This window comes from Papaver somniferum, unplaced genomic scaffold, assembly GCF_003573695.1.
Source record: "Papaver somniferum cultivar HN1 unplaced genomic scaffold, ASM357369v1 unplaced-scaffold_35, whole genome shotgun sequence".
Taxonomy (NCBI): domain Eukaryota; kingdom Viridiplantae; phylum Streptophyta; class Magnoliopsida; order Ranunculales; family Papaveraceae; genus Papaver; species Papaver somniferum.
The window spans coordinates 5,167,019-5,239,107 of record NW_020645971.1 but is presented as its reverse complement, the minus strand read 5'-3'; the positions used below and the strand labels follow the sequence as shown (position 1 = coordinate 5,239,107).

Sequence of the window (72,089 nt, the reverse complement as noted above, 5' to 3'; positions counted from 1 at the left end):
CTTTTGCATATTCCTCATACAATTCGTATAATCGTCTTTAATTACTACATCAATTTCTTTTGCAGGAGGGTCGTGCTGTGAGACCTCGAATTGAAGTGAATTTCTCAGAGGCGGAGGCAATTTCCCACGGTGGAGAAGGCAGGAGCAAGAATTGCAAGTTGTTGCCCAACACCATAAAGTCCCCAGTCGCCTTTTTGGTGAGTTGTTGATATTTTTCCGTTGTGACTTCTTCCATCCGCATTATCAGAATCTCAAAACCAATATTTGTTATTTGGTTACAGGACTTTGCTCCGTCTAGTACTGACGGTCTTCGATTCTCTGCTGCTGGGCAGACGACTTCTGATTTGAGCGTTGAAGAAGAAGTCGTCGTGAGTAATATCCTTTACCATCGGACATAAAAGTTTCATGTGAAGATGCTAATTACTTGATAATATGTCCAGGAGGATGTCATCATGGAGCCGGAAAGTGCTGATGTTCGACCTTCCTCTGAGAATATAGATAAAGGCGCTTCCAAAGATTCGGAGCCAAATAGAAGTAATGAACCCCTTGTCGTTAATACGAACGATCATAATTCCTCGAGTACTTCGGAGACCTCCAAAGTAAGTATATACCCTGTACCCTCTTCATAGAAGTATGAAAGTGCTGATTTTTGAATGAATGAATGAGATCCTATGTGTATATATGAAAAAACTTGGTCGAACTTCGTCGTCAGAAAATTCAGAACCCAGGTTTTTACCAAAAACGCCGTAAAATCTTCATCTGGAGTCGGATTTTCAATATATGCATATGTATCCTCAAGCCCAGGAAATTTCCAAGCTTTAGCAAAAAAAAATTTAAGTTTTGAGCATGTTTAGGACCTGAAAAAGACGAAACAGTAAACTTCCAGGAGACTTTCAGAACTTTTTTCAGATTGCATGTTGCCCGATGTTTTGACCACAACTCCTAGCTCGTTCGCCAAATTTCCATGAAATTTTGATATGTTGTAGAGGACTTCCATACAAATATAATGGTATATGAACCAACTCTAGAATTCATACCAATTGCTCCCAGTTCGTCATTGAACACAGGGAAGTGTAAAATTTCTTCAACTGAGTTTCTTTGAAAACGTGTTTCATGACTTTGATGCTACTTGTACACGTCTTAGATGCATGATAAGGAACTTAGATGATGTTAGTTCATTTAATTTCTTAATTTTATAATCATATTGGATTTCCATCCTTGAATCATTCTAATCCCATGTAATCTTCGCATTAGGTGCCGAATAACGAAGTTGGGAATTATGAATCCAGTAATGATGGTTTGGGAAATCCAGGAGTTGTCGGCGACAAGAATTCCATATATGTGCCTCAAGATGATGAAGCGCTGGTCGTTGATGCCGTGGAGGTAGAAGAAACTCTAATTATGCCTCATACGGTGGAACCCGAACCCGAAATAGTGGAAGCTACTTCTTCTGAAATTGTCTCTATGATCACCGATGCTGCTCCAGTAGTTGAGAACCAGATGATAGTGCATGAGTATCCGACTGCAAGGATCCTTTGATCCTCAATTTGGTGAGTTACTCCAGTATCACCAGCTTGTTGGAGGATTTAGCGTTCCTATCGGATATGCTGCTACGTACAAGGAACTGTGGGAAATGTATGGACACATTGTTGTCACTCGGGATCCAGAACGCAGTTATTTTCTGACGAAACAATTGGAGGCTATCTTGCTTGTCATAGATGATATCCGGATTACTGCCAGAAATGTTGTTACTCAAGATGTACTTTTTGATTGGGAATACAACTTGAAGAATGCTGAAGATCTTGGCTTCAATCTGAAGTGGCTCCGTCAAAGACTTGAAGTTATCAGGAAAGCAGTAAAGGGAGATGTTCCCTTCCCTACAAGTGATTTCGTGTTGAAGAAGATGAATGAAGTTGATGATCTAACCAGGAAGCTGGAGGTGGAAAAGGCGGCTCTGAAAGTCTTGGAGGAGGCAGAGGAGCAGAAATCTTTCTTCGATGTCTTTGATTTCCTTTCCATAATCCCATGAATTTCTGAACTTCTGGGAGATGTGAGGTTTTCATTTGGGTTTTGATGTTAGCTTGTTTTGGATTGCTAGATGGTTAAGGATTTTCTTTTGGATTTGATTGAGATTTTCCTTTAAGTAAAGTGAACTGAATTTTTGATAAATTGCTGAATTCAAATACTAATTGCAAGTATTGCAAACATTTTGGAGGAATTGAAATACAATGAAAGAAAATCCTAAATGCCAAATCCAGACATCATGAGTGCTCAAACGCTCAGTACCTCAAATACCCAATAATTTCAGACAAACGCCTTAAAGCAATTCTCGTGAATTATTGGCAGGGTTCTGCCATCCGTGTTGACCAATTCGTAGTATCCTCCAGTTATGGACTTAGCAACCATAAATGGTCCTTCCCGATTGGAGCTCCTTGCAGAGTGGAGATCTCGTTTAGCCGCCTTGAGAACCAAATTCCCTTCCTCGAATTTGTTCGGCTTAGTAGTTCGCGCCATGAATATCTTTTGCTGACTCCATGGTTGTGGCACGTATGGGGACTCATGTAGAGGAGAGTACCCAACATACTGTCTGTCGTGCTTTGCCAGGTCTTCAGCAATAAACCTCTTGATAGAATGACCGACTTGGAGAAGCTCTGAACCCAACCATTGGGTATAATATTGGCAGGGTGAAGTTGCCCATTCATAACTTTTGGTAATTGCTAAATCGTTTGTCGGGAGAAGTCCTTGAATCAAAGCATCATATTTGAACATTGGTAATATTGGAGCACGAAAAGGAATGAGACTTGCCTGAGCTCGAAACCTTTTGACAAAGGTATGTGGATTTTCCCCAGGTTCTTGCGTAAGTCCCATCAAGGTTTTTACTTCCTCCAGATGCTCGAAAGGTGGGGTGTCCTCTGTTTCCTCTTCCAACTTGGAGTCTTTGTCGACGACAGAGCGTGTTGAAAGTTACCCTTCCAGCATGAATCCAAGTTTTTCCAAGGATCATATCATATCCAGGATCTTCTCGAATTATGTAAAACTTGGTCTCAGTGCAGACCAAATTCTCTATGACTTTGAGAATGGTGAAGCCGTATGCATCTCTGGAGATTCCTTCGTGGTCCCTGATTGCTATGGGAGCATGAGTAGCCTCTTGTCGAGTAATGATAGCAGCTCTGAGAGTTTTCAAAGGGATGATGTTGAAGGCGATGCCGACATCAATGAATTCTCTTTTGAACTCATTTCCTTTAATATGCACGGTGGTGAGCCGTCCCCAGTCATACATTTATTTGTCGGTGGCTGAAGGTTCAGGAGGTACTTCTGGAATCAATAGGCGTTTCCCAGTCACTATGTGGTTCAAAGCTGTGAACATGTCTCCCCTTTGTGCTTTTGACAGATAGAGCAATTCACAGACATGCTCTATCAATGACTGAACCGCTTCCTTGACTGGTGCTTCAGAAATGGAGAAAGTTCTGACATGAAGAGGATCTCTGTGTACTCTTTTGGCTCCAAGGTTAAGTTCTCCTGACTCAAATTTTTCTCTAAATATGCGTTTCAAAACTTTGCAGCTACTTGTGGGGTGATTGACGAACCTGTGGAATCGACAGTAACGAGGATTTTCCATGTATTCCTCAGTTGGGTCTCTCCTGACATATGGAAATTTGATTGCACCATCTTGGATCCAGGCGTCTAATAGTTCGAGCACTTCTCCAATGGGGAGAGGAAAATCAGGTGCATCATCAGGAGCTTCTATGCGGTGGCCAGGAGCCTGTGTCTCTGGCTTGTCCTTCTTTTGCGTCTTTGGATGAGCTGCAATATGCTTGTTCGGGGAGTGTGCCTTGCGCTTGCTCCCTTCAGCAGCGTTTGCAGAGGGCTGCAGGTTATACTGCTTGTTGATCAGGCGTCTGCTTCCTCGAGTGTCACGTGATTCCTCAGTCTTTGTGGACTTTGCTCTTTCTAACAGGGCAGGTGCAGTGGTTGCTGATCTCTTCGCGGCTTCGTGAAGCTCTGAGAAAGTATGGAATCAAAGATTCTCCAATAGAGATCTGTAAACTGAGAGCATGCCGTTGATACACAAATCTACCAGCTGCTGCTCTGTTACATTTGGGTCATGACAGTCCAGAGCCTGGACTCTGAATCTTTTCACGTAATCATTGGCATTTTCGCTGACCCTCTGGAACATTCTTCCAAGATCGAGAGAGTAACTTGATCTGACACGAAAAAGTACTTCCTGTAGAAGGCGTTGATCATTTCTCCCCAATTGTTGATAGTCCCTGGTGCGATGTTGTTGTACCAGGTGTATGCTCTGCCTTTCAAGGATTTTGAAAACTCCTGGAGGCGAACAACAGGGTTATGTTCATGATCTCCCAAGGCTTTGAGGAAATGAGAGAAATGTTCTCGAGCATTGCAAGTTCCGTCATACAGAGTAAAAGTTGGAGAAATGTAACCTTTTGGAAGGGGAATCCTCTGCGTAGCGGCAGGATAAGGAGGTTGGTGACGATGGACATGTGATGTCTTGTATTTTCCACGGTTCTCCAGAAGGCGCTCCACGTCTTCCCGAGTAATGAAATTTGATGGTTCCTTTGCTGACGAATCTGCAACTTTTCCAGTTTCATCATCATCCACTGTATGGATTGAGATTACTTCAGGATCATAAGCATCTGAGGATTTCTCCTTATCTTTTCCCTTTTCTTGAGTCTTCTCTGTCATCTTATCAGTAATAGTTTTGAGATAATTACACAACTCCTTCTGTATAGCAGCCATGTCAGTCTGATTCTTTGCGAGAGTCTCCTACACTTTGATAAGATCAGCAATGGTAGGTGGTAGATTTCTTATGACTTCTTCAGGGTGTCGACCGAATAGGGGATGACCTTCATCATGAGGAGGAGTAATGTCACCACCATCAGTGTTGGAGGCCGGAATCGTTTCCGGGATATTCTGATTGTCATTGTTGTTATTGCTAGTATTAGCGTCGTTTGTGTTGGAACCTGTAACTAACCCAGACCTAAGACCAACCATCTTGTGCAATCGTGAGATTGCAACCGAGAGATTAACCTCCCACTGTGGTCGCCAATCTGTGAGTGGGGAAAAACGATTTGATGGTTTTTACGGAATTGAAGAGTCGACCATGTGAAGACTCTTTGAACCGAGAGAAATGTTGAACCTCACACAGATGCACTGCAGGAAGGGAGTGCTTTAAGTTCAAGAGATCAATCTGTAAGACCCCGGCCTAAACCAAGAACAATGGTCGTTCCAGAGTCAATTCGGTCACAAGAGAGGATGGGTTGATTTGTAAGAGGGAAGCTGAGAAATGCGTGAGATCAATGGTGATCTGTGATTGTAGATGTGTTGTTAATTCAGCGTGAAAATGCTCTGAATGATTGAATTTTGCTCAATTGAGAGTAATTTCTGTGAGTTCGTGTAGACGAAAGATTGTTTGTATGAACTTTGATGATAAATTGCTCGTTTTGGCGAATGTTGTTCGATTGTTCCAAAAAACCTCCCTTATTCAATCAGGATTCAGAGACATTTTATAATGCCGGAGTTGAAAACACCATGATCCCATGAAGTGTGACAGTTGCTGGAATCAGAGAGTGGGAAATGGGGAAATCGTGTTAAAACCAATTACTCATCGTGCGGAGACTTGGTTAACCTTCCACCCACTACTTTGCTGACTCTTCCAACTGATTGAACGACTTGCTCACATTCTCGTCGTGGGTGAACACACGTGTCGTAGATCGCCATACCAAAACCCTAGTTAATATCCCCCCATGTGACACGATTGAATCTCGTGATTGTGGAGTCAGTTGATGACTTTATGGGACGATGAGTCCATGTAGCGCTGAGTTGAACATGATTAGCAAATGTTTCGAAACTCATGAATTTAATGTGTCTGCTGAGACGAGGTATCATTATAACCTAAGACGAGCAAAACTGTGTTGCTAAATTGTTGAATATTGGTAGTTAAACCAATATTCTTTGATTTGAGCAAATATTGCTAGTCTGAGCGAATATTGCTAATTGAATAAATATTGTCGGTTCGAGCGAATATTGCTAGTTCGAGCAAATATTGTTCTTTTGATGAATTGTTGGTAGCTGGACCAAATAAAATATTAATTTAAGTTACTGACTGCTGGGTCGAGCAAAATAAATATGAATATCAATCATGGAATCAACATAAAATTATCAGAGTGTTCGAATCTGCACAGAATCACGTTTCTGCAGAGCTCTGGATTCAAAACCCTAATTTTTACCGAAATGATGATTTATTGCAAATCAACACGGGACCGGCTACATGGGATGACGGGTTCACCATATAACGCCCAGATGCTCGAATGAGCAAAAAATACCAAAGTCTCTTGAGGACCAGCTGGTGAAAGAATGATTAAATGCTGGTTTAATCATTTACTGAAATAATGCTCGTGCGAGCAACAAATCATAAAACCTGATGTAGAAAATATGAGGGGACGACCAAGAGGTCATGAGACCGGCTCTTGATGGTCGTGGGACCAGTAGATGGTCGTTTGAGCGAACTTCCAATTGTTTGGAAAGAGTTCGAACCTAATATGAGCAACTGAGCAAATTAGGTTAAAATCATTAAAACATGCGGGACCAGCTGTTTGCAAGCTTCAGGGTCACCCTTGGTCGGTCAAGGGGATGTTCCCGTGTCACCATAGTGTCCGTGCTTCAGTCCTGAGAATTTTGATATTTTCTGATGCACGTTTGAGCAACATTTGGAGAAAATATGCAAAATCCATGGTTTTGCTGAAACCGACAAAAATACATGAGATGATAAAAATAATAAATAAACAAGGAATCACAAGGTATGGGACCGTCCACGGCTAGGGCATGGCCGGCCGGCTGACATGCGGTCCCACATGCTTTTCCCAGTTTTATGTGATTTTATGTATTTTTCTCTGATTTAAGGGAAATTCCATGAAACTGGAGAGTTTGGCGAAATTAGGGAACTTCCATGAGATGAGAGACATAAATTAAAATATAAAATAGGGAATGGGAGTGTGGACCGACAATGGCCGTGGCATGGCCGGTCGGCCAATGGGCGCGGGCCCCAAGGCACTCTTCCCAATTTTATGTAATTTTAGTGGTTTTAGATAATTTTTCATAAAAGGGATTTGTTGAAAACCAAGATATTTTGTTGAAATCAGAGAGTTTTCATGAAATCAGGAAACCAAACACCAAATAATAATAAAATAATGGGCGTGTGGGACCGGCTAGGGCATGGCCGGCCAGCTAGTGCCCGGTCCCACAAGTTTTCCTAATTTTTTTTAATATTTCCATAATTTTAGAGAAAATACATGAAATTAGGTAATTTTAGGGAAAATTCATAAAATCAAGGAATTTTCATAATTTGAGAAGGAATAATAAAATAATGGGACGTGAGGTGTGGGACCGGCAACGGCCAAGGCATGACCGGCCGGCCGGCGGTCCCGCGACACCTTTCCCTAATTTTATTATTTTTTTATAAAATCATGTGATTTAGATAAAAATACATGAAATTAGGTAATTTTCATGATTTTAGGGAAAATTCGTAAAATCAAGGAATTTTCATAATTTGAGAGAAACAATAAAATAATGGAGAGTGAGGTGTGGGACCGGCCACGGCCAAGACATGGACGGCTGGTGCTCGGTCCCGCGACACCTTTCCCTAATTTTATTATTTTTTGATAAAATCATGTGATTTAGATAATTTCTTTGAAATAAAGGAAATTTGCTCGAACGAGAGGATTTTCATGAGATCGTGAAAATAGTAAAAATATAATAAAATATAAAATTGGGCGCGAGACTAGTCACGGCATGATTGACCGGCTGATGAGCCTAGTCCCCAGGCGCTTTTGTTTAATATTTTATTATTATTATTTTCCCTTCCTATTTTGCATAGGTTCCTCGTTCGTTCGTATTTTTTAAAATGCTCGTTCGTGCATTCAGAATGCTGGTCTGTGTATTATCTTCTAATTATACTTGCACCATTTTGTCAGGGCTTATTCGATTCCCAGATGCCTGTTTCGTTGAATATTTATTACTAACCTGTGGAATTCTGCTGAGAAGAACCACAGATTGAAGTAACGAAATATAACGAGGAATTGTAGAATATTGTTGAATATTCAGGCGATTAATTGACGACTCGTAGAATATTGCTGGATATTCAGACGATTGATCGTTGAATATTGCTGGATATTCAGACGATTTAAGATAATTAATTGCTGGATTTATACTAGAAGGGCTTATTGTCTAGGAGCATTAATTATCTGAATGTTGAGCAATATGAACTTGTTGGAGCGTCATATTCCTCTTGCATAGTCGGGGAAAATCTGGTTACATCCCGAAGACGTTGTCGATCTATACTAGCAGACATGATGTCTAGGAGCCGCCTAATATTTCGATTCTATACAGTATGAGATGTGTCGTAGACTCAGCTGAGAGACTGCACATCTTCATCTTCATCTTCTCTGAGAGACTTTCTCCATCAGATGTGGCATGAGGTTTCATGCACAGAGACATGAGTCTCGATACTCATCCGATTGCCGGATCCGGAGTAATTACTGAAATTGCTCAGTATTCATGAGATGTATCGTGGCTTCAGCTGAGAGACTACACATCTACACGTACTCTGAGATTTATGACATGAGCTTTCATGCTTTAATGGGAGACATGAGTCTCAATACTCATCCGGTTTCCGAATTTGGAATATAGTTTTACAATTCTACCCTTTGTCGAAAATCCACCATCTACACATGTCCATGCCCAACATTCAATTTGATATGCCCAAGTTTAAATTTGACATGCCTAGGATCAAGTTTGAGATGCCCAAGACCGTAAGGTTGTGCTTTCATGCCCATGCCCAAGATTCAATTTGACATGCCCAAGTTTAAATTTGACATACCTAGGATCAATTTTAGATGCCCAAGACCGTAGGGTTTTGCTTTCATGCCCATGTTCAAGATTAAACTTGATATGCCCAAGTTTAAATTTGACATACCTAGGATCAATTTTGAGATGACCAAGACCGTAGGGTTGTGCTTTCATGCCCATGCCAAACATTCAATTTGATATGCCCAAGTTTAAATTTGATATGTCTAGGATCAATTTTGAGATGCCCAAGACCGTAAGGTTTTGCTTTCATACCCATGCCCAAGATTCAATTTGACATGCCCAAGTTTAAATTTGACATACCTAGGATCAATTTTAAGATGCCCAAGACCGTAGGGTTGTGCTTTCAAGCCCATGTCCAAGATTAAACTTTATATGCCCAAGTTTAAATTTGACATGCCTAGGATCAATTTTGAGATGCCCAAGACCGTAGGGTTTTGCTTTCATGCCCATGCCCAATATTCAATTTCATATGCCCAATTTTAAATTTGACATGCCTAGGATCAATTTTGAGATGCCCAAGACCGTAGTGTTGTGCTTTCATGCCCATGCCCTAGATTTTATTTGACATGCCCAAGTTTAAATTTGACATGCTTAAGATCAATTTTGAGATGCCCAAGGCCATAGGTTGTGCTTTCATTCCCATGCCCAAGATTAGATATGCCCAAGTTTAAATTTGACATGCCTAGGATCAATTTTTAGATGCCCCAAGACCGTAGGGTTGTGCTTTCATTCACATGCCCAACGTTCAATTTGATCTCCCCAAGTTTAAATTTTACATGCCTAGGATCAATTTTGAGATTCCCAAGACCGTGGGGTTGTGCTTTCATGCCCATGCCCAACATTCAATATGCCCAAGTTTAAATATGACATGCCTAGGACTAATTTTGAAATGCCCAAGACCATAGGGTTGTGCTTTCATGCCCATGCCCAACATTCAACTCGATATGCCCAAGTTTAAATTTGACATGCCTAGGATCGATTTTGAGATGCCCAAGACCGTAGGGTTTTGCTTTCATGTGAATGCCCAATATTCAGTTTGATATACCCAAGTTTAAATTTGATATGCCTCGGATCAATTTTGAGATGCGCAAGACCGTAGGGTTGTGCTTTCATGCCCATGCCCAACATTCAACTTGATATGCCAGAGTTTAAATTTTACATACCTAGGATCAATTTTGAGATGCCCAAAACCGTAGGGTTGTGCTTTCATGTCCATGCCCAACATTCTATTTGATATGCCCAAGTTTAAATTTGACATGCCTAGGATGAATTTTGAGATGCCCAAGACCGAAAGGTTGTGATTTCATGCCCATGCCTAAGATTAAATTTGACATGCCCAAGTTTAAATTTGACATACCTAGGATCAATTTTTAGATGCCCAAGACTGTAGGATTGTGCTTTCATTCCCATGTACAAGATTAAACTTGATATGCCCAAGTTTAAATTTGACATGCCTAGGATCAATTTTGAGATGCCCAAGACCGTAGGGTTGTGCTTTCATGCCCATGCCAAACATTCAATTTGATATGACCAAGTTTAAATTTGACATGTCTAAGATCAATTTTGAGATGCCCAAGACCGTAGGGTTGTGCTTTCATGCCCATGCCCAAGATTAAACTTGATATGCCCAAGTTTAAATTTGACATGCCTAGGATCAATTTTGAGATGCCCAAGACCGTAGTGTTGTGCTTCATGCCCATGCCCAATATTCAATTTGATATGCCCAGGTTCAAATTTGACATGCCTAGGATCAGTTTTGAGATGCCCAAGACCGTAGCGTTGTGCTTTCATTCTCATGCCCAAGATTTTATTTGACCTGCCCAAGTTTAAATTTGACATGCCTAGGATCAATTTTGAGATGCCCAAGACCATAGGGTCGTGCTTTATTGCTCATTCCAAAGATTAAACTTGATATGCCCATGTTTAAATTTGACATGCCTACGTTCAATTTTAAGATGCCCAAGACCATAGGGTTGTGCTTTCATGCCCATGCCCAAGATTATAGGGTTGTGCTTTCTTGCCCATGCCCGAGATTAAACTTGATATGCCCAAGTTTAAATTTGACATGCCTAGGATTAATTTTGACATGCCCAAGAACGTAGGGTTGTGCTTTCATGCTCATGCCCAACATTCAATTTGGTATGCCCAAGTTTGAATTTGACATGCATAGGATCAATTTTGAGATGCCCAAGACCGTAGGGTTGTGCTTTCATGCTGATGCCCAACATTTAATTTGATATGCGCAAGTTTAAATTTGACATGCCTAGGATCAATTTTAAGATTCCTAATACCGTAGGCTTGTACTTTTATGGCCATGCCCATGATTAAATTTGATATGCCCAAGTTTAAATTTGACATGCTTAGGATCAATTTTGAGATTCCTAAGACCGTAATCTTATTCTTTCATGCCCATGCCCAAGATTCAGTTTGACATGCCCAAATTTAGATTTGACATGCCTAGGATCAGTTTTGAGATGCCCAAGACCGTAGGGTTGTGATTTCATGCCCATGCCCAAGTTCAAATTTGACATGCCTAAGATCAATTTTGAGATGCACAAGACAGTAAGGTTGTGCTTTCATGCTCATGCCCAATATACAATTTGATATGCCCAAGTTCAAATTTGACAGGCCTAGGATCAATTTTAGGATGCCTAAGAGCGTCCACAGTGGGAGAGTAAACCCAAATATTTGGTCTTTTGAACAGACGTAGTGGAACGTACTATCGATCAAATTTTGATCAACGACTAAAACCCAGAGTATATTTGGTCTGGGACCAAGACTAAACCCAGATATAGTCGAGCGTTGATATACTTCACGCCCCACCACCAGGCGGACATATAGTGCACGTCCCACATCAGGCGTTGGTATAGTCTACGCCCCACACCAGGCGTTGGTATAGTTTACGCTCCACATGGGGCGTACGTAAAGTCTACGCCCCATTTTTTTTTTTTTAATTATTTTGTATGGGGTGGGCATTATACCCCCTCCCCATTCTTTGTTTTCAAAATCAATTTAGTGGGGCGGGCTTTATACCTCCGCCCCACTTCTTTCATTTTTTTTTAGTGCACGTCCCAATCAGGCGTTGGTATAGTCTACGCCCCACACCAGGCGAACGTATAATGTACGTCTGACCAAATTTAGTCTTTCCACCGTAGCGTCACACACCATACTAAACCCAAAATTTGATCTTTTTTTCCCTCTTTGGTCTTTGGTTATACTCGCACCACTGCAGTTGCTCTAAGACCGTAGTGTAATTCTCCCCCTTTTTGTCAATAAAATTGGCAAAGGTACGAAAACGGGATCCTAATGAAATTTCCACGGAGATGCCTCAAGACCAAAGAAAAGTAAATATCAACTTGTTTAGCAATCATAAAGCCGAAGCTAAATGCATTCATCAAGGAGTTTATAAAGATACAAGATAACCCCTAAAATATTCCACAACCGCACTCCCCACAAAGATATGGAAATTAAGCGCAAGTTCAAAATAACTCTCCCCCATTAGATGTCATTCCCTAAAGAACAACAAGAGCGACCTTACTTTTACAAGAAAAGAAGGATTTCTTTGGACACCAAAAACCATAAGGAAATGATTTTGTATCCAAAAATTCTCAATCAAACTAATCACAAGAGAACCCATGATTAATTTAATCGGAATATACAACCAAATTAATCACAAACGAATTTATATATTGTTTAGTTGGAAATGCTCACATAAGAAGACTTATGGAGTCGCACAGTATATACATAAAATATGGATCAGGGAAGATCAATATTGCGGAATAGACAAGGATTCAATCTATTTTCCATCACTATTTGCATAACGACATATAATAGACATAATCTTTGTAGACAAAAATTCATCCTATCTTCCATCAATTATTTGCATAACGACATAATAGGTTCAATGTTTGTTTTGTCAAAAGTTCATCGATCTTTTATTAATATATGCATATCGACATATGAGGGAAATAAGTTTTGACATCGCATGGTACAATCATAGTTTACGGACGCAAACATACATATCCCATAACAATTTGCAATATATAAAATCATAAAGATTAAAATTGCAAAAACAATCTTTGCCCTTTGAAGGTAGAATCAATCTTTTTCGCACGGATTTATACATGAGTGGTTACCAAAGGCGTATAAAAAGATTTTCTTAACAAAGAAGAACATACAAAGTCATTAAATACCATGCATAATATTTCACATAAGATGATTGTGAACATTCAAGAATCCCATAGAAATGCGTGCTACTGCCTATTCTTGAACTTCCTTCTTTGTGATTCACCAACATCATTCTTGTAAAAGCTACAAATGAGCTTATAAGAGAATTACTCCAAGAATCCAAGTGCCCAAGTCCAACAGAAGTAGAACAAGTGCGACGAAACGAAGCAAATTACTCAAAAACAAGATACGGGACAAATACTAACCTCAACTCTTTCAAATTTCGTATTTATCATCACCATTTTGAAGAGAATTCAAAGTGGGAGATAATACAAAAATAATTAGGTCATTCCGAGTTCGGACGAAGAAGTTACAGCCAAAGCAAATTTACCGAATATCGACGTCAAGTATGCATACGGGTTTGCAAACGAATTTTCGTATCCTTGAGCAGTATGCAAACGGGTATGCGTACTTAAATCCTGGATTTTGATTTTAAATTATGTTATACATACCTGGTATGTGCATCATGTAGTCCAAACATCACGAACTATTATTTCCAAACCTAAACATTTAAGAGCCTTAAATACAAATCAAGTTAGGTAGAAATGAACGATAAGAAAGGTACATGGATCATTATAAGTACTCTAAGCAAATAAGAACACAAATATTTCTCAAGTTTATAGACATACCTTTTTAGAAGAATCCAATCGAATTCTACAGCCTTACCGAACATAATCTGTGTTCCCCAATTCTCGTGCTTCCCTCACCGTATACATAACAGGGTATTCCTTGGTGAGGATGCACTTACAAAAAAATCAAGTTGTGTTGGGGTGAACAATGTCTTGCTCACCACAAGTGACCTTTGGATTATCATGAAAGAGATCGCTTTTAGAACCTTTCACATCCAATTCCATTTTTCCAAAAAACTTGTTAAGTTCCAACATCATGGATACTGCCTTCTCCATAGTCATGGAATTTTTTGGAAGATCATTATTTTTCACACTCAAAGTATCATTGGCTTTCTTTGGTACCCACTTCTGAGTGCGTTTAGGAACAACCAGAACCTTCTTCCCATTACTCTCTTCAAGATTTCTCGGAAGAGAATTGGATTGACTATTCTTTTGCAAGTTAGTCTTTCTCCAATTGGGAGCATCGGATCTTGTCTTAGTCTTTACGAAGTTATCCTTTTGATAACCATTACGATTGTGAAAAGGATTCGTATGACGTTTATAGGCAAATTTAGGTTTATCACAACACTGATTCCTTTTCCTAAAGGTTGGACAGTTACAACCTGTAACGCTAAGGGGATTAGTCATAACATATGATCTTGGTTTCACAACTTCTCGTGATACCCAAACAATAACATCATGAAGTTTTTCATTCCTTATACGGAAACGACATCTCCTTTCCAGGTGATCTTTATTTTCGCAATAGTGGCAAACATAAGGAATGTTCTTACCTCGATCCGTGTGTGCTTACTTTGGAGGTTGATATACTTTGATCTTTTGAACCTTGACTGCCGGTGAAGGTATTTCACTTTTTCCATAAGTGGAAACCTTTTGTTGAGAAGCATCACTAGCCTTGTAAATTTTTACCTCTTTGCTAGTACTTGGAGCATCTATTCCCTTATAGCCCAATCCTCGTGTATCACGATGATTTTTACTTGCTCCTAGCATAGTGGTTAGTTTGCTTGAACTAGTATTGAACTTTTTCGTGTCATCTTCAAACATCTTGATTTTATCAAGAGCAGCAGTTAAATCAGCCTCAAGGAATTTTTTTCGAGCGAGATAAGCGCTTTTTCTGTCATCAAAACTTGATTGCTGAGAGTTAATCCTTGCTTCAGTTTCTGCAAGTTTTTCTTCCAACAAGAAGTACTTTTGATAAATATTATCACATTCAAGTGACTTCATACGTAGGTTTTCCTCAGAATCCTTGAGGATCGATTCGTTAGAACGATTCGAAACATAAACACATGTGTAACATCTTCTCAATTTCTTGTTTGTACGACAAAGATTAGTCAGAAAAGGTGTGACATGAGATGTCATCTTTTTCATTTCCAACGAATTCAAAAGCATAACATACTCTGAGATTTCCTCATCAACATCTTGTAGATGGTGGATTTTCGACAAGGGCTAAAATCGTGAACTCATAATTGTACGAAGCTCTGATCCAGCAATCAGACGTGAGTATTGAGACATAGGTCTCTCATCGAATTCTCAACGGAGAGTACTTTCTCTCGGAGTACATGTAGATATGTAGTCTCACGACTGGACAACGGCATATCTCATGAACACTGAACACTTTCAGTGATTATTTCTATATAGTATCACGAGATGGACGGCTCCTAGACAGCTTGCTCTGCTAGTATAGAGCGATAACGTCTTCAGGAACAAACAACGAGTTTACCCTGACTATATAAAGGATATGACTTACCGACAAGCTCATATCGGGATAATTAATGCTCCTAGACAGCTTGCTCTGCTAGTATAGATCCACAAAGTTAATTATTTCTAATTAAGATTAATTTTGTCGTGACATTCACTACTGAATTCCCAGAATAATCTATTATTGTTCCTATTCCATGGTCGAATCCACGACTGGTCCCATGGAATGGCAATAACAATTGCTCATATTCCATGGTCGAATCCACGACTGGTTCCATGGAATCGCAATAAACAATTGTCCTGATTCTATGATCGAATCCATGGCTTGATCTCATATAATGGCAATAACTATATTATCTCATTACTCCGATGTCATGATCGAATCCACAACTGGTCTCATAAATGGTAATAGATAAAACTTAATAACTCCAATTCTATGGTCGAATCTACGATCCCATGGAATGGTAATGCTCACTTTATTATTTTGAATTTGTAGTCGAATCCTCAGTTGATCCTATGAATTAATAATAAACATCTTATTACTCAGTTTTGTGAATTATTCTCCACTGAATTCCACAATTAGTAATAAATAATCAACAACCGGGCGTCTGAGCTACCTCTAAGTAAGCCCCGATCCAAATGGTGAAAGTGTATTCAACGACGATACACTAACAGTCACCGCACGAATGAGTATTTCAAAATACAACGAAACGATGAACCTATGCAAAATAGGGAAGAAATAATAAATAATTAAAAATATTTACTAGGATGCTGGGAGCACGAACACACGACAGACCGACCTTGTCGTGGTCAATCCCACGCCAGTTTTATATTTTAATGCATTTTTATTATTTTCCATGATTTGATGAAAATTCTCTCATTTTATCAAATCTCCTTCGTCTCGAGGAAACTCCTCGGTTTCATGGTATTTTCATAAATTCGTAAAAAATAATATAAAATTAAGGAAAGAAGTGTGGGGCGTGACCGTTGGCCAACCGGCCATGCCTTGGTCCTAGCCGGCCCCACACCTCACGGTTCCTCTTTATTCTATTATTATTATTATTTCCCTGATTTCATGAAAATTCCTTCAAATCATGGTATTTTCAAAATACATAAAAAATGATAATATAAAATTAGGGAAACACGTGGGACCGGGCCCCAGCCGGCCGGCCATGCCTCAGCCGGTCCCACACCCCCATTTATTTTATTATTATTATTTTTAGGATTTCCTTCATCCCATGAAACTCCTTGATTTCATGGTATTTCTCTCAAATTAGGAAAATCCCTTCAAATCATGGAAAAATACGTCAAAATACATAAAAATTAGGGAAACTCGTGGTACCGGACCCTAGCCGGCCGGCCGCGCCTCCACGGTCCCACACGCCCTTGTTTATATTATTTTACTATTTTTGCTTCCCTGAACTCATGAAAACTCCTTCAATTCATGGAAACTCCCTAAATTCATCAAATTTCTCAAAATTCATGAATTTTTCATAAAATCATCAAAATATTATAAAATTATGGGAAAATCACCACGGGACCGTGGCCACGACCGGCCGACCATGCCTTGGCCTCGGCGGTCCCACGCCTCATTATCCCTTATTTTATAATTATTTTCCATCATCTCATGGTGTTTTCCTCAGTTTCGTTGAAACCCTAATTTTGGCATATTTTCTCGAATGGATGCTCAATTGCACGCCAGAAAATATCAAAAATCTCAGGACTGAGACGCGGACGCCTTGGGGACACGAGCACGCTATCTTGACCGACCAAGATTGTCTCTTTGGTTTATAAAAGCCGGTCCCATCAAGTTTCACAATTTTGACCTAATTTGCACAATTGCACGTATTAGGTCCAAGACTCTTCCAAACACTTTGGATTTTCATGAAGTGGTCATCAGGCGGTCACGTGACTACCAGGTCCGGTTTCATGACCCATGGTCGATCCCTCACTCCGTCATAATTAATTAGGTTTTCTCACCTAAGGCTCAGGCGAGTGTTTTCGAATAAATGATTAAACCAGCATTTGGTCATTCTTTCACCAAAAAATCGTCAACTCTTCAGGAGTTTTTTGTATTTGCTCACGTGGGCATATGGACACTACATGGTTGATCCACGGTCCCATGTAGTCGCTCCCTCCTTCGTCCCATGGTTAAAATTCTGACGAACCATGAATTGATCATCAATTGATCAAATTAGGGTTTCTGAATCCAAGGATCATCATTCCAGATTCCAACCTTAATAATTTTATGACGACCTCATGGTCATTAATTTTATTAATTATGCTCGGTTCAACGACCAGTATTCTAATTAATATTTTTGGTACGCTGCCAATAATCCATCAGATGAGCAACACATGCTCAGATGATCAAATATTCAACAATTCATCACATGAGCAACACTTGCTCAGATGATGAATATTTGCTCAAACCAAGGAATATTGGTTAAACAATCAATATTCAATGATCCATCGAATGAGCAATACTTGCTCACTTCATCGTAAGAACTATACCTCTGTCTCATGACATGTTCAACTCAGCAACTACATGGACTCATCGTCCCATCAAACCATGAAGTCACCGATTGGCTAAGATACCACGAGACGTCAATCGTGTCACTTTGGGGGGATATCACTTAGGGTTTTGATCTGGCGGTCTACGGCACGTGTGTTCAAACACAAGATGGAATGTGAGCAAGTCGTGCAATCAGTTGAAGGAATTCACGAGGTAGTGGGTGGAAAATCGACAAAATCTCCACACGTTGAGCAACTGGTTTCAAACACGATCTCCACTTCCCCACTCCTTGATTCCATCATCTGTCACACTTCATGGGGTCATGGTGTCTAAAATTCCAGCAATATAAATAAGTCTCTGAATCATGATTGAATCATCGACATCAACAGTATCATCAATCTCACGTCTCATCGACAACACGAGATCATCAACTCATCAATTGAGCAACTACTCTCAATTGAGCAAATTTAATCATTCAGAGCTTACCATATTTAGAATTCACAAACCCACAATCTTTGATTACCATTGATTCCAAACATTTCCCAGCTTCCCTCCTACAGATCAACCCATCCTCTCTTGTGACCGAATTTACTCTGGAACGGTCATTGTCTTGATTTAGGCCGGAGTACTACAGATTGATCTCTCGAATCTAAAGCACCCCCTTTGAAGCGGTGCATCTGTGTGAGGTTTAACATTTCGCTCGGTTCGAGGAGTCTTCTCCGTACGGTCGTCTCCTCAATTCCTTAAAAACCAGCAAATCGTTTTTCCCCATCTACAGATTGGCGACCACAGTGGGAGATCATTCTCTCGGTTGCAATCTCACAATTTCACAAGATGGTTGATCTCAGGTCAGGTTCAGTTACGAATCCTAACACAAACCGTGCTAGCACTAGAAACAACAACAATCAGAATTTCCCGGAGAAAATTCGGACCTCCAACACTGATGGTGGTGACATTACTCCTCCTCACGTCGAAGGTCATCCACTGTTCGGACGACACCCATAAGAAGTCAGAGGAGATCTACCACCTACCATTGCTGATCTTATCAAAGCGCAGGAGACTCTTGTAAAGAATCAGACTGACATGGCTGCTGCACAGAAGGAGCTGTGTAATTATCTCAAAACTCTTACTGAAAAGATGTCAGAAAAACTCAAGAGAAGGGAAAGGAGAAGGAGAAATCCTAAGACGATGATCCTGAAGTAATTCCAATCTATATAGTAGAAGACGACGAAGTCCGCAAAACTGCTACATACAACTCATCAGCGAAGGGATCATCGAACTTCATTACTCGCGAGAATCTGGAGCACCTCTTGGAGAACCATGGAAAAGACAAGACATCGCATGACCATCGTCATCAACCTCCTTATCCTGCCGCTACGGAGAGGATTCCACTCCCCAAAGGTTACGTTTCTCCAACTTTCACCTTTTATGATGGAACTGGCAATGCTCGGGAACATGTCTCTCGTTTTCTCGAAGCCCTGGGAGAACATGAACATAATCATGTCGTTCGTCTCAAGGAATTCTCAAAATCTCTGAAAGGCAGGGCATACACCTGGTATAACAACATCACACCAAGGACCATCAACAATTGGGGAGAAATGGTTAACGCATTCTACAGAAAATACTTCTTCGTGTCAGAACAAGTCACCCTCTCCGACCTTGGAAGAATATTTCAGAGGGTCAGTGATAATCCCAATGATTATGTGAAAAGGTTCAGAGTCCAAGCCCTGGATTGTCACGACCCAAACGTCACGGAGCAACAATTGGTGGACTTGTGCATCAATGGCATGCTCCCGGTCTACAGGGCCTTGCTGGAGAATCTTCGATTCCAGACTTTCTCAGAGCTTCACGAAGCTGCGAAGAGGTCGGCAGTCACTGCACCCGCTCTTTTGGAAAGAACAAAGTCTACAAAGACTGAGGATTCAAAAGACACTCGAGGAAGCAGGCGTTTGATCAACAAGCAGTACAACCTGCAACCTTCAACAAATGTTGTCACATAAGGGAGTAAGCGAAAAACAGAACCACAGCACAAGCATACTTCCTCCACCCCTTCAAAGACACACAAGAAGGAGAATTCGAAAGTCCCTCCTCAGCATACGGAAGATCCAGAAGCACCCGATTTTCCCTGTTCAATGGAAGAAGTTAGTGAATTACTCGATGTCTGGATCCAAGATGGTGCAATCAAATTGCCTTATGTCAAGAAGAAACCAACTGAAGAAGCCATGGAAAATCCTTGGTATTGCCGCTTCCATAGATACGTCATCCATCCCACAAGTGATTGCAAAATTTTGAAGCGCATATTCAAAGAAAAGGTCGAATCAGGAGAGCTCAACCTGGGGACTGGGGGAGTACACAAAAAACCCCTCCCAGTCCGAACTTTTACCATCTCTGAACCTCCTGTCAAAGAAGCGGTCCAATCTCTGATCGAACATGTCTGCGAGTTTTTGTATCTTTCGAAAGCTCAAAGGAAAGACATGTTTGCTGCACTAAACCACATCGTATCCGAAAAACGCCTGCTGATCCAAGAGACCACCACCGAACCTTCAGCCACCGACAAAGAAATGTATGACTGGGGACTACTCACCACAGTGCACATTAAAGTAAATGAGTTCAAGAGGGCGTTCGTCGATGTCGGTACCGCTGTCAACATCATCCCTTTGAAAACTCTTAGATCTGCTGGTATTACTTGACAGGAAGCCACCCACGCTCCCATAGCAATCAGGGACCACGAAGGAATATCCAGAGACGCATACAGCTTCATCACTATCAAAGTTACGGAAAGATTGATCTGCACTGAGGCCAAGTTTTTCATAATCCAGGAAGACCCTGGATACGACATGGTCCTTGGAAGAACTTGGATTCATGCTGGAAGGATAACGATGCCTTCAACACATCCTGTCATCGATAAGGATTCCGAGTCGGAGGAAGAAGCGGAGGACACACCACCGTTTGAGCATCTGGAAGAAGTAAAAACTCTGATGGGGCTTACGCTGGAACTTGGATATAATCCGTACACCTTTGTCAGAAGGTTTCGATCTCATGCAAGTCTTATTCCTCCTCATGCTCCAATATTACCAATATTCAGATATGCTACTATGGTCCAGAGACTTCTCCCCATGAACAACTTAGCAGTCATCAAAAGCTACGAGTGGGTAACTTCACCGCAGCAATATTACACCCAATGGTTGGGTTCAGAACTTCTTCAATTGGTCACTCCATCGAGAGGTTTATTGTTGGAGACCTGGCTAAGCATGATCAACATTATGTTGGATACTCTCTTCCACCCGAGTGTCCATATGTGCCACAATCGTGGAATTCCGTCAAACAGGGAATTCCGAATCAACAGAACATATTCAAGGCACGATCGACCAAGCCTAACAAGTTTCATGAAGGAGACCTGGTTCTCAAAGCAGTTCAGCGCGGTCTTCATTCTACAAGGAACTCCAATTGGGAAGGACCATTCATGGTCGCTAAGTCCGTGGATGGAGGATACTACAAATTGATCAACACAGATGACAGAACCCTGCCAGTAATTCACGAAAATTGGCTCAAGGCGTTTATCTGAAATTATTGGACATTTCAGGTATTGAGTGTTCGAAGAATTCATGGCGTTTGGATTTAACATTTAGGATTTTCTTTCATTTGTATTTCAATTCCTCCAAAACGTTTGCAATACTTGCAATTAGTATTTGAATTCAGCAATTTATCAAAATTCAGTTCATATTTCGTAAAAGAAAATCTCTATCAAATCTACAAGAAAATCCTTAACCATCAGTCAATCCAAAACCATCTAAATATCAAAACCCAAGTATAAACCTCACATCTCTCATAAGTTCAGAAGTTCAAGAGATAATCAAAGGAAATCAGCAAGAAAAGGCTTTCGCTCATCAACATCCTTCAAGATTTGCAAAGCCGCCCTCTCCTTGTTCAACTCTTCGGCCAGCTTGGAAATCTTGTCCTCCTTCTCCTTCACAACATCATTGGTAAAGGGTATGTTCTTCTCACATGAATCCATGATAACGTTTATTTGCTTGCGAAGCTATTTCACGTTGAGGCCAAGTCTCTATGAATTCTCCAAGTTAAACTCCCAATCAAAGAGTATATCTGGAGTCATAGTATTCCTGGGTCTGGCACGCATATCACTCACGAGACGCAAGATAACACCTACTTGCATGGTTAAAGCATAAGCACGCCCAGGATTCCTGTCAACGATCATGTGGCCAAACTTCTTCCATATGATCTCGTACAAGCGTGCATATCCAATGGGAACGTTGAATCCACCGACCAGTTCATGATATGGGAGTGAAGTGTCAAACGGAGGATTGAAAGCAACTCCTGCAGTTGGATATTCATACACTATTATACGGTTCTCAGTCACTTGAGCGGCTTCCACAACCAAAGCAATAATTCCTTTGGTATTTTCCGCTGCTGTCTCGGTTTCTTCTATCACTGAGGCAACAACCATCTGGGTTTCCATAACATCAGTAGCGACCTTCTCATGTCCTTGAAGTGCAGGTATGGTTGTCTCTTCATCAATAACTCCAGAATGGTTAGAGTTATCATCGTTGGCTCCAGTATCCTCAACTTCGGTATTTAGCACCTAATACGAAGATTACATGAGGTTAGAGTCACGAATCCAAAGGAGATTATGAAACACAATATACCAGCACGGAAACATCATCAAGGTTCATCATAATACATTCAAGGCACGAGCAAATAACATAAAAGTCATGAAAACATGTTTTACGATGAGTCCGTCTGAAGAAACTGAACTCTGCTCTGTACTAAGAGACGAACTGGGAGCAATCTACAAGTAATTTTAGGATGGGTCATATACCATTCTCTTCGTATGGATGTATTCTACGACATGTCAAAATTTCATGACAATCCGATGAACGAGCAAGTAGATGTGGCCAAAATATCAAGTGATGCGCAATCTGAAAAAGTCCTGGAGGTCTCCTGGAAGTTTACTATTTCGCCTTTTTCAGGCCCTGAACGTGCTCAAAACTTAAAAATCTTCTTTTAAAATCTTGGAAATTTTCTGGGCTTGAATTTGCACATGCAGATCATCAAAATCCGATTCCGGACGAAGATTCTACGGCATTTCTACTAAAAAGCTAGGTTCCGAATTTTCTGATGACGAAATTTGACTGAGTTTTCATATACGCACATGGATTCACATTCATTCATTCAAAAAATCAGCACTTTTATTCTTCTATGAAGAAGGTACAGAGTATATGCTTACTTGAGGGGTATCCAAAGCATTCAAGGAGTTGGGATTGTCCGTGTCAACGATGGGAGGATCATTACTTCCATTAGCTCCAAATCCTTAGCACCGCATGTGTCTCTATACTCAAGAGACGGTCGAGTGGCAGCACTTTCCATCTCCATAACTACATCCTCCTGGACATATTCTCAAACAATTAACATTTCATCAATAAAGCATCATAATCGAACATGTGAAGAGATACTTACAGCTTCTCCTTCATCGCTCAAGTCAGGAATTGCTTGCTCAAAGGCGGAGAACCGAAGACCATCAATACTTGATGGAGAAAAATTCTGCAACGGAATAACAATATCGGTTTCAAGATCCTAATAATATGGGCGAGAAAGAGGAGGAAAATATTGGAAACTTACCAAAGCACCAACTGGGGAATTTACTGTATTAGGTAACAACTTATAACCTTTATGCCTGCCTTCTCCGCCATGAATAACCTCCTCAGTCTCTGAGAAATCTACACCGATTCGAGGTCGTATATTACGACCGTCCTGTAGTGAAATCCAGTAATATAATCAGAATACAATTCTTATAATTTCATGAAGATTATATGAAGAAACATACCTGAGAGCATCCTGGAGACGACTTTCGTTTATCACCAGAAAGATACTTCAATCTTGGTCGACTGGAAATCATCTCATCCGAAGGAAGATCCTTGAATGGAGGTCTGGGAAATCTTACAAAGCCACGCAAATGCCCAAGTTGTTGATCCCAGAATTCTACATAACCTGGGGTTACATAGGTGAATCTATCAGAACCAGGAAACCAGTAGCTACTGCCTTCCACGTGAGTATGATCCAAATGAGTCCTGAGTTTCTCAACTGATGGCTTCCTTCTCCGTACGGTTGGAACACACTGATCCATACCCATTTGTCGAGCTACTCTATCAATATTATACTCCTCCACTGAAAGCTCTCCAAATGTGGCTGATAGCAAATGACCAGGGGTGCAACTCAACATGAAAGATCTTTTGCCATCACTCAGATGTGCACCAGACGTCAAACTCGTACTTTCTCCAGTATTAAAAGTCATCGGCTGAGAAACATAATCAGGGACTGACACCCACGGGCGAAAATTGAACTCATATTCTTCATCTAACACATCAATAAAGCGTATTTTAGAACGAGGCTGCTTTGTGGACCAACGCATGATCCTAGCATTATCTTTCTCAGGGAAAGTATGGCGCACATCAGTATTCGGTCCTTGCAGAACATTACGTGGAGTAGGTGCATAATTCTTAAAGTTCTCCCACATCAAAGCTTGAAGAAACATCGTGTTGGCATAACACTCAATCTTCATAGAGCCGTTCGACACACTGGAGTCTATAATCAAGGAGTCCAGGTTTTAATACAAGGAGCCTAAGAATAAGCTACCTATCGGAAGTTGCTCACCTTGAGCCATCTTAATAGCAAAGGGAATCACAAAAGTCTTCAACAAGTTTCCACTGTCTTCAAAAACGTCTCTGGACAAACATAAACATAAGAAAGCAGCAATGGGTAACATGTCGTCGATGGGTTTATCAGAAACCTCGTCTTTGGGCCACCAGTGTGTCAAACAGGAAGCATAACATCCTTTACTACCAGCCTTATTTGCTTTCTTCATTGCAGCTGACAAGACATGAGAAACGGCGGTCTCCTCATCTGAAAGATCCCTAGGAAGATTGCCCGTGATTGGGAGATGCATCAGAGCCGCCATGTCTTCCAAGTTAATGGTAAACTCTCCCCATCTACATATGAAAGTATGAGTGGGAATGCACCAGCGAGCAAACAGAGCCACAATACCACTTGCGTCATGATAAATGAACAACTCTCCAGAAGCTTGAATATCTCTCGTCACCTGCGCCTGGTAGCTCAAGGAATGAGACCTAAAAACTACAACCTATGTTTTACCTACAAGTATACAGGGTCTTGAAGAAGATAGAATGTAAATAGAGGTTTGTCCACAGGGACTTGGAGGATTTGCTAAAGTTTTCTAAATTTCTAAGGTTATCTGAGTTCAAAGGAAGGTACTAAGGCTTTTGATTCCACTACTTGACCCTAGGCTAAGGAAATTATGATGCAATGTATGTCTTGTTCTTTCCTGAAAGATTACAATGAGGATTCTACTAACTATCCTAGCCAAATTACCCCTAGCATCAGTTGTCTTTAATCAGCACAACTAATCACAGGCATTTAGCTTCTCTAGCTAGTTTAGCTTAAGGCAGTCTCTCTAGTGGATTGAATTCTTGGCCAAAGACCTAGCTCCACTCCTAGTATCAGCTGTCTTCTAACAGCACAGGTGATCACAAGCAGGTAGCCCAAATGGCTAAGCATTCATCCTAAGGCAATTCAGCTCAATAAAAGAACATACAAATACATTAACATTCCTAGCATATGATCAAGAGCTTCCTCTAAACCCTAGCAAGTGAATTAGAACATGGACATGCTTGTAATCATGATACTAACAGGTATAAACATGCTCCACATTACACAGCATACAATTCACATTCAACTTTTATGCATAAGAGAGATTCAACATGAATTGAAAATGAATTTCGAAATTAATATTGAACTGCAAATATTGCTCACTGGCTAGCCCAGAGATGCCCAATTTTTCAACCCCTAACACCCTTTTATAGTTACAACAAAAAAAATCCAAAATCCCCAAATCAGTAAAATTAGGGTTTACAAAAAAATCTAAAATTGACCTTTACCTAATCTCTGAAATCAATCAATGGTCTCGACCCATTCTTCTATCGCTTCTCCTCTTCCGTAATTGGTGGTTTGATTTCACTAACTCTGTTTCTCTCAAACCTAGTTTCTAGGTTCACTGTTTTTGAAAAAAAAAAGGGTTGAGAGAGAAGGAGCTAGAGAGTATCATGGTGGTGTCCTTTAGTGATGGAGGGGGAGGCTGATTGATGGGGTACAGTGATGGAGGTGGTTGAGCGGACATGGTGGTGGTGATGGTTGCTGTAGAGGATGGAGAAGATGGAGTCGATGGGTTTGGGATGAAGGGCGTGTTTGTTTTGCGGGTATAGGTATTTGGTTGTTTGGGTGTTGAGCGGGCTCATCAAATCTCGATGTTTCGCGAAGCTGAGCCGTATGATGCGGAAATGATAGATCGATCTAACGGCGAGATGGAAGGGAGCGAGGAGCGACCGTTGGATGCAAAAATACAACGAAACTAACGGCTCAAGATGGAGTTAGGTGCTGTAGTGTTGGTAAGGTGCATCGAAATCTGATGCATGATGACGCAGCGACCGTTGGATGATGGAATGGATCCAATCTTACGGTTAAGAAGGAAAACGGGTTTGGGTATTGAATTTTGGGTTTAGGATATGGATTTGGGTTTAGGAATTGGATTTGGGCTTAGGAATTGGATTTGGGCTTAGGTAATCTTGAGCCCACTTCTTCTTTAAGAACAATTTCTTCCTTTTTAAGCCCATTTTTATCCTTGAGTCTTCCATAACACATTCTTCACTTCTTTTCCGCTAGAGATTCCACCGGCTTTCTCCCGTGTCTTTGCTCTTTTGGCTCCGCAACTCATCTAGTCTTTATTTGGTACCTAAAAATACAAAATTAAACAACATTAAGTAATTATCCTTGAGGAGAGTAAAATACAAAATTCATTACAAAAGGGGGAATTATGGTATGCAAAATGGGATAAGTGCCAATAAAACGATGATAAATAATGCAATATTTGGCGCCTATCAAATACCCCTAAACCTGAATTTTACTTGTCCTCAAGTAAAACAGAAACTAAGGAAATCCTACCTATACCACTGTCGCTGGTCTCTCGAATGCATTTAGCGTATGCACTAAGCCTTTTAAACCACTAAGTGTCCCTAGTGGACGAGTGAAGTCTCGTGAAGGTTTGCTTAGAACGTACCTACAAAGTTCTAGGTCAAAATATAAGCTCAGATTCCATCAAATGTGACATGTGCAAGTCAGTTTAAGCTCACAGCAAAATGGAGATGTCAATCTAGCTATCAAAGGCACAATCCTAGCACTGATAACAAAAAAGACATGTGATAAGAGTGTAAAGTGTATCTACACATGTGTAAAGAAAGATCTGAAGTTATGACTACTAATCACCAAGAGATAGTTTCTCAGGCTAAGAACCAAGGTCGAAATCTAGCTAGCTGTCCGGACTTTACGAGAATTGTGAATGAGTTGGAGGTATTTCACAATTACTCGCGTTGTACATCAATGGCATACACCCTCCTTGCTTATTACAATGAAACAAAAAATGACTCTTTACATGACTCTTATTTACATTGACTACTCTCTTTTATTTTTGGAACAAGAGATGATGGAATTGAAATACTTGATTTTTTTTTTTTTTGATTTTTTTTTTTGTATACATTTTTTTTTTTAAGGAAACACTTTTGATACAATACAAAAGAAACAAAAATTACATGACACTTTGCAAGAGGTAGCCCTTTTTGATGCACCCAGTTAAATTCGATGGTTGTTTTCTTAATGTAACCTCCACCTTCTATCCCAACCAACCAAAGAACAAGCTAGTCAAGTTTCGTTCAGTATTCTAAAGTGATTGGCAACTTCGATAAACACCTTGAAGATCGAGGCTATACATGTATTGGTAGATCGTGCGCGTGCAATTTCTTATCACTATGTGAATTGTGCTAGAATCAGGGTGCCTAAATATCTAGACTAAGACTCCTAATAATTACATATTTGCACAAGAGTCAACATTTCAAGGTAAATGAGCTCCATTTTTATGTTTTTTTTTTTTTCATTTTTTAATTTTTTATTTTGATTTTTCATTTTTTCAAAAAGAGGGAGGAGTTTTGTTTTCAATTATAGCATGTTATAAGGGTATATACTGATTATCACCCCTAAACCTAAATTAAACAGTGTCCTCAATGTTTAAAAAGTGCAAAAGAAAGAACTGTACAGAAAAGGAAAAACATAAAATAAAATGGAACGTTCAACCTGGTTTATGTACAAGGGTGGACCAATCAGGCCGCATAGACGGGATCCTCCAGATCGGTTGCCTCAATGTCAGGCGGAAGTGGTTCAAGGAACGGTTTCAATCGCTGCCCATTCACTTTGAACATGTTCTTGTTGGAGACATCTTCAAGTTCCACAGCTCCATGAGGGAATACCGTGCGTACTAGGAATGGGCCGGTCCATCGGGACCGCAATTTTCCTGGAAAAAGATGCAGCCGAGAGTCGTATAACAAAACTTTCTGACCCGGTGTGAATGACTTGCGCAGAATACGCTTATCATGAAACAACTTCATCTTTTGCTTATACAGCTTGGCACTGTCATAAGCCTCGTTCCTCAATTCTTCTAACTCATTGAGTTGAAGTTTCCGTTGTGCACCCGCCTTGTCGAGAGAAAAGTTAAGTTTCTTGATAGCCCAGTAAGCTCGATGTTCTAATTCCACAGGAAGATGACATGGCTTTCCATACACTAGACGATAAGGGGACATGCCAATTGGTGTCTTATAAGCTGTTCTATAGGCCCACAAAGCATCATTCAATCTCAATGACCAATCTTTCCTTGACGGGTTGACCGTCTTCTCCAGAATGTGCTTAATTTCCCTATTAGAAACTTCTACTTGTCCGCTTGTCTGAGGGTGGTACGGAGTTGCAACCTTGTGGGTTATGCCATACTTGCGTACTAAAGACTCAAAGTACTTGTTACAGAAATGTGAACCACCGTCACTGATTATAGCTCTAGGGGTACCAAAACGTGAAAATATGTTCTCCTTCAGAAATGAGAGTACCACCTTGTGGTCATTTGTCTTGGTTGCAACAGCTTCAACCCACTTCGAAACGTAATCAACAACAACTAGGATGTATAATTTGCCTTCAGAAATAGGAAATGGACCCATAAAGTCAATCCCCCACACATCAAATAGCTCAACGATCAAAATCGGATTCAACGGCATCATGTTTCTCCTCGAGATACTTCCTAGTTTCTGACAGCGCTCACAAGCAATACAATACTCATGGCAGTCTCTAAACAGCGATGGCCAGTAAAACCCACACTGCAGGATCTTTGCAGCGGTCTTCTTGGCACTGAAATGCCCTCCACATGCTTGGTCATGACAGAAAGATATCACATCTTTCTGTTCCATGTCGGGTACACATCTCCTAATGATTTGGTCTCGGCAGTACTTAAACAAATATGGGTCATCCCAAAGGAAATGTTTAACTTCAGCCAAGAACTTGGAGCGGTCTTGTCTCGACCAATGTGAGGGCATTCTACCTGTAGCAAGGTAGTTAACAATGTCGGCAAACCAAGGAAGGTTTGACACAGACATCAATTGTTCATCAGGGAATGATTCTCTAATCAGCTCAGATTCATCAATAGACTCACTAGTTAATCGGGACAAGTGATCAGCAACCACATTCTCACAACCTTTCTTATCACGGATTTCGATGTCGAATTCCTGTAATAAGAGTATCCATCGAATAAGGCGAGCTTTAGCATCCTTCTTAGAAAGAAGATACTTCAAAGCCGCATGGTCAGTGTATGATGATCTTAGATCCTATCAAATAAGATCTAAACTTGTCTAATGCAAATACCACGGCAAGTAACTCCTTCTCGGTAGTCGAATAGTTGAGTTGAGCATCATTAAGAGTTTTACTAGCATAGTATATCACATATGGTAGTCTATCAACACGCTGTCCTAAAACAGCGCCAACGGCATAATCAGAGGCATCACACATGAGTTCGAACGGTAGTTCCCAGTTGGGTGGTTGGACAATAGGAGCTGAGGTGAGGAGAGTCTTGAGTTCTTCCCATGCCTTCACACAAGCAGCATCGAAGTTAAAGACAACATCTTTGACAAGTAGATTACACAAAGGTCTTGAGATTTGGCTAAAGTTTTTGATGAATCGCCGGTAGAACCCAGCGTGACCTAAAAATGATCGAATACCCTTCACAGAGTGGGGTTGTGGTAAATGTTGAATGAGGTCGACTTTATCTTTATCTACTTCAATTCCTTTTTCCGAAACGATGTGTCCTAGAACTATGCCGGAGTTTACCATGAAGTGGCATTTTTCCCAGTTTAAAATCAGATTCTTTTGCTTACATCTAGACAACACAAGGACCAGATGGTCCAAAAATTCATCAAAAGAGGAACCAAACACAGAGAAATCATCCATAAAGATCTCGAGAAAACTATCTATCATGTCTGAAAAAATGCTCATCATGCAACGCTGGAAAGTAGCAGGCGCATTACATAGCCCGAAGGGCATACGTCTAAAAGAAATGTCCCAAATGGACACGTGAATGTAGTTTTTTCCCGATCTTCCGGTGCAATGTGAATTTGGTTATAACCGGAAAAGCCATCTAGAAAACAGTAGTGACTGTGTCCAGACACACGTTCTAGCATTTGGTCTATGAAGGGAAGGGGGAAGTGATCTTTTCTTGTTACTGTGTTCAACTTCCTGTAGTCGATACATACTCGCCATCCTGTGGTTGTACGTGAAGGGACTAACTCATTCTTTTCGTTCCGAACTACAGTAATGCCTGACTTCTTAGGCACAACTTGAATGGGACTAACCCATTTACTATCTGAAATCGGATATATGATACCCGCATCAAGTAGCTTCAAGATCTCACTCTTAACAACGTCTCTCATGTTAGGATTAAGTCTCCTTTGCATTTCCCTAGATGGTTTGGCATTCTCTTCAAGATTAATGTGATGCATGCAAATGGTGGGACTTATCCCTTTGAGATCTGAGATGGTCCATCCTAAGGCTTCTTTCTGCTCCTTAAGTACTTCTAAAAGCTTGTTTTCCTGTTCTATGTTTAATCGTGAAGAAATGATAACAGGTAAAGTATCAGAAGGACCTATAAATGCATACTTCAAAGTATCAGGTAATGGTTTCAATTCCTGTTTGGCCTTAGGAGACTCATCCGAAGATATAACAGACTTCTCAGAAAGTGGGAGTTGTTCCATTGTAGTCTGCCATTTAGTGATGTCCATTTGAGGTACAGATTCGAGCAAAGATTGGACTTCACCAATGTATTCATCATCATACAACTCCAAGTTAACATCTTCCAAACATGCTTGCAAGGGATCTTTTGACATAATACCAGTCAATGAATCTTGTATCAAACTCTCAATCATATTGACCTCATGTACATCCTCATCATCAAGATTCACATGTTGTTGACTAACATTAAACACATTCAGCTCTACAGTCATGTTTCCAAAAGACAGCTTCAACACTCCATTACGACAATTGATGATCGCATTAGACGTCGCCAAGAAAGGACGTCCTAAAATGACAGGAATGTGACTATCCGGGTTTTGTACAGGTTGAGTGTCTAAGACAATAAAGTCTACAGGAAAGTAGAACTTATCAACCTTAATTAAAACATCCTCAATTACACCTCGAGGGACTTTGACGGATCGGTCCGCCAATTGGAGAGTTATGGGTGTTGGCTTCAATTCTCCAAGACCTAACTGCGCATAAACAGAATATGGCAGGAGGTTCACACTTGCACCTAGATCTAATAAAGCTTTATTGACCATGTGGTTTCCTATAGTGCAAGAAATTGTTGGACAACCTGGGTCCCTAAACTTAGGTGGAGTTTTGTTCAGAATGATGGAACTCACCTGTTCAGCTAAGAAAGCACGTTTGTGCACATTAATCTTGCGCTTTTGAGTGCACAAGTCTTTGAGGAATTTGGCATATGCAGGGATTTGCTTAATTGCCTCAAGAAAAGGAAGGTTGATGTTGACTCTTTTGAACAGTTCTAACATCTCATTGTAGTGGGTGCTTATCTGTTGGCGAACTAACCTTTGAGGATATGGAGCAACATGAGCATTAGGAGTTAGAGGGATATTCACAACAGTGGGATTGTCGGCTTCACTAATGTGCTCAGGCTCCTTTTCTAAGTTGGAGGTGTTCTTTGGTGGTGTAGGCAATGATATGCTTGGCTCAGATTCATTTGATTGTGGTATGCCTACATTGTTCTCAACAACCTTACCACTTCGGAGAGTGGTGATGGAATGGGCTTGATCGGGTGAGGTTTCATTGCAAGATGATGAGCCTGCTTGAAATATCCTCTTTGGATTTTGTTGGGGCTGGCTAGGAAGTTTACCCTTTTCTCTTGTATTCAGTGCATCGCAAATTTGACCCATCTGTAGTTCTAGAGCGGAGACTCGTTGATCAGTTGCTTTCTCATTCTTCATCAGATGTTGGGTCAACTGATTGATACTCTCTTCAATGCTAGACAATTTCTTGTCAGCAGTGTATTGAGGGTACGACTGCTGTTGAGGATTTTTAGGGTATTGATAGCCTTGATTGTTTTGATAGCTTTGAGTGGGTTGAGATGGTCCTCCTTGAATGGGTCCTTTAGACCATGAAAAATTGGGGTGGTTCCTCCATCCTGGGTTGTAGGTCTGTGAATAAGGGTTATGCTCTTGTTTTTGAAACATAGCATGTGCCTGTTCTAGCCTAGATTCTTGGAATGCATGCATTTCCGGACAATCACTGACCTGATGGTCAGAACCGTTACATATATCACAGATAGCCATTTCGACATGTTCACAGAAAGCAGTGGTAGAAGGTTTTACGTTTTTCTGAAGTTCTAATGCTTCTATTCTTCTTGCTAGTGCTGCCATTTTTGCATTTCCCTCAAAATTAGACTCAATTCTATGGACCTTATCTACAGGTGTAGTCTTTCTAGGTTCACGAATGGACTCCCATTGTTGAGTTTTTTCAGCAACTTCAATTAGGAAAGCCCAAGATTCATCAGCACTTTTATCTGTGAAGAGTCCATTGCACATAGACTCTACAATTGTTCGGGTGGAGACATCTAAACCTTCATACAAAATTTGCATAAGTCTCCATTTTTCAAAACCATGATGGGGACACTTAAGCAACAATTCATTGAATCTCTCAAGATATCTAGCTAAGGTTTCACCTTCTAATTGTACAAAGCTGTTCAGATTTTGACGAATTGTCGCAGTCTTGTGATTAGGGAAAAACTTTTTGAAAAACTCTTTTGTGAGGTTGTCCCATGTCCTAATTGACTGTGGATGTAAAGCATACAGCCATGACTTGGCCTTTTCCTTCAAAGAGAAAGGAAATAGTCTCAATTTTAGGGTTTCGTCAGACATCTGAGTGAAACGTATAGTTCCACAAATCTCCTCGAATTCTCTCACGTGATGGTAATGGTTTTCATTTTCAATTCCTCTAAACACGGGAAGCATTTGTATTGTGCTCGATTTTAGCTCATAATGACCAGCAGCTTCTGGTAAAACAATGCACGAGGGTTGACTTGTCCTTGTGGGATACATGTAATCCTTGAGACTACGGGGTTCTTCCATTATCTCAGGTTGGTCCGGTGTGTTTTCCTCAGAAGATGTGGGTATGTCAATTGGGTCTATTGGATTGACTCTAATTAGTCGGTTTGATTGGTCTCTAAAGGTCACAACCATATCCTAATAAGATCATTGATCGATGAAATAACATCTAACAAGCCCACAGTTAATGAAAAAAAACATGACCTAGAATTTGGTTTTGTTGGGTTTTGGTTTCACAATGGGTTTTGGTTTATAAAATGCAGAGCCCAAATTTTTGGTTTGAAAGGGTTAGAAACTTTGGTTTAAAATGGGTTTAGAAAATTTTTGGATTAATTGGGACAAAGCCCAACCAACTAAAAGGCTTTTGGTTCTTGGGTTCTTTGAAGAATTTTGGTGAGAAAAATCTTAACTCACGGCCCAACAGAATTTTGTTGCCTCTAAGCCCAACAGAATTGTTTTTGTAAGGTTAGGAGCCCAATGGATGGGATATAAACCTATAGTCCAAATTAAAGTGCAAGCCCACAAAAGAAAAGAAAAAAATAACAACAAATAATTACAAGCCCATAAAAGAAAGAGAAAAAGAAAAAGAAAAATAAAAATTATTACAATCCCAAATAGAAAATAAAGAAAAAGAAAAACTAAAATTATTACAAGCCCAAATATAAATACTTAAATACAAGCCCAAAGAAATTTAATGAGGCCCAGTTGGGTTAGCTCATGGGTTAGGCTTACTTGATTTTTGGAGGGAGGCCCAAATTTGGGCTTTTTATCCCTTTTTGTTGCACTAGCCCAGTTGGGCTTGGATCTTCCTTAGCAACTTTAGCAGAATTGCACCAGCAGCAGCAAGCAGGAGGGAGCACCAACAGCAGAAACAGCAGCTTCACAGCAACAACAGCAACAGCAGCTCCAATAACAGTCAGTGCAAGGTAGTGCAAGGCAATGCTCTTAGTGAAGCGAGAACAAGAGCAATGCAAGAGCAGGAGCAAACAAGGAAGTTGCAGGTCAGGAACAAGCAAGATTAACAAGAAAGAAACAGAAAGAAAACAAGAAAGAAAGAAAACAGAAAACAAGAAAGAAAACAGAAAACAGGAACAAGTTGCAGGTCAGGACAAGCAAGATTAACAAGAAAGAAAACAGAAAGAAAACAAGAAAGAAAGAAAACAGAAAACAAGCAAACCGCTACCGAGTCCCCGGCAGCGGCGCCAAAAACTTGGTAGCTCAAGGAATGAGACCTAAAAACTACAACCTATGTTTTACCTACAAGTATACAGGGTCTTGAAGAAGATAGAATGTAAATAGAGGTTTGTCCACAGGGACTTGGAGGATTTGCTAAAGTTTTCTAAATTTCTAAGGTTATCTGAGTTCAAAGGAAGGTACTAAGGCTTTTGATTCCACTACTTGACCCTAGGCTAAGGAAATTATGATGCAATGTATGTCTTGTTCTTTCCTGAAAGATTACAATGAGGATTCTACTAACTATCCTAGCCAAATTACCCCTAGCATCAGTTGTCTTTAATCAGCACAACTAATCACAGGCATTTAGCTTCTCTAGCTAGTTTAGCTTAAGGCAGTCTCTCTAGTGGATTGAATTCTTGGCCAAAGACCTAGCTCCACTCCTAGTATCAGCTGTCTTCTAACAGCACAGGTGATCACAAGCAGGTAGCCCAAATGTCTAAGCATTCATCCTAAGGCAATTCAGCTCAATAAAAGAACATACAAATACATTAACATTCCTAGCATATGATCAAGAGCTTCCTCTAAACCCTAGCAAGTGAATTAGAACATGGACATGCTTGTAATCATACTAACAGGTATAAACATGCTCCACATTACACAGCATACAATTCACATTCAACTTTTATGCATAAGAGATTCAACATGAATTGAAAATGAATTTCGAAATTAATATTGAACTGCAAATATTGCTCACTGGCTAGCCCAGAGATGCCCAATTTTTCAACCCCTAACACCCTTTTATAGTTACAACAAAAAAATCCAAAATCCCCAAATCAGTAAAATTAGGGTTTACAAAAAAATCTAAAATTGACCTTTACCTAATCTCTGAAATCAATCAATGGTCTCGACCCATTCTTCTATCGCTTCTCCTCTTCCGTAATTGGTGGTTTGATTTCACTAACTCTGTTTCTCTCAAACCTAGTTTCTAGGTTCACTGTTTTTGAAAAGAAAAAAGGGTTGAGAGAGAAGGAGCTAGAGAGTATCATGGTGGTGTCCTTTAGTGATGGAGGGGGAGGCTGATTGATGGGGTACAGTGATGGAGGTGGTTGAGCGGACATGGTGGTGGTGATGGTTGCTGTAGAGGAATGGAGAAGATGGAGTCGATGGGTTTGGGATGAAGGGCGTGTTTGTTTTGCGGGTATAGGTATTTGGTTGTTTGGGTGTTGAGCGGGCTCATCAAATCTCGATGTTTCGCGAAGCTGAGCCGTGTGATGCGTAAATGATAGATCGATCTAACGGCGAGATGGAAGGGAGCGAGGAGCGACCGTTGGATGCAAAAATACAACGAAACTAACGGCTCAAGATGGAGTTTGTTGCTGTAGTGTTGGTAAGGTGCATCAAAATCTGATGCATGATGACGCAGCGATCGTTGGATGATGGAATGGATCCAATCTTACGGTTAAGAAGGAAAACGGGTTTGGGTATTGAATTTTGGGTTTAGGATATGGATTTGGGTTTAGGAATTGGATTTGGGCTTAGGAATTGGATTTGGGCTTAGGAAATCTTGAGCCCACTTCTTCTTTAAGAACAATTTTTTCCTTTTTAAGCCCATTTTTATCCTTGAGTCTTCCATAACACATTCTTCACTTCTTTTCCGCTAGAGATTCCACCGGCTTTCTCCCGTGTCTTTGCTCTTTTGGCTCCGCAACTCATCTAGTCTTTATTTGGTACCTAAAAATACAAAATTAAACAACATTAAGTAATTATCCTTGAGGAGAGTAAAATACAAAATTCATTACAAAAGGGGGAATTATGGTATGCAAAATGGGATAAGTGCCAATAAAACGATGATAAATAATGCAATATTTGGCGCCTATGAGCGCCTGGTCGAGCATAGTCCTCACATGAGGAAAACCCAACATATGCTTCGCCCAGCCGGAAAATTTCTCCAAAGGTCGTCGAGAAAGCTTAAACTCTATGATTGATGAGGTGAAGATCCCTCGTTCAAGACAAAATCGAATCACTGTCTTAGGAGTCACCAATTTCTTCTGAGTAACAGTTCTGGGATTTATCAAAAGACGATACACTGGGGATTTCAAGTGTTGCTCAGCTCCCGGAATATCTTTTTCAAAGAATGCATCATCTATGTTCGGGACATTCTTAATCCCAGGGATTTCGTCTTCGTCTCCCCCAACGGAAGTTTCATCCATGCATGTCTCATCTGTGGAGATACCATCATCAACGCACATCTCTTCCCTCGAGGCGTCGTCAGCTTGGGAATTGGTCATCTTTGCTGAGTAGCTGAAAATTCTACTTCAGTATGCCGTCCAGATATAAATCAAGGAAATACAAGCAAAAAAGGTTACTCTGAACTCTTACCTCTTTACAATTCTACTAATGGTAGTAGTTATGCCGTCAGAGTTAACACCTCAAAAATCGTTAGTCTCTTCGATAACTGCAAAAACGAACGAAACTTTATTTAATCTCCGAAACTGATTTTTCATGAAATCATGGACACAATTTTCACAATGTGAGCATTCACACAACTGACCTATGAAGTTTATAGCAATAAAATATTTCATCATAAATATATTGTCTATCTTCGAAGGTTCCTGAAAACACACGTTTTGATTTTTTTCAAAAAACAGCAATTAATGCAACTTGCATACATAAATTCTCAAGGATTTTTATCTAATGAAAACAAATTCATGCAAATAAAATATACCATCATATTTTGCACAATATATGTCACGGCTGCATATAAAAAAAAAAGCTATTTTCCTTCGTATCGTCATTATTTGTATTTAAAACGAAGGTTTATTTCAAAATATTGTGAAATCTCACATCTCATACATATGATAAAGTTTTGTATTTACATGAAAGCTCATAAGAAAAATTTATCACTGGACACAAGTTCATCATATGAATTTTCCTTCGAGTCGTCGTAATTTGTCTTTAAAACGAAGGATTATTTCGATTTCGTGAAAATTTACTCCTTTTATGATAAAACTGTGGCACACATGAAAGATCATACACTAAGTTTTATCACTGGACCTAGGTTCATATACTAAAAAAAAGTCTCTCCTAAATCAGGGATTATAGTTAGTTTTAAAAACTAACGATCGAACGAACATACGTTTTCAAAAACGAGGGTTTTTCATAAAACTCACACTAATATACACACATGTATATAACTTCATCATGATGAAAGCATGAACAACCCATGATACTCATGGACATCAACAAAAAAAAACACACACCTGGGCGAGTCGGCCGGAATTTGGCCGGCGGCGGTCGGACGGCGGCGAAGCTCCGGCAATTTTTTTCCTCCACTCGCTGCTGACATCAAGGTGATGGAGAGGTGATGAAGGTGCTGGCCGTGTGTGTGTGAAGGAGAAATAAAAAAAAATAAAAAAAAGATTAATTCCTTTTATACCAAATTTTATTTCCAAAACCTAATTTCACAAGGATTTCCTTATTGGGCACGGCCCGCAAATCCTAAACGACCAAGGTTCCGTCGTCCAAACCAGCGGTTCAACACCAATTTATGCTCACCAAACGACACTCCAATCATGACATTGAATCCTTCATCAAGTCGTGGTCTGCTCATGCTCTCTAAATCCGGTACGTCTCAACTTACGACTAAGTTCAATTACTGGTATTGTTATTTATGGCCGGAAAATCACCATTTAATGCTGACAGAGGAACACCGCTTTCCTCAGTAAGCAGGGGACTTAATGTAGATGGTGGATTTTCGACAAGGGCTAAAATCGTGAACTCATAATTATACGAAGCTCTGATCCAGCAATCAGACGTGAGTATTGAGACACGGGTCTCTCATCGAATTCTCAACGGAGAGTACTTTCTCTCGGAGTACATGTAGATATGTAGTCTCACGACTGGACAATGACATATCTCATGAACACTGAACACTTTCAGTGATTATTTCTATATAGTATCACGAGATGGACGGCTCCTAGACAGCTTGCTCTGCTAGTATAGAGCGATAACGTCTTCAGGAACAAATAATGAGTTTATCCTGACTATATAAAGGATATGATTTACCGACAAGCTCATATCGGGATAATTAAAGCTCCTAGACAGCTTGCTCTGCTAGTATAGAGCCACAAAGTTAACTATTCCTAATTAAGATTAATTTTGCCGTGACATTCACTACTGAATTCCCAGAATAATCTATTATTGCTCCTATTCCATGGTCGAATCCACGACTGGTCCCATGGAATGGCAATAACAATTGCTCCTATTCCATGGTCGAATCCATAACTGGTCCCATGGAATAGCAATAAACAATTGTTCTGATTCTATGATCGAATCCATGGCTTGATCTCATAGAATGGCAATAACTATATTATCTCATTACTCCGATTTCGTGATCGAATCCACAACTGGTCTCATAAATGGTAATAGATAAAACTTAATTACTCTGATTCTATGGTCGAATCTACGATCCCATGGAATGGTAATGCTCACTTTATTATTCTAAATTCGTAGTCGAATCCTCAGCTGATCCTATGAATTAATAATAAACATCTTATTACTCAGTTTTATGAATTATTCTCCACTGAATTCCACAATTAGTAATAAATATTCAACAACCGGGCATCTGAGCTACCTCTAAGTAAGCCCCAATCTAAATAGTGAAAGTGTACTCAACGACGATACACTAACAGTCACCGCACGAACGAGTATTTCAAAATACAGCGAAACGATGAACCTATGCAAAATAGGGAAGAAAATAATAAATAATTAAAAATATTGACCAGGGTGCTGGGAGCACGGACACACGACAGACCGACGTGTCGTGGTCAATCCCACGCCAGTTTTATATTTTAATGCATTTTTATTATTTTCCATGATTTGATGAAAATTCTCTCATTTTATCAAATCTCCTTCGTCTCGAGGAAACTCCTCGGTTTCATGGTATTTTCATAAATTCGTAAAAAATAATATAAAATTAAGGAAAGAAGTGTGGGGCGAGACCGTTGGCCAACGGGCCATGCCTTGGTCCCAGCCGGCCCCACACCTCACGGTTCCTCATTATTTTATTATTATTATTATTTCCCTGATTTCATGAATATTCCTTCAAATCATGGTATTTTCAAAATACATAAAAAATGATAATATAAAATTAGGAAAGACGTGGGACCGGGCCCCAGCCGGCCGGCCATGCCTCAGCCGGTCCCACACGCCCATGTATTTTATTATTATTATTTTTAGGATTTCCTTCATCCCATGAAACTCCTTGATTTCATGGTATTTCTCTCAAATTAGGAAAATCCCTTCAAATCATGGAAAAATACATTAAAAATACATAAAAATTAGGGAAACTCGTGGGACCGGGCCCTAGCCGGCCGACCGCGCTTCCACGGTCCCACACGCCCTTTTTGTTATTATTTTAATATTTTTGTTTCCCTGAACTCATGAAAACTCCTTCAATTCATGGAAACTCCCTAAATTCATCAAATTTCTCAAAATTCATGAATTTTTCATAAAATCATCAAAATATTATAAAATTAAGGAAAAGGCACCACGGGACCGTGGCCACGACCGGGCGCATTGGCCTCGGTGGTCCCACGCCTCCTTATCCCTTATTTTATAATTATTTTCCATCATCTCATGGTGTTTTCCTCCGTTTCGTTGAAACCCTAATTTTGGTATAGTTTCTCGAATGGATGCTCAGTTGCACGCCAGAAAATATCAAAATTCTCAGGAATGAGACGCGGACGCCTTGGGGACACGAGCACGCTATCTTGACCGACCAAGATTGGCTCTTTGGATTACAGAAGCCGGTCCCATCAAGTTTCACAATTTTGACTTAATTTGTACAATTGCACGTATTAGGTCCAAGACTCTTCCAAACACTTTGGATTTTCATGAAGTGATCATCAGGAGGTCACGTGACTACCCAGAGCCGGTTTCATGACCCCATGGTCGGTCTCTCACTCCGTCAATATTAATTAGGTTTTCTCACCTAAGGCTCAGACGAGCGTTTTCGAATAAATGATTAAACCAGCATTTGATCAATCTTTCACCAACAAATCGTCAACTATTCAGGAGTTCTTTGTATTTGCTCACGTTGGCATATGGACACTACATGGTTGATCCATGGTCCCATGTAGTTTCTCCCTCCTTCGTCCCATGGTTAAAATTCTGACGAACCATGAATTGATCATCAATTGATCAAATTAGGGTTTCTGAATCCAAGGATCATCATTCCAGATTCCAACCTTAATAATTTTATGACGACCTCATGGTCATTAATTTTTTTAATTGTGCTCTGTTCAACGACCAGTATTCTAATTAATATTTTTGGTACGCTGCCAATAATCCATCAAATGAGCAACAATGCTCAGATGATCAAATATTCAACAATTCATCACATGAGCAACACTTGCTCAGATGATGAATATTTGCTCAAACCAAGGAATATTGTTTCAACAATCAATATTCAACGATCCATCGAATGAGCAATACTTGCTCACTTCATCGTAAGAACTATACCTCCGTCTCATGACATGTTCAACTCATGAGTTTCAGAACATCATGTTCAACTCAGCAACTACATGGACTCATCGTCCCATCAAACCACGAAGTCATCAATTGACTAACATACCACGAGACGTCAATCGTGTCACTTTGGAGGGATATCACTTAGGGTTTTGGTCTGGCGGTCTACGACACGTGTATTCAAACACACGATGGAACGTGAGCAAGTCGTGCAATCAGTTGAAGGAATTCACGAGGTAGTGGGTGGAAAATCGACCAAGTCTCCACACGTTGAGCAACTGGTTTCAAACACGATCTCCACTTCCCCACTCCTTGATTCCATCAAATGTCACACTTCATGGGGTCATGGTGTCTAAAATTCCAGCAATATAAATAAGTCTCTGAATCATGATTGAATCATCGGCATCAACAGTATCATCAATCTCACGTCTCATCGAAAACACGAGATCATCAACTCATCAATTGAGCAACTACTCTCAATTGACCAATTTCAATCATTCAGAGCTTATCATATTCAGAATTCACACACCCACAATCTTTGATTACCATTGATTCCACACATTTCCCAGGTTCCCTCCTACAGATCATCCCATCCTCTCTTGTGCCGAATTTACTCTGGAACGGTCATTGTCTTGATTTAGGCCGGAGTACTACAGATTGATCTCTCGAATCTAAAGAACCCCCTTTGCAGCGGTGCATCTGTGTGAGGTTTAACATTTCGCTCGGTTCGAGGAGTCTCCTCCATACGATCGTCTCCTCAATTCCTTAAAAACCAGCAAATCATTTTTCCCCATCTACACATCTCTATCAATATCTGAATCACCTTCATCAGAAAGTTCATCCAACTGTTCTTATATGCGTGTTTCTTAGACTTCAACATATTCTACATTAAGAGAATGTTTAGATACTGACCTAGATGTGACGGTTCTCTCAGGTGAACCCAAGCTTTGAAAATCATCTGGTAATTTATGAACTGTTACGTTATTAGAGATAAACTCGTCCATAATCAGATCGCTACAAACACAGACTTATAAGGTCTTTAATGTGTTTCCCTGCTCTGATACCAATTGAAAAAGTGGGGGTCTAACAACCTCACCCAATATTTCGATTATCAATCTGTATAGACTAACTCCAATATACTTTCTAGAGAATCAACTATACAGTCAAACTCAATCTAGATAAAAGTATATCAAAGAGTTAATATCTCAATCTCTCGATTTGATCTTTACTCAAGCAAATGGAAATCTGCGAGTCTTTATCAAATACTAGAGAAACTTGGATGGTACCAAAGACCAATATCCAATTGTCAATCAATTTAAATCAACAACCAAAGGTTGGATATTCTAATTGATTAATATTAACGCACAACCTTTGATATTTCAATTATATAACAAAATATAATGCGGAATAAAAATAACACAGACACTAGAAATTTTGTTAACGAATACACCGCAAATGCAGAAAAACCCCGGGACCTAGTCCAGATTGAACATCATACTGTATTAAGCCGCTACAGACACTAGGCTACTACAAACTAACTTCGGTCTGGATTGTAGTTCAACCCTAATCAATCTCACACTGATTCAAGGTGCAGTTGCGCTCCTTACGTCTCTGATCCCAGCAGGATACTACGCACTTGATTCCCTTAGCTGATCTCACCCACAACCAAGAGTTGCTACGACCAAAAGTCGAAGACTTTAATATACAAATCTGTATCACACAGAAAAGTCTACGATGATAGATAAATCTGTCTTCCACAGATAAACCTAAGAGTTTTGTTCCGTCTTTCGATAAAATCAAGGTGAACATAAACCAATTGATAACCCAGACTTATATTCCCGAAGAACAGCCTAGAATTATCAATCACCTCACAATAATCTAAATCGTATGGTAGCGAAACTAGATATTGCGGAATCACAAACGATGAGACGAAGATGTTTGTGATTTCTTTTTATCTTGCCCTATCGGAGATATAAATCTCAAGTCAATTATTCAATTGAACTCGTATGATAGAAATGGCAAGATCGGATCGCTCAACTACAAGAGAAGTAGTTTCGTCTGGCTTCACAATCCCAATGAAGTCTTTCAGTCGTTAACCTACAGGGTCTCGAGAAAAAACCTAAGGTTAAAAGAGAATCGACTCTAGCAAAACCAATTAGTATCACACATGAGGTATGGGTATTAGTTTTTCCAGTTGCTAGATGTCTCCTTTATATAGTTTTCAAATCAGGGTTTGCAGTCCAAGTTACCTTGGTAACAAAGCATTCAATATTCACCGTTAGATGAAAAACCTGATTTAACCAAGCTAATATCTTTCAACCGTTAGATCGAAACATAGCTTGTCACACACAAATGAGATATATTTCATTTACGTTTGAGTAACCGTACCTAAACGTGTACACTTAGTTGGTTCACAAATAGTTAACCGATGGTTATCCATATGAGCACTTTCATATTAACCATATTCATCTTCTTCACATAACTAGTTCAAATGACTCATAAGAACTAGTTGAAGAGTTGTTCAATTGCTTAGGTCTTTATGAATAGACACAATTGAAACAAAATCGGTTTGATTCATTTGAATCAATTCATGAAAAATATAGCCACGGTTTGCAAAAATTGCATTCCTTATTGATTTATTGTTTAAGTTCATGATCTTCCGATTTGAGAAATATAACCAGCTCAGGTACGCGTACGGGTACGTGTACCATAGCTACCTAATTTGAGTTTAAAAACTCAGCAGAAATTTTCGGTCGAAAACTTCTGTGGGTAGGCGTACGGGTATGCGTACCTAAGGCGACTGGTTTAACAGTTTGCAAACTTACAAACTCAGCAGAAATTTTCGGTTCGAAAACTTCCGCTGGTACGCGTACTCAACCTGTCTCCTTCACCAATATCGTATGTACACATATGCACACACTTGGTTTCCAGCCCATGAATTTATACACTAATGTGCGAACACACTATATATGCTTATATCCATAGTTGGTTACGTAATCTCAACTCTACATTTCAATCATTAAAACATTCTTCTATAATGTTATAACAATCGTTATTCACAACTATCGTCATCAAATCTATTTTCAAGATTGAAACGTCATCATGACTTTCGTCACGGGTTAAGATGAAAAGTGGTTAAGCTAAATCTTCCCAACACATATTTCGAGAAAAATATAGGCGAGTAAACTCGGCTCGAAATAACAAATGTGTATGTATGAAAACTATCATACTTATACGACTTTGTCTCAAGAGTATGAGATAGAGCAGATAGACTTTTGAGTGATAGATAAGTTCAAGTCTCCACATACCTTTTAGTCGGATGAAGTTCCACTGGTTCCTTGAGTAGTTCTTCGTCTTCGTAAGATGATCGCCATGGAGTCTGGAGCTCAACTACACTAAACTGTCCTAAACCGAGACTTAGTTATAAGTAGTCTAGAAATCAAGACATATAGTTTTGACAACTAAACTTGACAAACATGCTTGAGATAGCAACACATGCGAGTTTCACTGAGAAATGCTCTAACAACCACCATCAGCTTTAACACATTTATCACCTTCAACAATAGAAATAACATCATAATGGGTACCTGTCTTTCCCTTCAATAACTCTGACAAAGTACTATGAGTATCTGGATATTCACTACCTTTAACACTAGCATCACCACCATTCTTGTCAACACCTTCGCCATCAACCCTCATTCTCTGTAAAGGAGAATCTCGGTCAGAGTCAGTCAAGGATAAAAATAGGGGAAAGTACATGTACGTAAAAGAATTAAGAAACGGGTCGTATTTGTTACCTTTATTATCTCCTCCTCAGGCTTACTAGCCCCGTCAGTCCTTTTACGAGTTTGAAGAACCTGAACCTACAAAACCACAAAAGCTTGCCGAAGTATACTTCGATTGATGAGAAGGATCATAGGTCGAGTGATCAGTCTTAATGCAAGAACCATTACCACAGTTCTCCCATTCGGTAGAAATATGAAAGAAGTTTCCATTCGATTGTCCTAGAGCACGTGTACGTCGGAGCTGAGATATAACCTCATCGGGAAGGATGGTACAAAGGCATAGGAAGCCCAACCTCGAGTTGGCCCTTGGAAATAATGATAGCCTCGGAGGAATGGGGAAACACATTAAACTTGTCCATCTTCAGAACACCTTTCTGACTCAACAGAAGCCCGATCTCGAAGCCTTGAAGATTAAACTCCTCCTTGAGTTGATAAATGAACTGAGAATCTATCAGGTTGGAATACTTGAAAACTTTTTCCCACCCCTACAACTAGGTAGCGCAGAATCATCAGAAAAAAGATAATAAACCATGTTCTGATCATGAAGTGACGGATCAATGGTAGAAAACAAGGAATCAATCGCAAAATTATCTTCATCGGAAGACACATAACTTACACACCTCTTTTCAGTCATGGAAGAACTGGTTGTCGTTGATGATGAAGATGATAACGGGATGATGATGATGATAAAGTGATGATGACAGTGATAACGAAGGAAGATGAAGATTGCAGCAACATTAACAACAACGGGAAAACAAAGTAAGAGAATCAAGAAAGCAAAAAAACAAAAGTCGCACAGAATGTTGAACTTTAATGGAGAAGGAGTGAGTTGTAGAGAGAGAATAACGAGTTACTGCTGAGACCATTTATTTAAATGGGTGAAACAATCGAGGAGAAGTAAAACCGGCGGGAAGAGTAGGTTGTCATAAATTCTAGATAGTGTGAAGCCTGGCAGCAGTTGAGACGACGTGTCAACGGTGACAGAAGGTCGAACAGTTTATTTCCATCGCGTTAGACACATGAGTGAAAGAAAAGGGCAAAACGTAGTGGTAAATTATCAGAAGCGATATGTGGCGACACCCTTGAAAATGAAGGCATTGAACAAAAAGCAATGGCGAAGCAATGGAACGATTCCGAATAAGGAGGTGCAGTAACCTAATAATCTACCACATGTGAGTAGTAGGACGAAACGTGGAAATCATATGAAGGATCGACGGTCAAGTTTGAATCAAGCGACAAAGAATTAATGCTACTGACGAAGAACGCACGAAGCACCAGAAGAGTCAGAACAAAGTGGGCCCACTGTAAGAAGACTTGCAAGACACTTAATGATCAGATCGGAACAACAATCAGTATTGGGCGAACAAAGAAGAATGCATCGGGAACTGGGTTGCACGGACGCTCCATTTTTTGAGCCGTGTCCGCGTCAGATTCACGTCGGATACGGAACACACGTGGGACGCTGATACGACGCGTGTCCGATGCACCAATTTGCGTTTCCTGCACGCGTCAGGTTTGGACGCACCGATGACACGTGTTCGACGCTTTTTTTTTTCATTTTCATTTAAACTTCTTCCTTTATTTTTACTATTATTAACCAAATGAAGTAGGGGGGTGTAAATTGGGCCGGGCCGGGCAACCCGACCTATTTATTAAATGGGACGGTATAGGGCGGGCCGGAACATCTCTTATCCATGAAATTAAAAGGGCCGGGCGGGCAGGGTTATTTATCTACAGTTAGTACCCATGGCCTACCCAAGCCTGTTTTGTAATTTGGGCTCGGGCGGGTAGGGACGGGAGGGCCTTGAATATTACAAACAAATATATATATATTATACATATATATTGTTAAAAATAAAAAAAATTAGTAATAATACACAAGTTTTACTTAAAATTAATAATCAAATACGAGAATTGAGATGGGAATAAGATAAACCAAACTTTCTATAATTTTTCCTGAATTGAATCATCAGAAAAGGAAACTGTCTTAGATTTTGCTCAATATTTTCTCTATATGGTTAACAAAATTAGACTCCAATGGAATAAAAGTTAAGAAATACATATGAAAACTATGAGGGTTGACTGTATTAAGTATATGTACCAAGTATATTCTAGGATAAAACAAATGAGAACAGTCACTTAGGCTAGGTAAATGGATAACACTGGCGGGCTAACATGGCAGGTAGCATTGACGGGATAATAGGGAGGGTATTGGGCCGGGCAAGAAAATTTGAATTGTGGCATGTGCCCGCCCTCTTATTTAAATGGGCTAGGTCGGGCCAGCCCGTAAAGGGCCACGGTCACCCATGGGTTGTCATGGGACAGGGCGGACGGTACTGGGCCTCGGGCTGCCGGGCAAAATTTACACCCTTAAAATGAAGAAAGACAAACATTTAGATCAATAACTTAGGTCTTCATTATGGTTTTGTAATTGGAAATGACATCATGTATATCCTTAGTTGGGCATGTGTTGTTCTAAGAATGCATTTTGATTGTGCCATGTGTTTAATAGTGACTGATTGTTTGACCTTCGGCGTGTATAAACAAACAATATCTTCTTTTCTTTTGAAATTGATACACATGTAGCATCATTTTCTAATTTTTAGGATCAAAATACTTGACTTTGCTGTATAAATACATGATTATATATATATATAAATAAAATATATATATACGTGTCCTCGTCCTAATTTTTTGAAAATTTTGTAGTGTCCGCGTCTATGCACCCAGATCGGGAACTATCCATCAAGTAGTGCAAAATAGAGTGACAAGTACGAAGTATCGCGTACAGTCGATCTGGGATGACTCGACAAGGAGTACCGAATGTCGATAGGACAGTTTAACACTGTAATCTCGCTGTATGCATGCCTTTGCCTATAAATACCAAGTGAGGTATTGGGGAAGAGGCAAGTTCTGTAAATAAGCATGCAAGGAGAGAGACTAAGTGTAGCTATTCTTGAGTGATTTACTAAGCATTACCGTCATTGTGTAACCATGAGAAGTAATAAGATTCATTCTTTTAACCCGTGGACGTAGGTAATAAAGTTGAACCACGTAAATCTTTGTGTTTTTATATTGCTCAATCCTTCCATACTTTCATGAATCTCTTGTTGAATATAATACTTTCCTTACATGCAGGATGATAAATTTTCTACAACTAAAATACGACTAGGGATTTGTTGTACTTTACTTGATGTTTTCTTTTAACCAAAATCTAACTTTCTTTATTACAAGTCAATATTCCATAGGATCCTGTCATGATCCTTAACCAGCGGATCCATGTACGTAAGCTGAATGGGTACCAAACAAAGTTTTCCAGTAATAACCAAACAACAAAAAATAGGGCTCCTTGTGTGTTTGCTAGTAGCCAATGATGAATGAATTCTAAGTGGAAAACATGTCTGCATAGCGAAAAAATGCCCTTTCAATTCGAAACTACTGCTCTAGAGAAACAAATTTACGAAACCTTGAGAATTGATCCAATGAAACGAAAATTACAAAGATTCAAGATATATTCAAGGAATGAAGTCCATCTCAGTACTGCACTCATGATGAGTTAACTTGAAACTGACACGAATCTGACAAGATAAAGATCACACCTCACCAGTGTCAGTCACTACCCATGAATATGATGGAAACTACTGAAGAGAAACAAGCTTAACCTTGCTAACAGGTCCAATTTACAAAGATACAAGACACATTCAAGGAATGAAGTTCTAGCTACATTCTAGGTGTACCAGGCTAGTTAACCAACACTCAACAATAACATTATGGACTTTCTGGGTCTCCCTTGAATTGTATCAAAATTATGGACTTTCTGGGTCTCCCTTGAATTGTAACATACTAACATGCCTGGTATTCATGTTGTGAACAAGTGAAGACAACAAACGGGCAGAAGAAAATGAAGGAAACTAAAAACACCTACCTAAAATTTACACATCAATTGCTGTTTATGTCCCATACAACAGTTTTATAGACAAATATTGACATGCAATTCTATTTGCATTCGACATAAAATCAGCCTTATTAATTTGTTCAAAGTTCTAACTTACTAAACAAACTACAATTCAGAAATGCAAGAAATCATTTAAACAAGAATTAATAACACCAAATATCGCTCTGGTAGCACAAAAACATTGTTGGATGTTGATACCAACGACATGCTCAACTGATTCATCAAAAAGAGAACATTTGAACTAATACTTGTGAGCATATCAACAATTCAACATATCAAATTAACATGAATTCAGGTTTAATCATCCAAGAAAACAACAACCACAAATACTCATAAAAACAGAACCCTAATTTGTACCCAGTCCCCACATTGTCCTATTTCTTCTTGCCTTTACCAGGTGCTTTCTTCTTAGTAGGAAGAATGATCTCACCTTTAAGATTAGGAATTTCCATCAACTTACTATCAAGTCCACCAAGACCACCATATTTCTTTCTGAATTTCTCAACTTGATCAGCATCATTAAGTACACCAGATCTATTACCTAAATAAAATGGATGATTACCTGACCATACATCAACTACATACTCTTTTTGTGTTCCTCCTGTAGTTAATACCAATTCATTGTTACAATAAACTTTAGCATCTTCATGAAACTCTGGATGTATTTCTTTCTTTCTACAACTCCATTGGGGTGCTCGTGCATTCCCCACTTTCACTCTTCCCACTCTCACCTGGGAAATTCACATCTAGTTTCAGTTAAAACAGAAATATCAAATTCATCACTTACAAATTGAAATCATGTGTTCTATTACCTTGGATGGGAGAGTGGTGGAAGGAGAGATTCCAGCCTGCAAGAAGGTGTTCGTCAGGGTTAGCGCCATTTTTTTCTCTGGTCTCGCGAACTCTAATTTCTTATCCCTTTTTTCTACTCGGCCTCTATCATATGCAGCAAGATAATCGGTGAGATGACGATTACATTTACAAATATACCCTTGGGTTTAAGTGAGATGACCAAAGCCCAATCCGTTTCTTGTTTTATCGCCACGAGTTAATCCAACGGTGGAAACCATAATATACCTCTCCCTTATAAATATTATAGCGAAAGTAAATCTCATTTTAGGGTTTTTATTTCTCTCCTCTACTGCCGATTTCTTCCTTAGGGTTTGGTTCTCAGAGTACAGGACTGCATCACTGAAAATGGTTGGTATCGTTAATCTGTTCATCTTTTCAGTTTGTTCGTCTTCTTGGTTTTATGTTACTGACTCGTATGATTTTTTATTTTATTTTTATTTCAGGTACCAAAGAAGGAGAAAGCTCCCCCACCATCTTCAAAGCCAGCTAAATCTGGTGGTGGTAAACAAAAGAAGAAGGTCAATTTCATGATCCACAAAACTTAAATATGATTTCGAAAATGGGTGTTTTGCTAATGAGTTGTTTTGTGATTTATACAGAAGTGGAGCAAAGGAAAGCAAAAGGAGAAGGTTAACAACATGGTGTTGTTTGATCAAGCTAGTTATGACAAGCTTATCTCTGAAGCACCAAAATACAAACTCATCACTCCCTCTGTTCTTTCTGACTGTTTGTTCTATGATTCTAGCTTTCAGGACCTTTATCATGTCTAGTCCTAATCATCTGCAACGCTATGTTTGAACTATTATTATTCAAAAAGATAAAATTGTGAAACTAGAACTTAGAATTGTTCTGCTTGTTGCCGGTATTTTGAACATTGTTTTGTAACCTAACTATTTTTTTTGTGAAGTGGTTCATTAGTATGCCTCTCCCTTATTAACTAGGGACACTGCTACTAATATAGTTTGATATAAGTTTTGTTCTTTAGTATGGTTGTATAAAAACCAACTAAAGCAGCTTCTACCACCTCTTATGTGCATTTCATAACTAGATTTGGATCAATTTTGGTAGGCTAGTACATGCTTTTATTGTTTCTTAAAGTTTACTTGAAAGCTTCTCATCTAAGATATTGTGATTGAGACAATCATACTTTCTGGAAATAACTGAGGCAGTACTAGTCAACATGTCAATATTGTTATAGAAAATGAGTAGAGTGACCTTGAGCATAATAAGTTTGATCAGTATGATATAAGTTGTAGCACCTCTTATGATCTTTGAAATGATACACTGTATTAAAACGGTTTTCCGAGATTTGCAACGTATTTGTCAATGCCATTAGTGATTGTCTTAGAAAATTATGGTGTTTTGTTTGCAAACCATGGCACATTTTTCCACAAATTATTAAGGGGTTTTCAAAGTACAGTTATGGAATAGTTTGAAAGTTGAAACACTTTTAAGCATACTAATAACCTTCGAAGGAACAGTTGTCAATTAGACAGCAGGAATGTGTGTGCTCACTTGAATTAGATAAAGCACATATTTTGTTTTACACTTTTGTCTGTTAATTATCTGTTTTGGTTCCAGTATTTCTGCCCAGCTAATATCTTCATTTTTTCCTCTTTATTATGTAGATCAATGGGTCGCTTGCAAGGAGAGCTATCAGGGATTTGGTGGCCAAAGGTTTGGTCAGACTTGTATCTGCCCATTCCAGCCAACAGATTTACACACGGGCAACCAATACCTAATTCTTTGTTATCTATGTTGTTCCTTTAGGAATGCATTCTTATGACAAATTTTGGATCAGTTCAGTTTTGTGATAGGCAGAATTCTAGCTACTGCTGCTTTTGTTATTAAGACTATTTTCTGACTAGGTAATATGTTTTCTGGGATTATTTTATTTTAAATGTTCCTTGTTCAAACATCTCTAACTTCTGCTCCTATGTTGCTGAAGCTTGGTTAAGTTCCGGTTTCATGGCTTCTATCAAATCCCCGGTTTCATTGTTAGTCTTTGACCTTGGTCACTACACATTTGATTGTTAGCAGGATTTTATCTTTGTCCAAATTTATGGAGTACTTGAAAGGGTTCTTTGTTCATGTTCAAGAATATGCGTAAGAACCATGTCTTGAACATAGAGCAGTGCTATCCCACGCAACCGAGCATGCATTCTTTGGGTTTTGGGTTGGCTCAAAAAAGTTGTTGTGTTCATTTCATTATCAAAATAAAAGGATGGGTAGCTAGGTATGCAATTAAAAATTGATAATCTGATAATGGGTGTGATGATAATGGGTGTGATGAGAATTCCTTCATTTCGATCTCTTATGTTATTTAACGGTGAAAATCAATGCATGGGTTCATTCAGAATTAGTTGATTTTAAAGTTGATTTTCAATGGGGTTTTGGATTTGCGGTTGCAGACATTTGATTCTTCCCTCAATAATACATATATATATTTATTTATTTTTTTGAAGAACTCAAGATCTTGATTCGGGATGTGAATCATTATTATTTTAAGAACTTTGATAAAGGAGATTGATTAACAGATGGAGTTATCGGAGTTTTAAAGATGGAGACTGATTTTGTGTGGTGGTGGTGGTGAATTAATGATGCAAGGTCAAAACACCGCAAATTTTTAGGACTAGAACATGGGTTGAGCAGATCCATTCATTTATTTTTCTAGTTGCAGTAGCAGAATATGGAGTTCTTGAAACTTTAGGTAATAGTGAAACACTCTATCATCTTCTTTCTCTTCCTAAGATTCATTTATTCATAAATGATGTTGGTGATGAAATAAAAAGACACAAAATGAATTGAAAATAAATTAAAAGGACGTTTATTAATACATTAAATTTGCCATCGGCAGCTTTTTGAGAAAGATTACATAAATTTAATCTAACCGTACATGATTTGATCCAACGGTCTATAAACTATTTGCTTATACTGCTTTCCTACGTAGCTGCGGCTCTTAAACATATCTGAGCCTGTTTAACCTCAGCAGCATTAATTGTTGCTCGTTTCTAGATAAGTGGGCACCTGAATTTGATTATCTCATGGGGCTAAATTTGTCAATCAAGTAGTCAGGGGCCTTCAGATAGTTTGAGGTCATTTGTTCAACTTATGGGTTGGTACTCAAAATTAACGTGAATTGTTGACTGTCTTTGACCTAACTTTAAGTGCGGCCCTTGTTTAACGGGAGTGCAGATTCTTTCACTGAGTTTTCATCTAAAAATTCTGAGTCCGAGATCTAAGGGGTGTATGAAAAAATCCATGAAGATATCCCAAGCATTTTTTTTATTTCTAGAGAAAGTCGAAAGTCTTAAAAGAGATCAAATGAAAAATCATCATCAAACAAACTAACTAGGGTTTTTAATAAAGTAACCACCTTTTTGAACCATATTTAAGAAACTGACTGTTTTTTTTTGAATCTTTATATAAACTGGTCGATATTGATATTTTCCATCCCGTTTTTTTCAAAAAATGGATTTAGGTAGTTAACTGGCTATGTGGCAGTTAACCTGCTAGGTAAAAGACGACTTAACCCTCGTCTGAGTTCGTAACCAAACCAGTATCGAGTCAACTCGGTGACTCATTGCAACGGTCGGATTTGTAACGGTTGGATTTGTAACGGTCAGATTCAGCTTCATTCATATAAATTAGGCCCTGCAGAGAAGAACCATAGTATTTGTCATACTCAACAGATCAAAAAAATAAAAATAAATAAGACATGAGCCAAAATGAAGTAAACTCTCTAGGCAGCAGTAGCAGCAGCAAGGTACGATTAAGATTAAAACAACCCCTAATTTCATGTTCTATCTGTGCACATGGAATTCATGATCCAAAGGTATGTCCTTGGATTTATTCCAGGTGCAAATATATACCATGTAATGGTATAAGGCAACTATTGTGTTCAAAAGCAAAAGAAACAAACGAAAAAATGTTTTTGAAGTGTTCAATTCCAACATGTCAGTACTTTGAATGGTTTGACGATGCCATCGATCCTGTCAAATGCAAGATGGTGAAATTACCAGTAGAGAATGGTTGTTACGCTTGCGGAGAATCTGGTCATTGCTTCAAAAACTGCCCACTGCAAAATCAAACCTGCAACAAAGATCACTGCAAATCAAAGATGGAGATGAAATTTTGCAAGAATGAACACAACAAGAACATAGCATACCTCACTTGTACAAATTGTGACAGTTTTAAATGGGTCTCAGATGAAGTCTTCATTGCTGCAAAAAACAGAATTATGCATTCAAGTTTACAACTTAATGCTATATGTAAGGAACTCAATAATCTGAAAATGTAACCTGCAAATGTACCAATAAACAACCTGCCACTTTTGATTCAGCATTAATTCAAGTCTACAAAAGAAAAAAATATTGTCTTCTTAAACACAAAAAATCAGAAAACGGATCTCAAATCATTTCTTCTTAGCCTTTCCATTTCCCCTTCCCTTTCCTTGTTTTATATTCTGAGATACAGATCCAATGCCAAAGAAGTTCTGATAAAGGTTATTTATTGTAGAGGGTGGAGTAGAAGATGGTGCTATAGATGGCAGACTCATAGGTGTTGTGGAAGCTGGAGTAGAAGATGGTGTTGCCAAAGGCTGACTGCCAGGCCCTGTAAAACATTCACCAACAAATGATGTCGTTCTCTTCTTCTTGTTTGACTTAGCTGCACCCCTAACTCCGGTGGTCTGACTTGGCTCTATGTTTCTGAAGGTGAAGCTTTGTGCATCACATTCAGTCCTTTGCCTCTTTGCAGTTGGATTAGATCCCACTTCACCACCAGCACATGTTCTTTTGTTGTGGTTAGTAACATTTCCACATTTCCCACACCTCCTTTTTGTCTTCTCAACACGAGGTTCATCATAACTTCTTACCCTCTTGCTCTTGGGTCTTCCTGGTTTCCTACTGTGAGGAGGGTTCAAGATCTTCTTGTTCATGTTTGGCTGCAAGAACAAATGATGCCGTTCCCTTCTTCTTGTAAATGCACTTATATCAATGTAGTTGAGAATATAAATAGCGCATATAGTTACAAATTTAAGAAGAAAAAATACCTGGACCCATTCACTTTTATCATCTAGTGGTGCAAAAGTTGGTGCATATGTGGCCTTATAGTTCTCCACTGAATAGTAATCACTGCAGTACCTGCTCAAGCAGAGTATGTAAAGGTTAGTACTAGATACATTTAAGGCCTAGAAATTGCATAAATAGTTCTGACAAGGTACAGATTTAAAAAAAGAGAAATCTTACTTTCTCCATTGTGGCCTTATGCTATGCAATGCACTCACTGCATGCATACAGGGGAACCCCCTCAACTGCCACTGCAAACAAGAGCAAGTCTTGGCAAGTATGTTCACTGTGAACACAGAATTCTTTGGACTAGTCACCATATATAACTCTCCAGCCACCAAGGGTCAACACCATAGTCAGTCACAAATTCCAACATTTTCTTAATCAATGTAACAGCAGTAGGAACCAAATTACCATCTACCCATGATGCAGATTCAGTCCTTATTGTACCATGTACCCATCACTAAGTTAGCATACATTATTCCTATCATTATAATTGGTTTATTTCTCATCTTGTTGATCATATTGTTAAAAGACTCTGAAAAATTGTTGTTCATATGTTCACAACAGTGAATAGGGTTAAAAAAGGCCCTGGACCATGTAGCAGGATCTTCTCTACTGAGATAAGCACCAGCTGCAGCACTCTGTTTCACAATATTGTCAAAATGTTCCTGCACAGCCAATCAAAAACTAGCTTAACTTGACTGTCAAACAGTGCATAAAACCAATAACAAAGAACTGTTGTGAACTGTCAAACCTGAAAATGCTTTTCTTTGTATGCTTTTGCTGCATTCCAAAGAACTGTATAATTCAAGACCCTTGTAATCCTTCTTGAAATTTTTGTATAAATGTCTGCATTTTAACACATTGCAATTAACATAAGGCCTTTATCTGATCTGACAAACAAAAGAAACAAGAAACAAAGTTAGACAAGAAAGTTACCTCCAACAGTATCTGTGGTGATGGCCAGGGAACACTATACCAACAGCTTCCAATAAACCTTTTTGCCTATCTGAAATGAAAGCCACTTTCACTGGATGTGCTAATATTGCATCCTTCAAATGCTTCAAAAAAATGATCCAATTTTCCTTTGTTTCAGCTCTGCATACCATAATTCCTAACATTACTAACCCATTCTGTCCATCAAGTGCAGTTGCAGCCATCAATACTCCCCCATATTCCCCTGTTAGATGGCAGGCATCAAGCCCTATAACTCCCCTGCATGCTTTTCGCCAACCCCTCATTGCAGGTTCAAATGAGAGTGTCATGCTTTCAAAGGTGTTATTCACTGTGTCAAAAGTGAACTTAGCAACAGACCCATCATTGCATTTAGTAAACATCTTGCAGAATGCTGGTACTTCATTGTAACTTTCTTTATAGTTCCCATATAATGACTCTAAAACTAGATTCCTAGCCTTCCATGCACACTGATATGGTATATTTACTCTCTTTTCAGCTAAGAAGTCTTCCTTGATTTTATAAGGGTCTGGAACAACTTTTTTAGGCTTATTCTTCATCTGATCAAGAACAAAATCCTTTACAAAATGAGGATCAGCAGATCTATTCCTATTTTGGGGATCCCCTTCACACTTATGTTCCAAATTCACTTTCCTAAGAACAAAAGTCTTCTCACCCTCTTTCTTGCTAGCATACACAAACCAAGGAATCATGTTCTGTTTTAAACCTACACTCAGCCTTAATTCTAGAGGGAGCACTTCTATCCAAAATAATTGACACTTATTAAGAACACAATAACCCCTGAGATGTTTCTTAAATGCTTCCTTATTTGCAAATCTAGTTTTTACCTCCATTTTGCTAGGATCTACTGGAGTAAAAACTTCTTCTTCAGGGAAAAGATCTACATCATGCTCACCCTTCATGTACTGACCAAAATCATCATCAAAGTCATCCATGTAAGCAGGTCTTTCATCCACATCCTTACCTGCACATTCAAGATCAACATCAGTACCATATAATAAGTTACAAATTATAATAAATGAAATCAGTTATAAATGAAATATACCTTTTTCTTTGCCTTCTTTTCTCCTTCTTCTTCTTCTTCTTCTTCTTCTTCTTCTTGTTCTTCTTCATCTGACCCATACTCAATGTCTTCATCACTGTCATATACTGGAGGAGCTTCTGGATTCTCAATTGGGTGACATTCATCTTCTTTGGTGTTTTCCAGCTGAATATTGTCCACATCTTCAACAAACTTAACTTCATTTGTAGCTTTTGACTGACTGCAACCACTGCTACTAGCCTGAGAATGTTTGGACATGGGCACATCCATGAAACTCAGCTTTCTTGATGCACCTTCAACTGATTTATCCACACTATTTAGCCTTGGGGATCTTCTAGGGGTGGTTCCCTTACTAACTGTCTTCTTCTTTGGTGTAGTCTTTGGAGTCCCAAACACTGTGTCTTTCATCCCCATCCACAAACATATACATCCATCCTCATTTACAAAAGAATCCTCCCAAAAATTATCAAAATCATCATTGTTTAACAATGGCAGTGGCAGACATTCTTCCTTAAACCAATATAAATTAAACTTCTCTTTAACATCCATAGACAAACCCTTATACACCATATACTTAAGTGTCATCAACTCTGTTTCATCTCTATGGCAATCAGGAAATACCAAAGTCTCATTCTTTGGCTCCGCATATACACTGATATTCCTAAATTTGAACTGACTGCAACACAAATGAAACAAAATCAGATATAAACCTATGAAAACCCAATGAAAACCTAATTAAGCAATATTACTTAAAATCAAACACCCAATCACGAAAATTAAACCCCAATTAAACAATAAAAATTTGGTTTCAAATAAACCCTAATTACAAAGGAAAAAAAACAGAAACCCTAAAAATCAATCGATCAATTAAATCAATTAACTATCAATACAATGATTTTCATCATATATTAAGTCACGGGTTTCGTTAATCTTACCTTGATTCAGACAGTTTCAATCCCGGTTTGTACCTCATCTTCACTGTATCACCACTATCTCTGAATCCCTAAATATGTAGAACTTTTCTTCCAAATACACTCTGGTCTTTCACTAACATCTATGTCTTCAACAAAAACAACTTCAATAACATCAGTTTTCTTTTTCTTTTCAAACAGCTTCAATACCTAACCCTAGTTTCAGAACTGGGAGAAGAGAACGAGGGAGAAGAGAGGACGAAATAGAAAGTGTGGTGAGAGATTACACCACACGCGTCTTTAAATGGGCAAGGGCACAGTCGTAAATTCTCGTACCGAGTTTGACTTATTCAACGCAGCTGACCGATCTGGTGGGCCCAGGTGTCAACTCTAACGGAAAGGCCGATTTCTAAAAGAATTTAAAAGCTTGGCCGGTTTATTAATTATATGGTTTGAAGCAGGACACTTTATTAATTTGCCCAACTAACTATTAGTTCATCTTTGCAATTTATGCTATCAAATGCTATCAAAATCAGCGCGACCACCACCATCATCATAGTTATCGAGATACTAGTAATTTAAGTAAGTGATTTCTATTTTCAAAAAAAGAGTAAGTGAATTCTTTTGTCGGAATCACTTAAAGTAATTTGGCTAAAAAAAATTTTATTAAGAAATGTCTTCCAAGATTTTCCCTTCAATTAATTTCTTGGATTTCTGGTTTTATACCAGTGTTGAAAGGTGGGTTTCATATATCCTTGTACAATTATGTTGTCTATTCATTTTCCTTCTTTTTATCTTCTCAAACTTGTTTTGGAGAACGGATATTAGATTGTATCAGGACTCAAAATTATATTGTTCTTTTGTTTCAAAGTCATCAAAAGTTTGAGCAAATAATGTTGGAAACAATACAAAAAATTCACACAAAAAATAAATTTCAAACAGCTGAGTGCGGACTAGGTCGCAATCTTTAAGGTGTTTCGCGACTCTGCCTCTTGATTTTGCTAGCATTCAACTTTTGTCGAAAACTCTATGCGATAAAACAGCTGATAACTCTCTTATTCGATTTCTTTGCACTATGAGAAATCGAACTAACAAATACTCTCTCTAACACTTGCTCAGAACTCAAAATAGATGAAAAATAATATCTTCATCTTCTCCAAAACTTTTCTTTTATAACTCAAAAGAAATCAATACGGTTTTAATGAAAATAAATTTTGCAATAAGTGCCCGCTGAAAATCCTCCACATCAGTCATAAAACGACAACATTATAATTACCAAAAATTAATAGAATTAATTAGTGAATATTAAGTTGAAAAACCGTTTTGGAAATCAAAAGTTAAAACAACAAAAAATAAGTTTCTGGATCAGCAGACCCCCCAAAACCCCCAAGGCACCGCTCTCCCGGATTTATTTTGTTAACTTGTGCATGGGTGCACAAATTACGACCCTTTAAATATTATTATTTTTACCTTGTATTTATAAATATTTTTGGAAATCATATATTCTTGGTTAATGAAATTAACATATTAAGGAAAATATATTTCCTGTTTTATCTTCTTTTCAAAAAAATATTTAACTTAACTGCATAGAACACATCGTCAATTACGTCTTCATCTTCTTATCTTGAATCGTTATTATATTGTTTCTTCATTCAAACAAAACAAAAATAATGTTTTTCTAACAATTGATTTCAATATTCACATGTTCTTTCGTGATACATCAGAGCATGATAGGTCAAATGATTATAGATTTTTAGGTTTAATTAGTTTTTGAAAAGTCAACATCACCACTACCATTTAAAACGAAAATCATCAAGGGTCTAATCAGACTCCAGATTTGAATAACAACAAATCCAGATTTGCAAAAATATGATAAGGGTTTAATTAGGATCCAGATTTGAACAACAGCAAATCCAGAGTAAAAATAAAAACCCAAAATCTAATTTGCTAAACCCTACATACAAAATCCAGTGCCTATTATCTAAGATCTCGTTTGTATACAAAAACCAGTTGTGTGTATGGTCTCCCTTTTATTAACTGTATGTTTAATTTGCTTTCTTTATAATCTCTTGAAAAATTGAGAAGTGAAAGTTTAAAGGAAGAGGAAGAGACATGAAGAAGACAATAGCAAAAATAAATACATACTTTTGTGCTCGACTATTTACTATGGCAAAATTAATTTTTACCGCTATAAAACCCATGGGTATTTATGGAAATCGGTTCCTATTACTGCAACAACATTGGAAACACATCAAACAAAAATAAATTAATAAACATAAATTTCTAGTTTCTGGAGTTTATTTATTGCAACTAAAATCTAACAAATTTTTTTTTTCCCGTCCCCAAACTTAAATCTAACATTGTCCTCAATGTTTCTAATGAAAGAACAATACCAAAAAGGAAAGTAACACGAGGAATCAGTAAAGAGAGAAGTCGGAAAGATAGTACCTGGGTAAAGCATAACAATCCTTCTACGGAGATTAAGGAAGGAAATAATATACATCATACAAACCACCTTGATGGTCAATCAAGGGTAAACAGGGTCCTCCAGAGGGACCTCCTCAACATCACCTGTAGGAAAGGGCTCTAAAAAGGGTTTCAATATCTGACTGTTAACCTTCGAAAAAATACTACCATATGGTGTCTCGATCTCAACAGCTCCATGAGGAAAGACAGTGCGAACAATAAAAGGACCCGTCCACCGAGAACGTAACTTCCCAGGAAAAAGATGCAAGCGGGTATCATACAGAAGAATTTTTTGACCTGGAGAAAATGACTTTCTTAAAATATTTCTATCATGCACAAGTTTCATTTTGTTCGTATACTCCTTAGCACTATGCATCTCTACGAATCTCTTCCAACTCATTGAGATGGAGTTTCCTATGGGGTCCTGCCTTGTCAAGTGACAAGTTTAGCTGCTTAACAACCCAATATGCTCTATGTTCTAACTCAACTGGTAAGTGACATGCCTTGCCGTACACAAGTCGATAAGGTGACATTCCAATAGGGGTCTTAAACACAGTACGGTAAGCCCGTAAGGCATCAGTAAGCCTAGACGACCAGTCTTTCTGATTAGGATTAACTGTTTTCTCTAATATACGCTTTATCTCCCTATTGGAAACCTCTACCTGACCACTAGTCTGTGGATGATACGGGGTAGCTACCTTATGTGTAATACCATATTTCTTCATCAAAAGCCTAAAAGGTCCATTACAAAGTGCGACCCTCCATCACTAATTATAGCTCGCGGTGTACCAAAACGTGTAAGTATATTATCTTTCAAGAACTCAATCACAACCCTATGGTCATTGGTCTTGCACGCAACCGCCTCAATCCACTTAGATGCATAGTCTACAACGACAAGGATGTATAAGTTACCAAAATAATTAGGAAACGGACCCATAAAGTCAATCATCAAAGACCTCAACAACTAAAATAGTGTTCAAGGGGATCACGTTCCTACGGGAAATGGTTCCTAATTTCTGGTAACGTTCACAAGTAACACAGTAACTGTGGGAGTCTTTAAACAATGAAGGCCAATAGAATCCACACTGCAATATCTTAGTAGCGGTCTTTTTAGCACTAAAGTGACCCCCACAAGCATGATCATGACAAAAGGAAATAATACTGGACTGGCCACTCTCAGGTATACATCTCCTAATAATATGGTCTGGACAATACTTAAACAAATAAGGATCATCCCAAAAGAAGTGCTTAACCTCGGCTAAAAACCTAGAACGATCTTGTTTACCCCAATGTTGGGCCATTCGACCAGTAACAAGATAGTTCACTATATTCGCATACCAAGGTAATTGGGTAACAAAGAACAATTGTTCATCAGGAAAATTATCCCTAACATGAGGAGAATCATCAGGGGTATCCACAACAAGCCTAGACAAGTGGTCTGCTACTACATTTTCTGCACCTTTTTTGTCTCTAATGTCTAAGGAAAATTCTTGTAACAAGAGGATCCATCTAATCAATCTAGGTTTAGCATCCTTTTTGGAAAGAAGATACTTCAAAGCAACATGATCGGTGAAGATTATGACCTTAGAACCTAAGAGATATGGTCTAAACTTGTCTAAGGCAAACACAATGTCTAACAGTTCCTTCTCCGTAGTGGTATAGTTCAACTGGGCATCATTCAGAGTTTTGCTAGCATAGTAAATCACATGAAGTAATTTGTTCTCTCGCTGACCTAGCACAACACCAATAGCATAATCTGAAACATCACACATGATCTCAAAGGGTAGGTTCCAGTTGGGTGCCTGGACTATGGGGGCGGTAGTGAGTAACGTCTTAAGCTTCTCAAAAGCCTCTAAACAAGCATCATCAAAGACAAACTTAGCATCTTTTGCAAGCAAATTGCAAAGAGGTCTAGAAATCAAGCTAAAATCCTTAATGAATCGACGATAAAAACTTGCATGCCCTAAGAATGACCTAATATCTCTTACGGTTTTTGGGACCTATAAAGTCCTAATAAGGTCAACTTTGGCTTTGTCTACCTCTATACCCTTAGAAGATACGATATGCCCTAAAACAATTCCTGAACAAACCATGAAATGACATTTCTCCAAATTAAGCACTAGATTCTTTTCCTTACACCTAGTCAACACTAATGACAAATGATGCAAGCACTCATCGAAAGACGAGCCAAACACTGAAAAATCATCCATAAAGACCTCTAGAAACCGTTCTACCATGTCAGAAAATATGCTCATCATACAATGCTGAAAAGTCGCAGGGGAATTACATAGCCAAAAAGGCATGCGTCTATACGCAAAGGTACCAAAGGGACATATAAAAGTGGTTTTCTCTTGGTCTTCTGGGGCAATAACAATCTGATTATAACTAGAGTAGCCATCTAAAAAACAATAGTGACTATGACCTGATAATCACTCTAGAATTTGGTCGATGAAGGGAAGGGGACAGTGATCCTTCCTAGTGACCTTGTTCAATTTCCTATAGTCAATATAAACACGCCAACCCGTGGTCACTCGAGTTGGGATTAATTCATTATTATCATTCTGGACTACAGTAATACCGGATTTCTTTGGAACAACCTGAACGGGGTTGACCCACTTACTATCTGAAATGGGGTAGATAATGCCTGCATCTAACAACTTAAGAACCTCGGTTCGAACTACTTCTTTCATATTAGGGTTCAGTCTACGTTGCATCTCCCTAGAAGGTTTGGTGTCACTCTCTAAATAGAATTGATGCATACAAACAGTAGGACTTATACCCTTAATGTCTGCTATGGTCCACCCTAAAGCTCCTTCTTGTTTTAAAGGAGGGTTACTAGCCTACTTTTATGATCACTATCCAAGTCGGATGCTACAATTACAGGTAAAGTTTCAGATGGGCCTAAAAACACATACTTCAAGATATCTGGTTGTTGTTTAAGGTCCAACTTAGGAGGCTCTTCTAATGAAGGAACTATGGTAGACTTAGAAACTAGTAGTGGTTCGAACTTAGGTTTCCATCCATTATTCGTGTCTAACAAAGGGGTTGAATCTAACAAAGCATTCTCATTAATCACATTATCATCATCAAAATCAATCCCAAAGTGAGCTAGGCATTTCTCTAATGGATCTTCCAACAAAGTGTTTGGCAATGACTCCTCGACTAATGTTCCTATCATGTTCACCTCTTCTATGTTCGAGTCATCTAGTTCAGAGGGTAGCTTGCTAATATTAAAAATGTTCAGCTCAATGGTCATATTACCAAAAGACAAATTCATAATACCATTTTGACAGTTAATGATCGCATTGGATGTAGCTAAAAACGGGAGACCTAAAATTACTGGTATTTGGTTCTCTGGGTCAGGGACAGGTTGGGCATCTAGGATAACAAAATCCACTGGATATATAAACTTGTCGACCTCTATAATAACATCCTCGATTACACCACGAGGAATTTTAACGGACCTATCAGCTAATTGAAGTGTTATCTGGGTAGCTTTCATCTCACCAAGTCCTAGCTTAAGTTACACATGGTATGGTAGTAAGTTCACACTGGCTCCTAAGTCAAGCAAAGCTTTCTCAACACGGTATTTACCTATTGTGCAAGAAATGGTAGGGGACCCCAGGATTTTATGCTTAAGAGTAGTGGTATTCTGAATAATGGAACTCACATGACTAGCTAGAAAGGATTTCTTCTGGACACTAAGCTTTCGCTTTCGCGTAAACATATCCTTAAGGAACTTGGCATAAGCGGGAATCTGTTTAATTGCATCTAATAATGGAAGTTTGATAGTTACATGCTTAAAAACCTCCAATATATCATTAAAGGTGAACTTCCTCTTATTTGGAACTAGCATATGTGGGAATGGGGCTCTAGGAACAAAGACGGTCTTATTAGGAACCTCATCGGTCTCTTTAGAGACTCTATCAGTCTCCTCAGTTTCTGGTTCGGAAGGGTGAACTAAAACATGTTCACTATCAGTCATGACAACCTTGTTGTCTATCACTCTACCACTCCTAAGGGTTTTAATAGCATTCACATGATCGGATGTTCTTTCACATATTTCATTAATTCCTCTAGGGTTGGGTTAAGTTTGACTAGGAAACTTACCTCTTTCTCTCAAAGACTCATTTATCTGACTAACCTGGGTTTTCAACTCGGAAATAGCCTGAGAGTTAGCCTGACCTATTCTCTTATTTTCTTCTAAACCTTGAGCAACAAATTGCTGAAACCGCACAGTGTTACGAGTTAACAAAACAAGAGACTCTTCTAAACTCATAATCTTTTTATCTGAAGGGTTCTGAAACTGTTCCTGAGCTGAAGGATTCTTATTATAACCAAAGCCTGGGGGAACCTGAGAGTAACTAGACTGACCTTGATTCTGGCCCTTAGACCAAGAAAGGTTTGGATTGTTTCTCCAGCCAGGGTTATAAGTTTCTGAATATGGGTCAAACTTATGTCGGTTATCAAATCTAGTGTTGTTGTAAAGAGCATTGGCTTGCTCTTCGATAGTATGGCCTTCCCAAAAAGGATTTATTCTACCACTACTACCACTAGAATGACCTAATTCTAAGGATTTTAACCTTTTGGCTATGGCTGCTATTTTAGCATCTGACTCATAAGATCCTTCTACCCTATTAATATTTCCTCTACTTAGAAGAATTGTTTTCTGGGGTTCCTTACTATTTTCCCATTGTTGGGTCTTATCGGCGATTTCATTCAAAAATGTCATCGCCTCATCAATAGTTTTATTCTCAAACCCATATGTGCATAAAGACTCAACCATGGTTGTTGTCGAATAATCTAAACCCTCGTAGAGGATTTGAACTAGCCTAACCTTTTCAAAACCATGATGAGGACATTGGGCTATTAAGTCATTGAACCTTTCCAAATACCTATATAAAGATTCTCCCTCTTGTTGAGCAAAACTACAGATTAGTGTCCTAATAGATAATGTTTTGTGCCTAGGGAAAAACTTCTGTAAAAAGGCAGATGTAAGTTGTTCATAGGTTTCAATCTACTCAGAAGGCAAACCTCTTTATCTTTCAGGGGAAAGGGAAATAACCGAAGTTTCAACGCATCATCACCTAGGTTTTTAATTTTCAGAGTACTACAAACTTCCTCAAATTCCCTAACATGAAAATAGGGGTTTTCATTTTCTTTCCCTAAAAAGATTTGGAGCATCTGCAGGGTCCCAGGTTTTAGTTCATAATTTGCCTCAGTTTCAGCTAACCTTATACATGACGGACGAGAGGTCATAGTTGGGTTCAACAAAGCTTTCAGAGTTGCCATTTCTGGCACTACCAAAGGACTAGGAGTACTTTCTTCACCAAGTGTCAAGTTTTCAAAGCTGAAATTTCCAAAGACACAAAAGAAGAGTCTCCGAGCTCCCCTCCTTCACAAGAATAACTACTAGGTTTTTCACTAATCAAACGACCTAGAGTATTTCTTTTCCAAGCACGTTGTCTAATGACCTCGGGCATACACTAGAAAAACAAAACTAAAAAGAAAAGTCCTAACAGGAAGGGAAGTTCTATGCAAACACAAACAAACCTTCTGATTTCTAGCAAACAAAAAGCATGATGGCTCCACTTAGATTGTTTCTAGACCAGCTTCTAATCCTTCGAAAGGGAATTCGTCACAATTTAAGCAAACCCCTCTGGAATCAGTCTGAGTTAAAGTAAGTTGAATAGATACAAGGGAAGCTCAATGGAGCTTTGACACCCAGACCACACTGGCAAAACATTCACTTGGGTTACAAGGCGGCACGCTCAACTTACATTAACCATCATGAACTTCAAAGTATGCTTAAACGAGCAACCAATATTTCTCGAATGACTTTCCTATTAAGATTTTTACCCTATCGGTCTCGTTCTAGTCAGTATTTTAGGCTCGGGTTCGCGTTTGATATCGTTTTTCTAAAAGCGGGCAAGAAGAGAACGGTGATGAAATCCGAACCCTTATCTTGTATGGCCAGTCCTTGCCCTTTACTAGAAAATTAAACCATTTTCAGTCCTCAACATATATGCATACGAAGGAAGACAGTAAACCCGCTGACAGGGGATTCGTGGGTATTTCGAGAGGCTTACCTCCCGTACCAGACGGGCGAAGAACTGTTGTAGTCGACTAGGGCCACGACTTCTATGTCATGTACGAACCCGAAGGGCCGAGGCAATATCGTAATTTCCTTCCTTCTCTGCAAACAATTTTATATTTAATTTCACCCTTCCTTAGGGTTTAAAAAAATAAAAATAATGTCAAAGTCCAAAGTCCAAAAAGTAAAATCTTAAATAAAGAAAATTACAAAAGTAGAGAATATCCTAATACAATTTCTAAAAGCAAGAAAAAATCTAAAAGATAAAAACAAAATCTAATAAAATTCTCTCTTTTTCTTTTATATATATATATATATATATATATATATATATTTTGATTTTTTCTTCGTTCTTTTCGCTTTGTCTTTTGACTCCAAATCTTTAAGTGGTCACCAAAAGCTTTGGCAACTCCTTTTTCTTTCGCTCTGAAATCCAAGAATCTGTAATAAAAAGACAAATACCCAGAAACGTAAAATAGAACAAAAAGAAAACCTAAAAAAAATATAAATCTAAAAGCTCTAGCCTAAAGACAAGTCTGCGTCGGCGGCGCCAAAAATTGATGTATTTTCAATGTTGTTGTAGTAATAGGTTCGTTGAGACTTGTGAAAGTAGATTTTAGACTTAATTTTAAATTAAAAATATAGCAAACTTAAATAAAAGTGATATGAAAAATATGGAGAAAACTGGGGCTAAGGATTCCACTAATTACCAAAATCAAAGTGATTTAATCCAATATTTATATTCATGCAATTTTCTCATTCAATTTGATTCTAAACTATTGCAAAAGTTGATATTTTTAGAAATAACAATCGTAGATCGAAAGTATGGGACATCAAAACCTAGGCTAAGCATGCTCCATCAATTGAAATGACAATTGTTTAACTAAAATCATTTTATCAAGGAAAATTATTATATAATAATTGCGTAAATTAAATAAAATAAAGAATACCGCTTTTCATTGGCGAAATAGCTTCCTTCGTCGCCCCAGAGGATGGGTCTAGCACATCATATTGGAAACACGCTCAAAATGATTTTTCATTGCTCACAAAGTGCTTACAAAGATGATTATATAAGAAAATAGAGGTTTGCAACGGTTTACAGCTGTTACAGAGTTTACTATCACACTTTTGGACTATTACAAAGACACTGTTACAAAAGGGAAGAATAGACGACAGTCAATAAACAGTGGTCTATGACTGTATTATGTTCTTCACCTCTTCTCTTCCCTGTCGATGATCAACGATTGCTGCAACTCTATTCCTTGCTCTGTATTACTCCAATCACACTCCTCGGCACTCTAAAAATAGTCGTCAGGGCCTCAAAATCACAGTAATAACTCCAAGAAATCCTGTCATCACTCGACAGTAAATAAAATATATTTTCTTTGCTTTTTAGTCTCCTCCATGCGTGCTATGAAGATTTTACTTTCATATTTGAATTCTCCACGCTTCTGTATCTAGTTGGCACACTCCAATCTTCATCCAAACACACCGCAACATACGAAAATCTTCCAAGGATAACTCACAGTCTCGAGAATATCTCACGTAAATATTCTTCCATGTTTGACTTCAAGTTCATGTTGCGGCTCAATTTACTCGATTCTGATGGACTTACCAGTCCTGTTTAGCTGCAACATGCCCAATCCAATAGACAGTAGCTCTTGAATCTTCGTAGAAATCCTCCAAATCCAAAACACGGATAATCGGGTTTTCGAAAGAAAAACACGCAACTCCCTGACTTCTTCAATTTAAATCTCCAACCAATTATAACCCAAAGCACCGATCATACCATGCCTGTTAAGCTTAAACATGCCTTCCCATGAAATTTCAGCCATTCAGTCTCCTTGAATCTTCTCCAAAATCGAACCCTAATTTCTGTTGAAGAAGAACCAAATTTCCCGCCAAAACTGGAATTTAAAAGGTTGGAGATGACCTCCCCCTAACCAAACCGGGGGTGCGAATAGCAGGTGCCCAACTGAGGTGCCTCTTATCCAAAGTGAGGGTTCCTTTAGTAATTTTCTCCGGAGGTCCAAATAGCACTTTTCGAGCAACTTTTTCCACACATGTTTATTTCCCAAAAATACCTACAAACACACAAAACACTATAATAAGTACAAAATCGAGTACCAACAATATAGAAAATTGAGGACAACTTAGACACAAAAATGTGTCTATCAATAAGTAGACTAGAAATCAAGTATATAGTTTTGATCAACTAAACTTGACAAACAAGATTGAGATAGAAACGCTTGCGAGTTCGACCGAGCAGTGCTCTAACACATATGTTAATTATATTTAGTGACGAAGACAAATTACAAGGTCCCGATGATTATGATAAGATAGTGAGAGCAGATATACCTGACTCTGATGAAGAGCTAGAACTACACAAGTGTGTGAAAAATGGATGATTCACGGTCCATGTGGTAGTAAGTGCATGAGAGATGGTAAATGTACGAGAAACTTTCCAAAAGAGTTTTCTGAGTGTATTGTGAAAGGAAAATATGCATACCATGTTTACAAGAGACGTAATGATGGACGATGCATACACAAGAGTGAAAGTTTTGAAGTAGATAATAGGATGGTTGTGACTTATAACCCTTGGTTATTATAGAAGTTAGATTGTCATATAAACTTAGAAATTTGTAGCAGTGTGGAGAATGTTAAATATCTTTACAAGTATGTGTATAAAGGTCCGGATTATTTATCTTTTAGAGTGCAACCAGAAGACCATGACGAGATAACAAGGTATATTGCAAGATGGGTTTGTGCTCAAGAGGAAATGTGGAATATCTTTAGATTTCATATTTACAAGGTCTATCCTTCGGTAGTGAGATTACAAATACATCTTCCCAACCAACAAAGCGTCAGGCACTATGATTACCAAACGTTGGATAAATTTTTTTCTAATGAAATGAATTTGAGAACAACATTGACATAATTCTTTCTGACAAATGCTCGCGATCCTAGAGCGACAGAGTTGCTACACCATGAATTTCCATAATGCTACTGTTGGGATACAAAAACCAAAAATTAGAGACGAAGACGAAGACGAAGTACACAGAAGGCGATAGGGAGGGTTTATACAGTATCTTCATGTGCAGGAGAGATGTGGTTTTTAAGGCATATTCTGAACCACGTTAGAGTCCCGACTTTTTTTGATGATCTATTGTTTGTTGATGGAGAGAGATGTCGGACATTCAAGAGAGCTGCCGAAAAACTGGGACTCTTAGAGAATGATCAGAGTGCGAGAGCGTCTTTGGACGAAGCAGCAACAATCAAGATGTTGTCTACTCTGAGAAGACAATTCTCATCTATCTTGAACTCTTGTAATCCATCTGGCATGAGAGAATTATGGGATGAATTTTTCAACAGCATGGTCGAGGATTACTCGAGTTCAAGCAATGCAAGCTCGACATTCTTATCAGATTGTCTTATTCACGAGTTGAATTTGATACTTAAGCAACACGATAAAGATATATCCATGTATGATCTACCTCCGATTGTAGGCACATCGGGTGAGGAATTTGAGATTTCGAGTATGATTCAAGAGGAGTTATCGATCCTATATCTGGCGAAGACCTGTCTTCTGTCCAAAAGTTGAATGAAGACCAGTATAGGGCCTACGATACAATCACGAGATCAATTGAGAGAAAAGAAAGTAAAGTCTTCTCCATAGATGGTTTGAGAGGTACTGGGAAGACATATCTTTGTCGTGCTATTCTGGCGCCTGTCAGGAAAAACGGTGGTATTGTGTTAGCAATAACCACATTGCTGCTACTATGCTACCTGGTGGGAGGACAACACAATCAAGGTTTCAACTTCCGATGACACTGACATCAACTTCAACATGTTGTACAAAGAAGCAATCTGAGGAAGCTAAACTTTTGAGGCATGCTACCGTCTTTATATGGGATGAAGCTACAATGGCGCATCGCTACTCTCTGGAATCATTTGATCAGGCGATGAGAGATATCACTAGGATTGCTGAACCATTTGGTATAAATATTCTAATCATGGGAGATGATTCCGCCAGGTACTACTAGTGATTCCAAGGAGTACAAGGGGACGAACAATCGATGCATGTACGTTGAATTTTTTTTTCTTTTAAGATAAAAAAATTTATTTTTTATTGATATGCGATACTTAATGTTTCTTAAACTCTGGTACTTAATTAACTTTTAGGCGGATAATTCGAAATGACATTGAATTACATTATATTCTTAAAAGATCACATTTGTGGGAAAATATACATGTTTTGCATCTGAAGAAGAATATACGTGCAGCCGAGGATGCATGTTATTCTCAATTTTTGATTCGTGTTGGTGTCGGGGATAAACCTTGCGTTGCTAATGAGATGATAAAGGTTCCGGAAGAGATGGTCATACCATGGGTTAGTGATGCTTCGTTGTCTCATCTTATAGATGTAACATTTCCAAACTTGGTGGAAAATGCCAGAGATAGAGACTACATGGTCAATAGGGAATTGATCACACCATTAAATGAGTACGTCGAGAAGCTTAATGACCGAGTACTTATCATCTTTCCTGGAGAAGAGGTTATATTCTACTCATTTGATTATGTGGACGATGATACGCACGGTCTTTACCAATAAGAATACTTGAACAATATTTCTCCCAGGGATTTACCATTGCACATTTTGAAATTGAAGATCGGTGCACCTATTATGTTGTTGCAGAATGTTGGTGTAAAACATGGTCTATGTAATGGTACCAGGTTAATAATCAAGGAGTTCTTCCCGAACTGTATAGATGTTGTAATTATTAGTGGGAATTACATAGATACATGAGTTTTTATTCACATGATGACACTAGAGCCATGGAGACTCTGAAGCTCCCATAAAAATTTAAACGTAAACAATTTCCGATCCGTTTTTGTTTCGCCTTTACAGTCAACAAGGCGCAAGGGCAAACGATCGAAAACACATGTATTATTTTTCCTGAACATGTGTTCAACCATGGTCAACCGTACGTTGCTGTCTCAAGAGGAGTGTCAAGTGGCAACACGAAAGTATTAGTGACTAAAGGCACCATTGCTAAAAAAAAGGGAACATACACGAAAAATATTGTATATAAAGAAGTCTTTTTGTCTTAGAAAAACACGAGTTAACGAATATACATTCTTGATGCAAAAGGACATTTATGATTGAAAAATTATTAAATGAAAAATTCAAGTTTAGTTGTGATTACTTTTTCACATTAACATGAGATGAGTTTTCACCGCTTGGCATTAATCGTTGACCGAGTGTTGATTTTGACCGTTGATTACTGCATGAAAACAACAAAATTACGAAACGGATGTACCGACAATTGCATCGCGCATGCGTGCTATACTAGTTTACATAATCAAAAACATGATTTTTTTTATTTATATCGTGGGAAGATTACCAGTTAAAGTTTTCAAGGGTTTTCTTGATGCTTGTTTCATGGTTTATTTAAACAAACCCTAAATTTGATTATCTAATTTTATTTTACAATTAAATATTAAGGATTTTTAATTTTGGTTTGATATTGTTGTGTTAATATGAAGGGGGGCAGACGCATATACATAGAAACAAATCGAACTTGCAGTTGTTGTTGAACCTGATTTGTAATTAAATATTGAAAAGAAATAACTTGATGAAGAAGATGATGATTATAGTGAGTTTTAATTACCCAAATAACTTGGGTGTAAATTTTCTTAGTTTTTTTTTTATAGATTGTACTTAGT

General features: G+C 38.8%; 4 protein-coding genes across 4 annotated transcripts; 1 reads left to right on the top strand and 3 right to left on the bottom strand.

Moving 5' to 3' along the window:
- Positions 1 to 49,069: 49,069 nt before the first annotated feature.
- Positions 49,070 to 49,887, bottom strand: LOC113342165 (50S ribosomal protein L31, chloroplastic-like). Its single transcript, XM_026586802.1, has 2 exons — positions 49,763 to 49,887; positions 49,070 to 49,681 (listed from the first exon to the last, which is right to left on the bottom strand). The coding sequence occupies exons 1-2, from the start codon at positions 49,829 to 49,831 to the stop codon at positions 49,325 to 49,327; spliced, it is 426 nt and encodes a 141-aa protein (XP_026442587.1). The 5' UTR covers positions 49,832 to 49,887; the 3' UTR covers positions 49,070 to 49,324.
- Positions 49,888 to 50,074: 187 nt separating this feature from the next.
- Positions 50,075 to 51,893, top strand: LOC113342293 (40S ribosomal protein S25-like). Its single transcript, XM_026586883.1, has 4 exons — positions 50,075 to 50,150; positions 50,246 to 50,320; positions 50,402 to 50,462; positions 51,431 to 51,893. Exons 1-4 carry the CDS (start codon positions 50,148 to 50,150, stop codon positions 51,586 to 51,588), a joined length of 297 nt encoding a protein of 98 aa, XP_026442668.1. The 5' UTR covers positions 50,075 to 50,147; the 3' UTR covers positions 51,589 to 51,893.
- A 2,239-nt stretch (positions 51,894 to 54,132) lies between these two features.
- On the bottom strand, positions 54,133 to 55,196 carry LOC113342213. The gene is made up of 3 exons (XM_026586827.1): positions 55,052 to 55,196; positions 54,856 to 54,946; positions 54,133 to 54,747 (listed from the first exon to the last, which is right to left on the bottom strand). The coding sequence occupies exons 1-3, from the start codon at positions 55,189 to 55,191 to the stop codon at positions 54,217 to 54,219; spliced, it is 762 nt and encodes a 253-aa protein (XP_026442612.1). The 5' UTR covers positions 55,192 to 55,196; the 3' UTR covers positions 54,133 to 54,216.
- Positions 55,197 to 55,730: 534 nt separating this feature from the next.
- Positions 55,731 to 56,541, bottom strand: LOC113342257. The gene is made up of 2 exons (XM_026586854.1): positions 55,814 to 56,541; positions 55,731 to 55,767 (listed from the first exon to the last, which is right to left on the bottom strand). Exons 1-2 carry the CDS (start codon positions 56,539 to 56,541, stop codon positions 55,731 to 55,733), a joined length of 765 nt encoding a protein of 254 aa, XP_026442639.1.
- Positions 56,542 to 72,089: the final 15,548 nt, after the last annotated feature.

Bases quoted from the DNA above. Each gene is read 5' to 3' on its own strand.
- LOC113342165 (XM_026586802.1), bottom strand. From the start codon at position 49,831: ATGGCGCTAACCCTGACGAACACCTTCTTGCAGGCTGGAATCTCTCCT. The intron at 49,682-49,762 runs GTAATAGAACAC...TGAATTTCCCAG, and splicing joins CCACCACTCTCCCATCCAAG to GTGAGAGTGGGAAGAGTGAA.
- LOC113342293 (XM_026586883.1), top strand. The intron at 50,321-50,401 runs GTCAATTTCATG...TGATTTATACAG, and splicing joins GTGGTAAACAAAAGAAGAAG to AAGTGGAGCAAAGGAAAGCA. The intron at 50,463-51,430 runs GTTATGACAAGC...TTTATTATGTAG, and splicing joins GGTGTTGTTTGATCAAGCTA to ATCAATGGGTCGCTTGCAAG.
- LOC113342213 (XM_026586827.1), bottom strand. From the start codon at position 55,191: ATGGTGACTAGTCCAAAGAATTCTGTGTTCACAGTGAACATACTTGCC. The intron at 54,947-55,051 runs GTAAGATTTCTC...CTGCTTGAGCAG, and splicing joins ATAAGGCCACAATGGAGAAA to GTACTGCAGTGATTACTATT. The intron at 54,748-54,855 runs GTATTTTTTCTT...TTGTTCTTGCAG, and splicing joins ATAAAAGTGAATGGGTCCAG to CCAAACATGAACAAGAAGAT.
- LOC113342257 (XM_026586854.1), bottom strand. From the start codon at position 56,541: ATGATTCCTTGGTTTGTGTATGCTAGCAAGAAAGAGGGTGAGAAGACT. The intron at 55,768-55,813 runs GTAACTTTCTTG...TTTGTTTGTCAG, and splicing joins CACCACAGATACTGTTGGAG to ATCAGATAAAGGCCTTATGT.